Here is a 72,089-nt window from a genome sequence, read left to right as displayed (position 1 = left end):
TTGCAGAAGGACCTTGACTCGGTTCAAGAAGACAAGCAGGCAAGATCAGGGAACAAGAATGTGATTGTGAGGAGTTCATATTTTTCGAAAAAGTTCATGAAGGAAAGCAACAAGGAAAACGATATTAACCTTCATCAGAATGGTGATAAAAAATTTGAGGATATTATTTCCAACTATGCATATAAACCCCTCTCGTCAGTGATAGACCGAACATGCAGAAAAGAGGAAGAAAGAGTTACTGTAAGAAGTTCTTATTTCCAGCAACAGAGCACAAACGAAAATGTTTATTATGAGAGAGAAACAGCTGTTGCTAATAGTGACAAGGATATTGACGTGGATGGAGAATACGGGCAGGCAACATTGGGGGATAAAAAAGTGATAAAGAGGAGTCCCTATTTTCTGAAAAAGCCTATAAAGGAAACCAATGGTGGCAAAATCGACGTTGACAAGAATGATGCTGACAAAGTTGAGGATTTTAACAAAAAATGCATAGAAGAGGAGAAAAGGGTTATCGTAAGTTCCTACTTCCAGCGCAGAAACATCAAGGAAGATGTTAATTGTAAGGGGGAAAAGGCTGTAGCAGAGTATGCTCTGGGGACATGTGGATTTGGCTCAGATGCAGGTGATTTCAAAACAACTGAGGATGTCACAGGAAGCCGAGGGAAGATCTCTTACCCCGAGTACAAAGAGAACCTCGGGTCTCAAAACTTGATAATCAGAGATGATGCCGCTCTTGAGACATTTAACAACATTCTTGAAACCCCTTCAGATTATAATTCCTCTGAATTTGAAGCCAAGAAAAGAAAGGTTGTTCAAACCGACATTCAAACAGTGAGTTCTTTCTCTTCGTTTTTAAATTGCATTTCCTTGAGAAGTGTGGAGTACGTTTGTTTTCTGTTTTTGGTTTTTCTGGTTCTACCTTAATCTGCCTCAATTCTTCATTCAATTCAGGACAAGTACAACGCGACCAACAAGACTTCGACAACCGGTACGTAGCCCTGGCATACTTGTGAATTCTCATGATCTCTTTCTGAGTTCTCAAATGGAATTGATATATGTATTTGCCCATCAAATCTGACCTTTCATATATCATTAATCGAAACCCTTTGTTTCATTTAAATTTGTTTTCTGTGGCTTCATTTGAATAAGTTTCTAATATCTGCTAAGAGTCTGGTACCAGCACCATTATGTTCAGGTACCTGCACGTCTGATTTGGATGAAGAAACAAAAGAGGAAGAAGGGAAGTTCAGCAGCGACATCACTCATTTGAGCCGCTATTCTGATATATCTGAGAAATCTATGGAAAGATTCATCTCAGTGATATCATCATTTAGATACAATCCATCCGGCTCTCGCGCCAGTGGTCTTCGTGCCCCTCTGAAAGATATAAAGAACAATCACATGAAAAGATAAAGAAACACTGGCTGATATCTGCACCTAAAAGTGTAAACGCTTGCCAGAATTCGCTATTCCTTGGTAAATCATCATTGTGAGTTGATTATCCCTGCATATCAGGGTTTTTTAATTCTTTGTTGTGACATTAATATACCCTATTCTTCGTTTCAGATTCCAGCTCGGTGTCGACACCTTTTGAATTCTCAAAGTCCTGAGCATCATTGGCTTAGTATGAGTCCAACGTTGCCATTCTGGTTTCTTGAATTTCATTTATGTAACCTTTTTGTCTGCTTAATTAATCAATGAAAAATCTGTTGCCTTGACCTGACATATAGGCTCTTAAGAATTTTTAGCCTCCTTTTGAGTAATTATAGTGATGATATTGTTCCCAATGAACCTTAAATCGTGTTACACAACTGTAACACTTAGGTAGTGTTTGGAAGAGCTTTTATGAAGCACTTCTTAGTTTTTTTTTAACAAAATTTCAAAAAATTTCAAAATTTGTTAAGGAATAGTTGAGAAGTACTTCCTAGAAATTCTCATAAACACAACTTAAAAGCAGTAGCGAACAACACGTTAAGGTAGTGTTTAGAATCATTGTTTTTAAAACATTTCCAAACACTACCTTAATTTACCAAGCTCTGTTGCTATTGTTTTACACAGCTGTATCATTTTTGGACCATCATTTAGTACCGACAGTTGATTCATGTTAATTTTTTGGTGAGTAAATTATTTCATATTTCTTTATCTTATCTTATCTTAAACCACAAATGTATGAATATTGAAAACAAAGACATATATTGCTTCTTTCCTTGGGATGTCTTGACAATAAAAAATATACAAGATCCAACAATAAAGATTATAATAATATGACATTTTCATCAAAAAATAACATCAACTGATTTTTCCCTAAGTTTCAATAAACCCAGTCATCCGCAGAATCGAGTTCCGGACTTCACTCAAATTCCTACGTGGTTTCAGAGTTCCCCCATTTCCGGTGCAAACGGAAAATGCCATCATCTTTCCGGCAAAGCGCCGAGCTATGATCACGTGCGGCGGCACCATTTCTCCATCATCGCCATCCAACTCCGGCTCCACGTAACCGAGCCACGAGTAGTTTCCAGGTATTTTAACAGGAACAGACCTCTTATGAATCCTGGACCCCGTATTGTTTGCTGATCCCAGAGAATTGCAAAAGGCAGCTGGATGGGAGTCATGCAACTCATTGTTAATGTCTCCGTTTTCGCGGAATATAACATCAGATTCTTGAAATTCTTCCGCCATTGCATGAAGCTCATCTTTGAGAAGAGAAATGAATATATTTATAGGGAATGGAAGCATGGTTTTAAAGTCAAATCGTGGAGAGTACACCTTTGATGGATAGATTGCTTTATTTTTTACTATTATATTAGTACACAATATTAACTAATAATTATAAATAATTAATGATCAGAATAGGAATTAGTGATCTCATAATTAATATTATATATTTGTTTCATATGTTTGAAACAAATCCAAATCCCAAAGCAGTCAGAAAACGAAACCGACGCCGCTGTTGCTTGACATCCACGGCTTTTCTTGTGTGTGTGTGTGACTTTCTTGTATAGAAATAATCCTGTAATTTGTTGATTTTTGATTCATGTTATGCCTCGTCTTCATATTCCTTGCTTAATGTTTACTCCAGTTTTTCTGATAATAAATTTTAAAGCCTGCACCGGTTTGAGTGATAGGATAAGTAATATAATGTAAATTAAAAATAAATAAGAAAAAATAGTTAATACATTATTTGATTTGATGGATAGATTATAATTTATTTGATTTAATTGATGTAAAATTATTAATTAAAAAATAGATAAATAATATGACGAAAATAAGGCGAAATTAATTGAGATAAGTTATACAGATTAATAATACATCAAACCAAACAATGTCTCGACGGTGTTTTTGGTATCATGCCATCGTTTGATGAAAAATTACTAAAATAAATAATAAATAAAGTAAAAAAATATATAAATGAGTGAACTAACACGATAAATTGATCTAACAACATTATCAAAATCGAAAAACATTTCGAGTTTTAGGACAATTTTGAAACGTTTCCTACTTAATGTCTATAACCATAGACGTCTACAGAAAACGGGAATTATTATTATAATAATTTTTTTTTATCCGCTGAGCATTTTCCTAAAAAAAAAAAAAGGAAGAACGAGACTGGGGGAGTTTTTTTTTTTTTTTTTTTTGTTTTTTGTCTATATTAAGGGTTTTCAGAATATTTATTCAATCAATGTGGTGATCCAATTATGAGCAGTCCAGCACATACGACGGATGGGTACGTGGTACGCCCAAAAATAAAACGACTGGAGCGTGAGACATTAACGAGTGACCCAATTATGGGCAGTCCAACACATACGACGGGCATGCCCAGAAATGAAACGACTGAAGCGTGAAGATATTAACGGGTGGTCCAATTATGGGCAGTCCAACACATACGGCCAGCATCCCAGGAATGAAACGACTGAAGCGTGGATATATTAACGGGTGACCCAGTTATGGGCATTTCTATACATGTGTTTGAGCTCTGATATCATGTTAAAAATAAAACTTGGACCTAAATCACCCCAAAAGCTAGCTTAAAGGGAAGGGTTATCTTTGTCTATATTATATGAGACACAAATTAACACACCAACAAAATGTTTGAAATAAAAACACATAAAATAAACTTTTGCAAATACTACCAATTTCTTGATTGAGGGTTACAATTGAATATATTACTTGGTTGAATGCTATACATTTGTAGCGAAATTCAAACCATTTCTTGTCGCTCGTCACATCTTTTGGGCAACGAAATGTCAATTACATGGAGAATCCAATATCGACTGCTTTTCTGCAAAATTATTAAAAACGGATTTCTCAATGCCATTCTCTATCTACATCTATACTTGTTCTCAAGAAATCTGCATGCGGCCAGAAAACACTAAAACCATGAAAGAGCTAAGCTACTGAAACAGCTATGGGACTTCTGACTATATGGATTCCATCAGACCATGTATACCATCCAAATTCGTACTTGTTTTTCTCAATAACATCCATCGTTTCACTCTCTGTTTTCACCGTAATGGTGAAGCTCTTCTTCTCCCCAGCGCGGGTAAAGAACAGAATGGAAGGTGTGAACTGTACGGAGATTCCTGGCGGAGGTTTCGCACTGACGAAATACACGCTCTTGCTGCCGCCCACGTTTGTGACGGTTCTCTTCACCGTCACGGTGCCGTTTAGCTTCGAAACGGCCAGAGATGGATAATTGAGATTCGCCGGAGACGGTGCGTTTTCCGGGCAATTGAGTGGATTGTCGAGTTTCTTGATTCCACTGCTGCATAAGAAGAGAATATAATCATTGTAGGAAGCATCGTATACAAGTCCTGGATCTGCTGCTTTTGTGGGTCTGAAATGGCCGGAACCGAATTGAAAAGGGTCCGCCGGAATCCCCGATGCGTCTGTGATCAGCTCGTCTTCGTTGTTATTCAGTCCCGCTGCGGGAACAGTAGATTCATTTCAAAACATGTACTTTTCTTTCCAGATAATTAACGAAGAATGAGTTTTCAGAGTAAATTTAATTTACCAGATGTTATGATAGCAGATCTTATGGCTGCGCTGCTCCAATCGGGATGCACGGCTTTGAGCAGAGCAGCGGCGCCGGCTATATGCGGGCAAGACATGGAAGTTCCCGAAAGAATATTGTACTTGACGACCCGATGATCTAGCTCCAGCTTCGTCGGTGACGATGCTTCACTCCATGCTGCCAATATATTTAGCCCTGGAGCCGTGATATCTGGCTGCGAAATGCACATATTCAGCATTAGATTTACAACATACCAAATGGGCTTTTACTCTAAACATATATTACCTTCAGAATATCTGGTGAAAGAGTGCTGGGTCCTCTACTTGAGAAAGCTGCCATAAATGGTGCTGGTTTGGAGTTCAAAATCGTGGTGGCTGGTACTATATAAGCAGACGGCGATTTCGTGGTGGAAATGTAGTTGAGAATCTTGAGTGCATTCTCGTAATTGACACCGGTTGCGGGAAGAAGATGGGCATCGGCTGCTAACTCGTCTCCATTGGCTTTGCTATTGCCTAAAATGAAAGCTATTCCTCCGGCCCTTTTGACCTCCATACCTTTTCCCACTCTGGTTCCATTACCCCTCAGACATATTACAATCTTCCCTTTTGCCTTTTCAGGGGACAGCGAACCAGCTAAGCATTGCCTGCAAAAATTATACAAAACCCGATTTTCGTATCAGTCACATGAAACTATTTGATGAAATGAAAAGGAGAAGGGTATATATTATCCACCCGGATAAGTTCTTGGGCACTTCAGGCATGGCTACTTGACCCGCATAAACCAACGGATACTGTTTCTTCTCCAGCTTATACGGAGTTACTGTTTCTCCCTGCACAAATCCAAATCGAAAAACAAATGAATTTTTGTGATCTTACAGATTGCCAAGTTTCTGAAAGTTAACGAATAGCTTAATTAATTACATCAACTTTCACGCCATTTCCGAGTACAACAGACGACAAGAATTTCCGGTCCACGCTGCTGGCGCCGACGGTGATGATCCAAGGAGCAGGATTCGACAGCGTCTCCGGGGCAGGCCCGGAATTCCCGGCGCTGCACGCCACCAGAATATTTTTCTTGGCTGCATGTAAAGCCCCGATGGCGATTCCATCTTGGGCGTAGGGAGTGGGTTGTTTGGTCCCGATCGATATACTCAGCATGTCGACTCCGTCGGCAATGGAGTCGTCGATGGCCGCTAACATGTCTTCTTCGAAGCAGGTGTTGCCATCTTCTTTGCCCTGGCCGGGAATGGCCCAGCATACTTTGTATATAGCTAGGCGAGCCAGCGGAGCGCCGCCTGAGATGGTGCCCTTGGCGAAGCCGCCGAGCGCAGATACGTTATCGATTTTCCGGCCGGCGACGGTGGAAGACGTGTGGGTGCCGTGGCCGTCCATGTCGCGGGGTGATCGGTAGTCCAGTGTTCTGTTAAGTGACCCATAGTAGGCTTCGTAGCCTTTGATGTAATATCTTGCACCGATAATTTTCCTGTAATTTAAGAAATATTAGCTCAACATTTCTAGTTATTTTGGCTGTTCAACGTGAGACTGGAAAATAATGAGACGAAAAAGCGATGATTTAATGAAATAACAAAAAATTAGATACTATAACGCCCTAAAATAATTATTTTCCCTAAAGAATTATTGTTGTTATAAAAAATTATATATATTAGATGTTGATTAAGAGTCTGTTTAATTGGAAAAACAAAGAAACTAAAAACAGTTTTTTAAGAAAGAAATGTTTTTCTTGATGTTAGTGCATTGTCTCGTAACAAAAATGCTTAAAAAAACACTTAAATTTATGAGCTAGAACTATAATTTTAGTATTCTAGATTTCTGCTTCTAATTCCATTTAAAATATGGGGGAAAATGCGCCACACTTACTGAAATATTTTTCTAAGCTATATTTTTTGTATCTAAACCCGCCCAGGGAAAACAAAACACCTTAATTCTCGAATCAATTACAAATATTTTTGATATACTAATTATAACCATAAAAATCTAGAAAAAGCATTTATCAATTATCAATATATATTTTAATTGTCATATTAATCATCCAATTTAGTTATGGAAAACTTTTCAAATTTTGATTTTGGTACAATAATTTTAATTTTCGGTGATTTTAGTTCGATGTGACATTGGAAAATGCTGATATGACATCCAAATAAGCAAGTGGATAAAAATAATTGAAAATTAAAAGTTAGTGCACCAAAACCAAACTTTGAAAAGTTAAATGAACAAAAACAGAAAGATAGACAAGTTAATGGAGAAAAAAAAAACATTTTAACTTTGGATAAAAGTTATTTATCCAAGTGATCCATTTTCTGATTTTGTTTCTTGACTTCTTTATTTCTTTATAGAGTCCTATTTTGCTAGAGTAAGCATCGTGGTAATAAGACCAAAAACAAAATTAAAAGTCTAAGACCCAATTTGAGTTTTCTGCGTCTCATTAGTGTGAAGATGTGTCAAATCTCTCACATTATACAAACTCAACTTTTATTGAAGCATCGCCATTGTCTGTATTGCGCAGAGTTGCATGGATGAAAATGGCTGACGAAAAATTGTTGAGGTATATAAAATTTCACCAAGAAGACGGATAAAAAACAAAATACCACAGGCATCGAAGGGATAGAAGCAGCTCACAAGATGGCTATGCCAGAAGCCACACATGATTAATCAATTATTTTGTCTGTTTATTTATTTGGGCCAAGAATTCGTCAAAACAACAAACAAAGCCAACCCAGTCATGCACGTAACGACATCACTTGTAGGACACCAATTTACATGGCCAGTAGATTCCCCTTTTGCTTCTTTTTCTTTTTTTCAAATTAACTCATTGTTTTTTAAATCAAGAATTAATAGTGATATCCATATATCATGTTTCCGATATGCGCGCGTGCGTGTGCGTCCATGTAGTATGTGGGTTGGATCGAAAAGAATACTTACTTGTTGCAATTTGATGAGGTGAAGGCATCTCCAGATTGACAGGTTCCTTTCCATGATGGCGGAATCGGTCCCATCCCTTCGTCGCTGAAGCTTTTCGATTCAGGCCACACACCTGATCGATCAACAATCGACTTCTTATTGGGTTGTTTTAGGCATTGAAGTTTACATTTCAAGAAAAAAATTATATGTTACCATTTTTTTTTTAAATTTCTAAATTTGAAATAGCAAAATTGACATACCACTGTCCAACATGCCTACAATAACATCTTTTCCATAGCTTGATTTGAGCCATAAACCCCCATCCTTGACACTGCTCACTTTTGTCGTCGTCTCCTGTAAACCTGCGAATTCCCAAGACCTTGTGGTGTGTAATGAATACTTCCCTGGATGGCTCCGAAACACCGACACCACTTCCTCCATCTCTAAATATTCAAAACCCAAAAAAAAAAAAACCCACAAATCATACACAAAAATCCACGGTGAAAACCAATTCTTGAAGGCTTTTTTTGCGTTAAATTTCACCGACGGGAGAGTTTTGAAGCTTCTTCCGACGTGAGCCGTGCTGCGAAGCCATTGATGCTGTGCTTGTAACTGTAAACAAGTGATGATCTTGCATCTTCCTCGGTTTCTTTTACTGAAAACAGATACGAGTGATGGGTTTCGTCGATTTCTTCGATCGTTTTCTGTCCATCATGCTCCCCCAAATACACTATATACACCTGAAATGATCCAACTTTGATCCATATAAGCCATAAAAAAGATTGCAATATTCACTTTCGACATAAAAATGAGTGGCAATTGCCATGTTGGTCGAACCTGTTTCTGATCACTACATGATCCCAGGATTGGAAGAAGAAGAAGAATGGAGAGGAGTATATGAAAATTCTCCATTAATGCTGAAAAGTTGAAAGGGGCTCAGAATATTTGACAGATACGCTGAATATTTATAGGGATTTCTTGGAAAATATTTGTTATGGTAAAATACTGTATGTATAATTTAGATACTTATCCTTAGTGAGGAGATATACGTTCAAAATATTTGCCAAGATTTATCGGGGAAAAAGAAACTGATCGGCTATTCATTTGGGAGTGATAGTAATTGGTAAATAAATTTGAAACATTTCATTGTAATATATTATGTGAAACAGTGCTTGGTAGTTTTTTGTGTACAATGTATTTTATATTTGGTTAATCCCAAGATGATGTACTATTATTAATTAGAGTTAATCGAGAACATTAATCGTAGGTTCCTTGTATTTAAGGGATATATAAGTATTCCGTCGAGATTCAAAATAAAGGAGCCGGTTGTGTTCAAGATAAGGATATTGTTCTTTGTTGATATTCAGAAGATACTCTCACCCTCTTATCAACTTAAATGCCCTTTTTCCATCCCCTTTATATTAGTGTTGAGGAATTTTTGTGCAATGCTACATGTATAACCAAATTTATACATCAATTTGTACAACACAAAAAAATCAATACAAAAATTTCATTTATCAAAATCTCATTATAAATTGAATGTAAAATATCGCGATATAATAGCAAAATCTCACGATATATTTGTTGTAAATATCGTTGTACACGATATATGTTGTACTTCTAGCATTATTCGAAATTTTTATATATACTATTTTCAAAATGGGATTGACAATCATAAAACCAGTACAATTTCGGGTTTTGGTTCATTGAATTTTTAAAAGTTTAGTTTTGCTGAACTAACATTTAATTTTCGACTACTCTAAGTCTAATTGCTCCGACAAATCAATAATTTCTGATGTCATATAAATATTTTTCAATGTCGTTTTGGGTGTCACGTCAACCATTCAATGAAATATGACTGAAAGAAAGAAAAAAAAATCAAAGTTATTACATTAAAACCAAAATTTGAAATCATATGAACCAAATCTAAAAATAAATTAAATTAGTGGGAAAAAATTTATTTTCCCAAACATATGGTGAATTTTCCAAATAAATAAATCAAGAAATCCCCAAATGTTCTTAAAAAATGCAAAGAAAGAAAAGCAAAGAAAGAAGACCCAAATGCACATGCTCAAATTAGTGAAAATATATATTTTTTTCATTAGTTCAATTTTTTGGGTTTTGATTCATTAAGTTTCAAACTTTAGGGACGGTAAACTAAATTGTAGTTTTCGATGATTTTAATTCAATTGCTCATATTCTTAAGAAAATGATGACATATTATAGAAAGATATTGAGATGACATAAAAATTGTTGACTTGTCCAATACAATCAAAAATTAAAATTTAGTTACCAAAACCAAACTTCAGAAATTTGATAAACCAAAACCCGGAAAGATTTGGTCGAAAAAAAGTTATAGATCTTTTAAGTTTACATTTATTTACTTATTTATTTTGAGCAATGCTTGTAGTTTATAAGTTAGTTTCTATCACAAAGTTTATCAATCAAAAAATAAAATTTTCTTACCTTCAAACAACCAAGAAACGAGAAGAAATAACAAAATAAGCAATAGAATCTCTCCCTACATTTTCCCTTCTACCAAATACATGATAACATTAACATTAACAAATTAAAGGCGGCATCAAAATGCCCGTTAATTAAATTTCGAATTTGAGGCAATATCGATGTATGTCAGTTACTGTAAATTATTGAGGTCACGCATTCTTTTCTTTTTTATTCATCACCAATTATACGAATTGAAATATTTATCTAAATCTATATATATTTTTATTTTCGAATTAATCATTTTCCAAATTTTTTTATTGAAAATAATAGACTATCTAAAAATTTAAAAAATATAAATAAAGCTATGATTGGATTTCAATATGGAAAATATTATATGTACAACAAGGATTACAAATTGGGTTACAAAATGAATTTGAAAATATAAAATTATTCTTACATTTTATTTGGAAAAAATATTTCAAAATTACATTTAGGATAATTTTGTAATTTCAAATAATGTACTTTGTAACCCAACATGTAATCTCATTTGCACATATAGCATGATCCTTTCAATATCGACCTCCATCTATACTCGGGGGTGTGCTCCTAGCCATCAAGGAAGGACTACTACACATCAAGGAGAGGCAGAACCCACTCTTGGGCAAGGACGAGCATCTCTACTATGAATGAACCCTTGTGGAAAGTGAAGCAATGGAAGACTTAACTCATGTTGCACACAACATTGCTATTTTTTCATCTTTTTCTCCTATACAATTTAGTTGGGTGAATGAAGATTTTCCTATTTAGTTATTGAAGCTTGTAAATCTTTACGGTGTGTTGGATTTATAAAAATGATTTGGATTTCAAATCCATGGAATTGAAATTTTATTTTAGTGTTTGGTAAGAATTTAAAATATAATAGCATAAATTGATAATATAAATTTTTAGATAAATGGTATTTTGTAAAATTTTCAAAAAAGACTTCAAATATATGAGTAAATTATATAAATATGATTTTAAAATTTTTAAAAAACTCGAATCCTATCATGAAATCCTACAAAATCCGATAAATTTCATAAAATTTTATTTAATTAAATAAAATCTCATGAAATCCCATCAAATACCAATCTTAGTTCGAAATATCATTTACCAGATCCCAAATCATGGAAATCCTTCATAGTTCATAGTTCATAGTTCATACCAAACACACGATTAAAATCATTGATTTCAATAACTACAAGTTGTTAAATTTTTTTCAAAGAAGAAGGTAGGATTGGATTTTAAACTATAGATAGATATAATATTAAAGATAAAGACTATATATTTTAGGGAAAAAATTCAAAAAAATGTTTGGTACTTGTTTTATTTCCAACTTTACCCCTTGTGTTACACCAAAAAATACCTAATGATACAGTCTCTCACCTGGTTAGGATTGTAATTTTATTATGAATGAAGCTAATTTGGTCCAAAGTTATTAAAACTCTGTACACTCCGTATACAAGTAGCATTACCTAAAGTGTTAATTTATCCCACACACAAATATCATACCAAACATAATTTTTTTTATCACTCTACATTATATTTCTACGTCAATTATTCTTTTTATTATTTATATAGTAATCAATTAATAATCACATCATCTAAACCAAACATAACCACAAGTATAAATGTAATTTTAAATAAAACTTCACCAAATCAACTTCTAGTTGTGTGTCGAGGATTGATCTTATTCCTATTTCATCAGAATGGATCGAAAGGATACTTATAAGATGATCATGTCCTTCATAATTAAATATTCCTAAAAAAAACAAATGTACAATAGGTATCATTTTTTTATGGCCGTGATTTAGAAATCTTGAAAAGTGTTTCATTTTTGCCATCCATTTCAAGCTTCTAACATCAATACCGAAAGGTATCATCCCGCTTAATGCACCATAACATTGTCTACATCAACGACTAAATGAAATTATAGAGACCAAAATAAAATATTAAAAATGTAATTGATAAGGGTATTTTGAAACGTCAACATTTTTAGCAGTCAAATTATGCGTTGACAAATACAAGAGGGTGAGCAAAGCCGGATAAATAAATATTTTTTCTAAATAACGGCTGAAAATTTCCACGTGTTAGCTATCTAATTAGTATTATTTTGTACAAGAGATTACCATAAAAGTAGATGGGAGGGGCTACCAAGGACCACCATTTTCCTAATGGCGTGCTTTAGGCCGGCCCTACTATTACTACTGTCAATTTCCCTATGAGCCCCAGCACTTATACCTTATTCCAAAAACAATAAATAAATAAATAAAATTATATTTCTCAAATATATAATTTACGATTCGCTCGTAAAATCGTATATATATATCGAGTAACAACTCGCTCAATTTTTATAAACAAATGTTGAATTTAGAATGTTATTAACAAATAAACCTTAATTTGTGGAACTTGTATCAAAATGTCATGACCATATATATAGGTAGTGGTCTCATTATCCATTGCATACTGTTTCCAATCTACCCCACTTGATATATGAAAGTACAAGAGGATGGGAAGTCAAATAATTATTCCCAATATAATTACATTCTCAAAGAGCTATATTAATTTCATTATTTATTATTATTGCGACATTATTTAGAAACAGTACGTGTTTAAAAACATTTTCACTTATATTTTGTGTACGTATGACATGAATTTTTTGCCTTTGGATGGCATTGAGCAACTCATGTATAGATCCATAAATTAATTTATATGGACCATGGAGACTCAAATTACCAATCTAAGAATGAATCATTTTTATTCTTACATGTTAGTATTTGAAAGAGATTCTAGGAAACACTTCTCAACTTTTCTTTAATAAAATTTTATATGTAATGGACCATGGAGACTCAATTACCAATCTAATGTTCGCATACAAAGGACCATATTCATTCTTATATGGTAGTGTTTGAAATAGCTTATAAGAAACACTTCTCAGCTTTTCCTTAACAAAATTTCAAATATATGGACATGGAGACTCAATTAACAATCCAAGGTTCGCATCGAATGGACCATATTAATTCTTACATGGTAGTGTTTCGGACAGCTTATAAGAAGCACTTTTCAGCTTTTTCAGCTCTCCCAAACACTAAATATATATGGTCTGTAGAAAAAAATCATAAACATCATGTATAAGAAAAACGTGGATGATTTGATATACATTTATGACAATTTCATAAGACATTATTTGGCTCGTGAGATGATCAGTTGAAATATAATGATGTCATATTTACCTTTCAACTTCAATTATCATGAAAATATGCAATAATACGAAGATATTGAATTTTATCATTCGTTTTAGACGATCAAGTCGTATCAGCAGAATATATGGTATTACAACATCAGTACATGATAATGACTATATGAAAATGACACTAGTCGTCGAATAAATAATTAAGAAAGCTTGAATAGAATATTTTGTTCTAAATAAATTGTCAAAGTAGTAGCGAGTAGGAGCATGCGTACCAAGGGACCATGTCTTGACATTAACCAACATCGACCAAGCCCAATTTACATACCACATGGTTTGAATTTTTTTTTTCCTCCATGGACTATTATATTGTTCAAACTCTAAAACAATTTCCAAATCAAAACTTCACAAATATTTAAATTGGTTACTTTCTTCAATCTTTACCATGAACGAAGCTCATAACTAGCAAGTTTGCAGAAAGGACTTGAGTGAACTATTAACTTACCCTTTATTTTTTTTAATCGGTTCATCATAAACAGGAAAACAATAAACTATGGTTGTGAAAAACTCGATTTTCATGATCAGGAATTCGGGTTCACCTCTAGGGGATATGTAAAACCATACTAGTAATCTTGCTAATCCTCTCATCATCTAGCATCACATTATCAAGTGTCTTAAAAGTTAGGATTTGACCCATTTTCTTGATTTCCATGCAGCACATACACGGCGACAATCTCACTGCTGATAATCTACAAGATCTTTCAGCAAAGATACAACTTCAGCCGATGATCCCAGAAGATATCTCGCATTGGAACGTTTTCTTCCCACCGCACATGAGAAGTAATTTTCGCCCTTGAGATCAAGAACCGATGAGCCTTCATGCATTGTCATCTTGTCCTGTGTCTTAGACCAGCCGTTCCCATTCCCGTTCCCATTACTGCTGCTATCTTTCTTGTCCGGCATCGGATAAGGTAGAGGAGACTTGCGGCAGAATGACGAAAACCCATATTTTGTTGTTGAATTTAAAGTGCTGCTGAGGGAGTGGGGTAATTTGGCTCTGGCAGTTGATGCTGGACCGATAGGAAGCTCCGGCTCGAAAAATTTGTAAATATCTTCATCCTACAACATTTTTTCCACTAGTAAGAGAAAGACGGTATATGATGTTAAAAGAATGTTCCCAGTTCTTGAAGTTTCTCTTAAAATTTTGGAAAAAAAGTAGCAATATCTCACCTTCACTAGAAAGTGTCCGATACACAGAACATAATCAATTGGAGTTCTCATGTCATTGTGATGCACGATTTCGCCCAAGATTCTATCTATTGCTGCACCCTAAAGAGACATCAATATTGAAGAACAAGATTTCAGCCGCGTTCACTTTACATAGGAAACTTTACCATTGTATAATTAGTAACTTACCTTTGTCACACCAACAGCACGGACCTCGACAGATCGCCCACCCTGGACTACATCTACAGAAGCATTTGAAATCGGGCCAGTCCACAGATGCTGCAACAGATCTTTTGATTGAAGCTTCCCAAATTCTACATCTAATGATTCATTCGGAGAATATTGATTTATAGAATACTATTGAAGAAATCAAACATAAATTCCGAGCATAGTTATTTCGAGATCACCTGCATACTTGTAATTCCACACAAGTGATGTCTCACGAAGTTCAAAATGAGAACGTGGAGTTCTCTCTGTAAAATATTCGAACACGTGCTGAAAAGATAGTCATCTGGGATGAGGATTTCATAAATACAAGTAATACATTCTAAATGGTGAATACAAGGTATGCACCTTGACACTATCGACCCAGTCCATGTTTAGATTTTCAGGCATCGTAGTCATCCAGTCTCCTGCTGTAGGACGCAAAAACATCCCATGTTCTGCAGCTAACCACAAATTATACTCCCCAAAATTCTGCAGAATGAATCAGTCAAGATGTAGAACGTGCTAATAAAAAGCTGATTGATAATCCGCGAAATCAGAAAACCTTGTCAAGAATGTTTCTATTGCTTCCGCTGAGGACGATAATTGTGGTATTAGGGTCGTTGGAAAGTATTCTCAAGGGCTCTTTCAAATCTGGATGTAACTTGAGCTCCATTTCTTTGAATTGATCAATCCTTCGTCCTTCCGTATCCACCGGTTCAGTTAGTGTTGCATTAAATCCCTGTGGTATGGAGTCTTAATCATTCATCAATATCGGAGATAACCAAGAAAGCTTAATCATTTATGAACATTAGAAGCACATGATAACAATAGTTTCGTTATAACATTTTCCTATTCAAAGTTCACTAATATTTCTTCTGTTGTAGCTTAGACTGTTAATACATACATAGAATTCATGGATAATCTATATATTAACTAACAAGATAAGTTGATTTCACTAAGCTTTTAACATGATTTCATTGCTCCAAGTGTAGTAAAACATTAGTAGAAAAGGGTATGAAACAAATTCATGGAAAAAAAGACCGAAAGGTACGCTTACCAGAATAAGTAACCGATTATTTGACCGCAAATAACGCTCAATAACCTCCTCTTTAGGAAGTAAAGGCGGAATTTGGCGAGTCCTCAACTGAGCTTCAACAACTGTATCGTTGAGTTCACTACATGCAGGGAAAAAAACACGACTTCAATGGCAAAATCCTGCTCACGCACACACTCTAAATGGAACAACAGGACATGCCTACAGCAGGATAAATATAGAAATATCTTTTAATGTGCAAAAGAATAAATGGTTTTAGAATATTAGAGCTCATGTTCGCCTACACTATACCTCACAAAAGTTTCTGCCCATTCTTGCGATGTGTGAGTAGTGATGTGTGTAAAATTGTGGCGATGTCTTTTTTCTCTTTCATCCGCTGGCATAGACAAAGCATAAGCAATCGAGACAGCCACTTCCGTGACATTCCATGGATTCACCAATATTGCTCCAGCACCAAGAGACTGGGCAGCACCAGCAAACTAAAAAGCATAAACAAACATATATAACTGAGATGTGAAACTAAATTGTTAGATTACTTAAATCAAACTTCAGTACATTCCTAATTTGCATTTTACATAACATCCATATAAACTGTAAGCCATCGATCTTTCTGAGAATATAATAGCCATTCAACTTGTCAGGAGGCAGAGAACACATACTTACCTCACTTAGAATGAGAACCCCCTTCTTTGAGGCCTGGCACGCCACGTACTCATAGCTGACAAGATTCATCCCATCCCTCAAAGATGTTACCAAAGCAACATCTACAATGGCAAAAATGGGGAAATTTGTGATGCGGTTCATAAGTTTGATGACACAGTTGGAACATGATAAGAAAAGTGTACCGGTGACAGCATAAAGTGCACACAGTGCATGAAAATCAAGAGAACGGTCCTGGAAACAAAGAAAAAGAAGTATTAGATAAAGGAATAAACGTTTTATAATAACATCACCAAAGCCTAATTTTCTAATTCTATTCTAAGATCTATCTCAGGAGAAAACTTTCTACTTTTTAATGTGTAATCAACCAAAGTTTCACAACACTGCTAGCGGTTATTTCCAAAGGTCACGAAACGGACTGGATGTATATATATATATATATATATATGTATGTATGTATATATATGTATGTATGTATATTCTTCCTTTTTGTAGTTGCTCTACAATAATTGTTCACAAGATCAAAAACTATTTTGAGTCATAGTTTAGATCCACCTTTTAACACCAAGAAAAAAGATAATAGGTATATCCAGCTAAACGTTTCTACTCCAATATCAGTAACTTTAAAGCATGCAATCTCACTAAATGATGTATGGGAACTGCGGTAAGGGTTCCAAATCTTCCATTTATCCGGCCCACGATTTCATGAACTTGAGATGAAAGCTTTTGATCTGCCAGAGATAAAGCAACTTTTATTAGCCAAAAGTACGACATTTATCTTCACAAGTATATCTACATGTTCATCCGTTTAACAAAGTGAAATCAGGAAGCCGGAAAAAATGATTTTGAAACTAATATTAAAACAGCATCATCATTGAGATTGATGCTAAATTTTCAAATTAAGCGCAGGGTGGACCAGTTGCGCATCAAACCAAAATATAGTAACATTGGGTATTTTCTCAAAGAACTTTCAAATTTTTCCCCCTGAATACCATAAAGTTCCCCCCTCGAGAAATTTCAGACTTTATAATTAAACATTGTAAAGAGGAGTGATATTTTTAAAGAGAAGTTCTTGCTACTTTGAAAAGGAGAATACCAATAAAGAACAAAGAACAAAAATCAATGGACAGAATTAGATAAATGGGACAAGACTTGTTTTGAAGTCGTTCAACAACAATTGAATGGTTAATCCGACTAGCTAAATTTCATTTGTGGTGACACTAAAACAGTAAGCTGGGAAATTAAGAAGTGAGATTTTTCAATATTTTTAATTGAACTAAGAAACCACTTCAACATGTATTATAGTTTCTTCTCTTCTCAATGTAGACAAATCAAACGTGGTGGAAAATGATGGCGAAGATATCAGTTAGAATAATTACCAACTTATTTAAATTGAGCCTTAGGATGATGATACGTACACTCGGGAACATCCGTCCGTGTAGGTACTGCAATTTGTACAAGTACTACCTTGTCACGCCAAATTGGATTTTCTTCAAGGAATTTTTCGAATGCCAAAATTTTCTGAGGTATTCCTTTAATCATATCCAATCGATCAACTCCAAGCATCACCTTTTCAAATGAGTACGAGAAGTATTAGAAACAAAGATAATGAAGAATACAATAACACGTCAAAGTAAAAGGAACAATCATTTCAACTTTTAAAATCAAAGAGCAAGTGCACAAATAGAAGGCATATAAGATTGCCGTACAACAGCAGATTGTGCAGATGTTATAAAGAAAACACATATTAATGCTAGGAACAGTTAAAAAAATATAAATGCATATGGCTCCTTCATGTGTACTATTTACCTTTCGTCCTGCAAATCTCTCTTCCAATTCTTTGATGTGATCCTTCACTTGCGGAAGCTCAAGAGCTCTGATGAACCGGTCAGAATCTATACCAATGGGAAACTGTAGTCCTAATGAAATTAGTATTAACTTAATAATGTGAAATAATGTGCATTGCATTTCTTTTCAAAGTATCCACATAACATAATTCTGGTGTTCGATTATGAATATACCGCAGCCACACGAGTTAGCGTTCCTTGATCTTCCACACCATCAGGTGTGCCTTCTAGTCCAAGAATACGAGTACATGCACTTACAAAATGCCTTGCATAGTCGTACGTGTGGAATCTAAGAGGAAATTTCAGAACAATAAATCAGTGAGATAGAAACCAACCATTTACAAAAAGTGGTGTGTACTTGCTGTGATAACTTGGTGAAAAAAGATAACACAAGAACTAAAGAAACTATTAGATCAAATGGAAATGGGACATACCCGACCAAATCAGCAGCAAGAACAGATCTTAACAATTCTGACCTTGATGGAAGTGTCCGGTGAATTTCAGAGGAGGGAAATGGTGTGTGCAGAAACCAACCGACTTTCATTTTGGTGTTGTAATCTTTAAGGCACTTAGGAAGAAACATCAGGTGATAATCATGGCACCACACAACATCTCCCTCATTATAATGCTCATTTACAACGTCAGCAAACATCTGGTTTGCCTTTTTATAGGCGGCAAATTGGGACTGGAAACTACGAGTGGTGGCAAGACGATCTTCTTGTGGAAGCCCGAGATAGTGAAAAAGAGGCCATAATATGTTGTTGCAGTATCCATTATAGTATTGATGGACAATTTCTTCATCAAGAAACACAGGGATGCACCTCTGTTATAGGTACATGGATAAGTGTTAGATATTGTTGTGACACAAGTTAGTAAAGAACAACATTAGCGATGTCAGAGCAGAAACAAAATAAAAAGAGGGAAGAAGCTAAAAGTTAAAAATTGTTAAAATACAGGGGGTGGCATGACCATCACTTTTTCCTCCTTTTTCCAAGTAGAAAAATATGCATGATCATATAATGGAGGTGGCCAATAGCCAGCCCTATTAACCCCACTCCCTATCAATTCATGTGAATGATGATGTAACACAATATATGCAGGAGAAAATGCACAACTTGAGAAATTGATGACTCATTGACATAGAACCAAAGTTTACAAACCTTTTCGGCAAGAGCTTTAGTTAGTGATCTCTGTCCGACTTCATCGGGAACATTTACACCAGCCCACCCTATCCACCTCGCTTCAAACTCGTTAATACCTTTAAGAGGTCATAATGTGAATTCTAAGACTGATCGCAAATAGATGTCCTAACTGTGTAGTAAAAATTGAAACACAGGGCATACAAGTATAAAACTAGAACCTTATGGCCAACATAATAGCGAATCATTTTGAACCACTGCCAAATGCAAATAGACATTCTCATAAAGTTCTTACCAAGAAGAGCGCTGACTAGGCCTCCTACACTGATTTCAAGCGTCCACGTGTCTTCACTCTTTCTAACTGCAGAAACAGGCAACCGGTTCGCCACCACCAATAGCCTTTGTTTTGGGACTCGAGAATCTGGTGTCTCGCTGCCATTATTCAAGAGTTTTGGTGAAGCCATCCCTTCGAAGAAATCCGACTCTAGAGATGCCTTATCATTTTCAGACAGATACAGGTTATTTGTGGTTCCAAAAATATCCATATCTCCTTTATTGTCTCTTGATTCATCGGTAGACTGAAAAGATCTAGTGAACCTTCTTAGCTCTCTTTCTCTTAGTAGACGTTCCAATCTACTCGTGGGTGTGGAGGGATTAGAGTTATAATTATCTTTAAGCATATGTCTGATTAGTAATTCATCCTGCAGCCAAAAATTTTATACACAACAATTTGCTCAATTATTTTAATTTCAATATACAAACATAAAAATCAAGTACCAATTACTTCCCATATTACTTTCCACTCCATAGTCATCTCACATCTGTATCTAGTTCTACCAGCTAACATACAGGACTTAGTAAGAATCTACAATTTTCAGAGATTTACTGATACATGACTTTCATGCTCGACAAAGAAAAATTCAAACAAGATTTTCCAATTTCTCGATAATTCATGCATCCTGGTATTAACATGTTGATATAGGTTCATAGTAGGTGTATTTGTGATAGATTCTGCGAACAGTAAGGAGTGACATTTATGGAAAGATATAGTTGCAAAAGGCATACTAAATCCACGCCATCGGTACTTTTGCACACAGATCAAGAATGAAACAAGTCTTTCAGAAGAAGTTGGCATAAAATTTCAATGTTTTTCATATTGCCTACCCGAATTCGATGGCAAAGAACAAAACTAAGGGAAATCAAGATATAGAACAAAAATGTGATCAACCAAAACCATCAATTGTCAACCTCCAAAAGAGTAATACGTTACTCGGTTATGGAACTCTTACATAAATAAATCAACTGTCATTCAATGAGCTAGTGATAACGTAAATAAACAATTCAATCTCCATTCAATGTCATAAAAGAATTATCAAAACAAGTGGAAAAAAAAAAAGGCAAATCAACCTCATTTCTAAAGCGTTTCATTCCATCAAATACTTTATTACATTCAGATTCTGATGTCCGCGTACTTCAACAAAGACAATCACATAAGCATCCGCAAGCCAAAACTCACACCAAAAACATAAAAACATCCAAGTTTAAGACAAGACAAGGGATAATAAAAACCATATCACGCCATTTCTCGAAATCAAGAAACGATCGATTGCCCGTTCCGGACATCGAGAATTCAATAATGCCCCGACAAAGAAACATGGGAAAAGAAACAAAAAAAGATTCAAGATTAAAGGGGGCCACGGATTTTACCAGATTGTTGAGCGAACTACTGTTTCTTTGCGAAGACTCCATCTCTCCTTTTTCTGAAGCGGACATGGTTATCGAGCCTAGCCTCCACAAAGAGACGAAGTTGGCAAGCGAAAAAAAAAAAAGAGGATATTTTTTGATAGGATGTGGCCAAGAAACACACATACATCAAGAAAAAATCTCGCAGGCGCAGATTTATCTAACCATATACACAAAATCGAGAGAGAGGGAAAGGGGTTTTCTTGATCTTTGAATCATCGGGAATGCGATTGTGAACACAAAGCTTTGTTACTATTCCGCCATGCAGATTTTGTGTGACAGGTGGGATGTTAGTTCATAATCATATGATAAAAGTTTGTTTACCTAACACCGAAAAAGCGAAGCCAAACGTATGCTTGGTAGAGTCCTACGTGTGAGTGAGCCAACGTACAATGTAAAGTGAGGTAATAAAATAAATATATGGAAACTCCGGGAAAGTCTATGCTACTCCAAGGGTATTGTCCTTGGATGGCGTGGCAATCCATGGTCGGTTAAAATTAGTGGACAACCACGCATAGTGTCCACTAATTTTAACCGATCACGGATTGCCACGCCACCTCAAGGACAGTGTCCTTCGGGTAGCATAGACTTTCCCGAAAACTCCATAGGCACCGACGGTTCCAATAAGGGGCAAGGGGGCAGCCCCCTTGAATTTTTTTTAAAATTATTAAAATATCCTTATATTTTAAAAATTATAATTTATGAACATAAATTAGGAATCAAAGAAATACAAAAAAGAGGTCAAAAAATTTAAGTTAATCTTCATTATTTAATGTGTGCAAAGTGATCCGAAAATTTATGGCTCATAATATTTAATAAACTGTAGTCCAATCACTAAGTTTTTAAACTTAAACACAAATGAGTTTTAAGTTTTTTAAACCTAAAAATAATTTGTTGAAGCAAGAATTGTTAACTTACAAGCTTGTGAGTTTGAATTTTATTTTACCAGTCGCAACAAGCCAACAACTGCAGTGAAGAAAAATTTTTTTGCTGAAAAGATTATTACGAATATTAATTAATTATACTGAAATATATATATATATATATGTTAGTTTATCGAATGAAGTTATTATTAATTATTTTCAGAAAATGAAAAGTCGTAGGGATAAATTGTAAGTGAAATTTGAAATCTAAAAATATTATTTAAATGAGAGTACTATATTTAAATTTTGTTATGTGGTGATTATATATATATATATATATATATATATATCTTTTATTCTGTCCGGCTGCCCCCTTCATAAAATTCCTGGATCCGCCCTTGTCCATAGGATCTTTCAAAATTTTTTGATATTTTCTAGGTTGGGACTGACGAGGTTTTCTTTTCTTTTCTTTTTCTGTTTTGTTTTGTTTTAATAAAAATCTCGAAGATTTTTCCTTTTTGTTGAATTGAATGTTGGGCCAAGCGTTGACATGTCAAAGCCCAACACGAAGCCGAATATATGTGTCGAAGCAATGGTTTTTGATTTATAACCCAACCTTATTTATTTATTTATTTTCGATGAGAAAAATGATTATTTCACTTCAAATTTGTGATTGAAATTATAATTAAGTGATGATTTATAATATTGTCATCTTACTATGATAAAACAATATTATGTTTGTATTTTCAAAATTGAGATATTTATTATTTTTATTAAAAAATATAAATTATTGTTAATTCACATGTAACTTATTTTCATTACCCAAAATTATTGGGGTATACATATTATTTATTTTTGGAAACTTAGAAAATAATAAATTAAGTAAAAATATTTTCCCCCCATGAATAAGGATAAATTGATGATTCGTGATTAATGAAATATATTAAATAATATCCATTATTTGATTTTTTTATTTGTGTTTTATTATATATTCATTTTTCCACACAAATTAATAAAATTCATTGGAAAACTAAATTTATTATATACAAACTTCTCATTTTATCCCTATTTAATGTATTCAAAATATGGTGTATAATTTTCAATATATATTTAATAGAGATATATTATTAAAAGAGTAGAAAAATATAACTAAATATAATGTTAATGTAAGCTTGTATATTTAAGACAAATAAAAAAGAAAGGATGGTCTATATAATTGGGACGGATCGAGTAATTAATAAAAGTTATTAATGTAAGAAATGCATGTATTAGTTAAAATTATTGTTTATCACATTTTCAATTGTGATAAATCATAAATTTTAAGTCTAAAATCATATGAATGATTTTTATGAGTTAGTATAGACCATAAAAAAACAAGTAAATAAGATATTGAGAGCAACTCCAACGTTGCGCTAAAATGGTACTTTGCACCATTTTAGCGCAGCTGGAGCTCTCCAATGGGAGGCGCTAGGGGTGATCACGGTGTGATTTGACGGTTTTTCATAAGAAATTCAAACCGAATTGTCAATTGCGGTTCGGTTATATTTTATTTTTTTTGTTGCGGTTTTATATGTAAAATCTTTTTCGCGGTTTTCGGCGGTTTTAAGCGGTTGCGGTCGGCGCGCGGTTTTTTTTAATGATAGATAAAATGAAAAAAAATAAAACCATTCAAATTATTAAAATAATGAATGAAAACTATAATAAATAAAATAAAACTAAATAAAATAACAATCAAACGACAAAATAAAGTTAATCAACTATAATATGTTTAGACAAGGTTGAAGATTAATATTTGTATAGAGAAGTAGTAAATAGATTATGAAGAGAGAAAGATGGGAAATTTTTTTGAAAAGAGTTGAGAGAGAAGAAAGTGGCGGCGGCATAGGATCGAATCTATTGTGTATAATGTATATACAATGTGCTATAAATATAATCCTAGCTAAATACCACTATCCACGGCGGTGCGGTGCGGGGCGGTTTAGGCCAAAAATTATAACCAAACCATGGCGGCGGGGCGGTTTTTATTTTTTTAAAAAACCGCGGTTATTTCAAAACATGAGATACGACGGTGTGAGGCGGTGCGGGATGGTCGGTTCGGGCGGTTTTTGAAAAAATGTGATCACCCCTAGGGGGCGCCAAACCCTGCGCCAAAATGGCGCCTCCCAATTGTTGCACCAAATTTGGCGCAGGCCAAAACTTTTATTTTTTTAATTTTTTAATAGCTTTTATTTGTTTTTTTTATAAATATAATTATTAATTAAATATTTTTTTTATTATTTTAATAACTAAATATTAGAAAAAAAAATTAGTTTATAATTATTTAATTTAATGAATAAATATTTTATTATTAATTTAATTTAATTTTAAATTTTTAAATAATTACTAAATAATTAAGGATAAAATATATTTTTAATATAAATCTTAATTATATAATTTGTATAAATATATTGAATAATAATAATAATTAATATATGTAAACTAAAAGGAATATTCTAAGAATATTTTTTTTGGAGCAAGATTTAGTGAATGAGTTGGAGATGAATGTTGTGTTTGGTGCAGAAGTTACACTATTTTAGTGCAAAACTTGCACCAAAATGGTGTTTGTGGTTGGAGATGGCCTGATAGGATTATTGGTATAATCATAGCATGGGTCGGTACTGGACGTAGGGTTGTGTTGGGAAAGATAGCCAAAATTACTGACTTTTATGGAAACTTTTGATTCTTTTCCCCTTCAGTGATACTATCGGATCAAAGTGTTTTCATGATATCAATATCAATCAAGATAATAAGCACGAAGAAAACGACACAAGGATTTTACGTGAAAAAATCCAAATTAGGGAAAAACCACGGGATCTAAGTCTACCAAGAAAATCTCCACTATATCAATAATGGGTACAACACATTCCTAGAATAATAGGAGATAACAACAACGCTTCCTAGAATAACTTAGGGGATACCAAGAACTCCAAAAATAATAATTCTTGGATGACACACTCAATCTCACTTTACAAGTGAAACTCAAACAAATCTAATCACATAAAAAATTTTTTCTGATGTGGAAGATCGGACATCGCCGCAACCACAGAGCGTACTAAAATTTATCTAAATGACTAGGCTACAAAAAACACTCTTTATTGCTTGTGTTTTTGGGATTTCTTGGGATGATTTGAAACGATGGTTTTGGGGTATATTTATAGGCAAGATTTTGGATGTTAGGTAAAGTGTGAAACCATGACAATGTGAATGGTATCAAGTTTGGTAGCCATCAAATTTGAGTTGAATTGTTGAATCCAAAATGAGTTGAATTCCAACAATTCTCCCCCTCAAACTCATTTTGTGGATTCAATCAGACTCGCTGCACATCTACAGCTTTCCAGCTTTTCTTTTGGCAATGACTTTGTGAACATATCGAAACCATTTTCATCAGTATGTATCTTCTCAAGATGTAACAACTTGTCGTTTAACGCATCTCGGATCCAATGATACCTCACATCAATATGATTCGATCTTGAGTGTAAACTGGAGTTTTTACTCAGATGGATTGCGCTCTAACTATCACAGTAGAGCGTAAACTTGTCTTGCCTTAGGCCTAACTCTTGTAGAAACTTCTTCAACCATAGAAGTTCTTTGCATGCTTCGGTCGTGGCTATGTACTCGGCTTTTGTTGTGGATAATGCCACACATTTTTGAAGTTTTGATTGCCATGAGACTGCTCCCCCTGCAAATGTCATCAAGTATCCGGATGTGGACTTTCTAGAATCAACATCACCAGCCATATCTGCATCAGTGTAGCCTTCTAACACAGGTAGGTTAGTTCCAAATCTCAAACAAAATCTAGAAGTACCTCTCAGATATCAGAATATCCATTTCACTGCTGACCAGTGATCTTTGCCCGGATTTGAGAGAAATTGACTTACCACGCCAACTGCGTGAGCGAGATCAGGTCTCGTACACACAATTGCATACATCAGATTGCCGACTGCTGAAGCATAAGGAACACTTTCCATTTGTTTCTTTTCTTCATCACTTGTAGGACATTGGACTGAACTTAGTTTGAAATGCCCTGCAATTGGAGTGCCAACGGTCTTTGCCTTATCCATTTTGAATCTTTCAAGAACTTTCTCAATGTATTGTTCTTGAGATAAACATGATAAGTGCATTTTGTAAGCATTATTTCATGTTATTTTTATGTCTATTTTGTGTGCATTCATGTTATTTTTATGTGTTTTTATGTGTTTTAGTGCATGTGTGTGTATTTCACTCCTTGGGTTAATTTTGTAGGAAAATATATTTTTGAAGAATGAATTCCGGACCAGCTTTGATCGAAAAATCATATTTAATTTTAGAAACATTGAAATCCAATCACTACCGTTCAGATTAAAGTTAAAGATGTTTTGAAGCTGCTTTCCAAATTTCAGCTCAATCCGACGGCTAGATCTCGAGATATGAATTTTTGAAAATTGTCGCTCGGCACAGATTTTTTGTACTGCGCGCGCGCGAGAATCAAGCTCGCGCGCGCGCGAGTCCGACGTACAGGCCTCTGTTTTTATGTGCTGCGCGCGCGCGAGGCCTATGCCGCGCGCGCGCTTGTTCGGGGGTCATATGTGTTCCGAAAAATCCTTATTTTGAGAGGAAATTAACTGGTAGGCATTCCGGACCATATATATAGAAGATATAACATATTTTTGAGGGTTTGGGGAAGCTCCAGAGCGCAGACAACGCAAGAGGAGGCGGCTACAAGGCTTGGGAGAGAAGATTTCTTCTTTTTGTTCTTATTTTTATTTTTATTTTTGAATTATTATTTTTAATTATTGAGTAGTTTATTTTCAACCAAGACGGCGTGATTGGGCCGAACAAATTCATGTAGAAAACTTGGATGTTTGTTTGGGATTTTGTAGAGTTGATTTTATTTTATTGATTGTCAGATTTATATTTATCTTGTGAATAGTCTGATCAACTGTTTGCTTGCATGTTAATCAATTCCAAATCGACAGAGGAGGTTTTGATTTTGATCACTCTGATAATTAACATATTGTAAAATCGACTAGAAATAGAATTCGGTTTCAGTGTGCGGTTTAGGTGTAAACTGAATTTTCACAAATATTTAATGCATTCAAATTTGATTAGAATTACGAAAGATTAGTTCATCAATATTTGAATAGGTTTGATTGTTCTAGAAATAGATCTTTGAACAAATTAGGAGAATTCCCGTGAATTAAGATTAAATCTGAGTCCTGAATCGACTACATGTTACGTGATTTGTTCGGTACCTACGTGTGTCTTGGTTGTCTTTTTTTTTTTATTATTTTTATCTTTAGTTATTTTCATTCGTATTTCTTAAGCAGTTTTTATTTTATATTCTTATTTTATTTAATTCAAAATATTTTCTATTATTTTGTCTAGATTAAGTAAAATAATTAAATCTTGAGAATTGACAACAGTCCCTGTGGGATCGATACTTGGACTCTCTGTCCACTTTACTATTACTTGACCTGGTACGCTTGCCAGTAGATTTATATCACACCGATTTAGCCGGTCAAAACACAACTTTTTATTTTTCCTGTCCCTGGAGATCTTCATTCCAAGAATCTGTTTCGCTGGTCCTAAGTCTTTCATTGCAAAAGACTTGTCAAGCTCCCCCTTAAGCTTATCTATCTTGGTTGAATTGTGACCAATGATCAACATATCATCAACATACAACAATAGTATGATGATATCATTGTCATCATATTTTTTAAGAAATACACAGTGATCAGAACTGGTTCTCCTGTACCCGTGACTCATCATGAATGAATCAAACTTTTTGTACCACTGCCTTGGGGCTTGCTTCAATCCATACAAGCTTTTGTTCAACCGACAGACCATGTTTTCTTTGCCTTTGACTTTAAATCTTCTGGTTGATCCATATAAATTTCTTTATCTAGATCACCATGAAGAAATGCGGTCTTGACATCAAGTTGTTCTATCTCCAAATCCAGACTAGCAGCAAGTCCAAGAACAACTCTGATAGAAGACATCTTCACCACTGGTGAGAAAATTTCATCAAAATCAACACTTTTCTTTTGGTTGAAACCTTTTACGACCAACCTTGCTTTGTACCCCAGTCGTGATCCATTTTCTTCAGTCTTCAACCTGTAAACCCATTTATTTTTAAGTGCTCTCTTACCTTTTGGTAGATTTACCAATCCATAGGTGTGATTGTCATGAAGCAATTGCATCTCATCCTTCATCGCTTCGATCCACTTATCTTTTTGGGCACTTGATACAGCTTCTTTAAAACTTTCTGGTTCTCCGCCATCAGTGAGCATCACATATTCATGTGGACTGTATCTTGTAGAAGATATTCTTTGTCTGGTTGACCTTCTAATCTCTGTCTCGAAAGGTGAATCTGAAGTGTTGTCTTGAGCATCATCTGATTCAACTAACTCTTCATGATCACTTTGTATATCTCCCCCATGATCACGAACTATGGGTGAACGAATTGGATCAAGATTGACTGGGATTTCTGAATTAGATTGTTGTGATTCTTTATTGTGTTCAACATCACAACCAATCTCATCTTCAAGAAATACAACATCTCAGCTTCTAAAAATCTTTTGATTTACTGGATCCCATAGTCGATATCCGAACTCTTCATGGCCATAACCCAAAAATATGCACCTTTTGGATTTATCATCAAGCTTGAATCTTTCATCTTTTGGAATATGAACAAAGGCTCTGCATCCAAAAACTCTCAAGAGTTTGTAGGAGACGTCTTTCCCAAACCAAACTCTGTCAGGAACATCACCATCTAACGGAGCTGATGGAGAAAGTTTGATCAAATCAATTGCAGTTTTCATACCTTCACCCCAAAAGGAATTGGGCAATCTGGACTGAGATAACATGCACTTTATCCTCTCACAAATTGTTCTGTTCATTCTTTCAGCCACACCATTGTGCTGAGGTATTTTTGGAACACTTTTCTCAAGCCTGATTCCATGAGTTGAGCAATATTGTTCAAATAGACCCTTGTATTCGCCACCATTGTCTACGCGAACACATTTCAACTTCATTCCAGTTTCTCTTTCAACTTTTGCGTGAAAATTCTTAAAGATCTCAAGAACATGATCTTTAGATTTTAACTCAAAGCACCAGACCTTTCAGGAGAAATCATCGATAAAAGTCACAAAATAAAGAGCACCGCCGAGAGTTCTGTCTTTCATGTAACACAAATCTGTGTGCACTAAATCCAAGCGTTGAGTTTTTCTATTTGGAGAAAAACTTTGAAATGCAACTCTATGTTGTTTTCCAGCTAAACAATCAACACAGGTTTTCAAGTGCATACCAGATACTTCAGGTAGGAGTTTCTTTCTAGCCAAAATTTCCATTCCCTTTTTGCTTATATGGCCAAGTCTCTTGTGCCATAATTCAATGGTGGAATTCTTTGTAGATACATTAACCTCTCCACTGGATACCTTAGCCTGCATCAGATAGAGAGAGTTTTGCTTCACACCTTTAGCGATAATGAGAGAACCTTTGATGAGTTTCCATTTTCCTTCTCCAAAGTGACTGACACAACCTTCATCATCAAGCTTTCCAGCAGAAATGATATTAAGTCAAATATCTGGAACATGGCGAACTTCTTTGAGAGTGAGACGAGATCCTGTATCTGTCTCCAAGACAATGCTCCTCATACCAATGACTTCTGTCATACCTTGATTGGCCATTCTAACTTTTCCAAAGTTTCCACTTGAGTAGGAAGTAAACATATCTCTGTGTGGAGTGATATGATATGAAGCTCCAGAATCAATAATCCAATCAGTTTGTTGGTATGATATGTTGAAACATGCTTCATCGCCAAAAATGATAATATCTCCATCAGATGTAACTGCAGCTGTGTCTTTCTTTTCTGACTTTGTACCATTCCTTTGATCTCTCTTCTTTTTTCTGCATTCTCTTTCGTAATGGTTTGGACCTCCACAATAATGACACTTGAATTCTTTTCTGGTCTTAGACTTCCCCATGGATTTGTCTCTTCCTTTCTGAGGACCTCTGGTGTAACTTCGTCCTCGATTATCAGCCGTTTCTGTGATCAATGCCTTGGTTTCAGAGTTATATTCTTGCTCTTTTCTTCTAGACTCTTCAGTGAGAAGGCAATCTTTGACTGTTTGTAATGTAATTTTTCCATCAAGAGCAGAATTACTGAGCGATACCACAAGAGTATCCCAACTGTCTGGCAAAGAGCTCAGTAGTAACAAGGCTGTAACTTCATCATCTAGGGCAATCTTCATGGTGGTAGATTTGTTGATTAAACCCTGATAAGTATTTAGGTGCTCCGTCATATCTGCACCTTTTTTGTATCTGAGTCGTGCGATACTTCTGATAATTGAGGCTTTGTTTAAGGCATTCTTCCTCTCAAACATAGCTTCAATTTTTCTCCACAAAACATCAGCTTTATCTTCGTTTGCAAAGTGATGGAAGATACTATGCTCGATAAAACGTCGTATGTAACCAACAGTTTTTCGATGCAGTATAGTCCATTCTTCATTTGATTGATTTTCCGGCTTGGCTTCATCACCACTCAATGGCAAGTACAAATCTTTGCAATATAGCAGATCCAGCATGCTTGTCTTCCATATGGAATAGTTTGACCCGTTCAATTTGAACATCCCTCCAAGGGGCTCCTCCATTGGACGTGGCTTTGATACCACTTGTTGGGAAAGATAGCCAAAATTACTGACTTTTATGTAGCGGAAGCTTTTGATTCTTTTCCCCTTCAGTGATACTATCAGATCAAAGTGTTTTCATGATATCAATATAAATCAAGATAATAAGCACGAAGAAAACGACACAAGGATTTTACGTGGAAAAACCCAAATTAGGGAAAAACCACGGGACCTAAGTCCACCAAGAAAATCTCCACTATATCAATAATGGATACAACACATTCCTAGAATAATAGGAGATAACAACAACGCTCCCTAGAATAACTTAGGGGATACCAAGAACTTCAAGAATAATAATTCTTGGATGACACACTCAATCTCACTTTACAAGTGAAACTCATACAAATCTAATCACATAGAAAATTCTTTCGGATGTGGAAGATCGGACATCGCCGCAACCACAGAGCATACTAAAATTTATCTAAATGACTAGGCTACAAAAAACACTCTTTATTGCTTGTGTTTTTGGGATTTTTTGGGATGATTTGAAACAATGGTTTTGGGGTGTATTTATAGGCAAGATTTTGGATGTTAGGTAAAGTGTGAAACCATGACAATGTGAATGATATCAAGTTTGGTAGCCATCAAATTTGAGTTGAATTGTTGAATCCAAAATGAGTTGAATTCCAACAGGTTGGGAGGTAACCCGTATCATATTAGGAGATCGTTACACTGGAACAAAGAACTTCTTGTACGTGGCCTAGTTTGGAGAGTTGGTGATGAGCGATCTATTCACTTATTTTAGGACAACTGGATTCCAAGTGATTATGCAGGCCAAAATTGGTCCCTCACTGGTGCCTTGGGATCGAAAAACCATAGTGAATGATTTGATTAAAGATGGCGCTTGGGATATAATATACTAATCGAGTTAATTTGCGCAAGATTTAATCCTTATATCGCTGGAGAAATACTTGAGACACCTCTCCCTATCATAGAACAAAGAGATGCACTTTTCTTGTGATTTGACTCAAATGGCCAATATTCGATGAGGGGTGGATCCAGGCTCCAGCAGGGACTGTTTACAGGACCGGAGCATCAATCCATGTATTCGAAAGAAAAGTTGTGGACTTTCCTCTGGAGTCTCTCCCCACCGACCAAGGTCCGATTGTTATGGTGGAGTGTCTCACATGATTGCATTGCAATCAATTATGAGAACCTGCCCCAACTTCACGTCCTAGTTAGCGAAGCCTGTGACTTATGTAGTTTTGCCTTTGATTCTACTTGTCACTCTATGTTCTTTTGTGCAACTGTTAAGCATTTTTCGAAGAAGAACCAAGCCCACACTGGACCCAAAAATAAAGCATATATATATATATGTATGTATATATATAGTTTTTTTTTTATCAAAATTATAAAATTTGTATGTACTGTTATTACATGCTCAAATATCTATGTTGGATCCAAAAAATGTCAATTTTTTTTCTTTCATAATTTTTATATCCAAATTTTAGGCTCAAATTTTTACCTGTTATTAATACCTATGCATACAATCAATAACTTTCTGTACAATATTTTCTCCTCACGAATCACGAACGTCACACCTTTGATTAACAATTATTCCAATTCATATTACTTACTACTTCACCTTCTATATTCTTTATAAATCCAAAATTTTACCAAAATTTAAGTTTTGTTTTTATTTCATTGTTAGTCAATCATTCAATTTTTTAAAATTTTTGTGTTCTTTTTGCAATTGAGAATGAATTCATGCTTAATTTTCGAATGTAGAGTATATTTTCTATCAAAAAATTTTTTAATTGAGGGTTTTGTACACGCTATTCTTCATAATTTTTCCAGAATTTTAAAATCAAATAACAGTTGTTATTTGTTGTGTGTAAATTGTGTTCGAACCTTAGAAAATATTATTCAAGTTCTCGATCGATTAACCGGTGTTTTTTTCTTTATTAATTATAGTATATTGATAATATTGGTGCCTACACTGAACGTAAATCCTGGCTCCGCTCCTGAGAAGAACCCTTTTGTTTATTTATTGAGAGGGGCTCAAGGGGCTCGAATTAGGGAACTTTGCTGGTGGATGAAGGGCAACTATCTAAAAAGGACTTTGAGTACTTTGCTAGCTATTCTCACTTTGGCAATATGGAAAACGAAGCAAAATTATCGACATGGGGACTGGAGGGGACCGATGCTTGAGGATATTGAATGGAGTTCGATCGGTACTACTTTCTAAATTTCGCAAGGCCAAAGAGAGTGAAAAAATGTTTTCGGAGGTGGAGAGGGGAAGACATGAAACAACCTGGACACATGCACAGTCCGGGTAGCTTGAAATTGAATGTAGACGCATCGTACAATGAAGCGCTGAACCAATACAGTATCGGTGGAGGTTCGCTTATTATTAGCGTTTGGTAAGCAAATAAATCAGCCAATATCGGTTGTCCATGGTGAATTACTTGCAATTAGGGAGTGTGTCAATCTACTGTATGACAGGAATTTCAGAGATGTGCAAGTGACATCAGATTTTTATTAGTAGTACAAACAGTAAAAAGTCACATCCAATATGGAAAATCATGGGTATGTAGGACTTTGTGCAACGGAAACTAGAGCGCAACTGAAGAAACCAGAGAGATCATTCATGCCTGTCAATCAGCTAATAAAGTAGCTCATTGTATTGTTTGTTTTGCTTTGTCTTCCTCTTCACCTTTTATTTGGGTGAATTGTGACCGGTTAACTTTTTTGGTTGGTTAAGCTTATAATGGACATTATGAATTAATAATATTATGAGTTTTCTTTTTTTAAAAATAGCAAGTAAATATAGACTAAGGGTAACATGCATTTCATTATGGAAAATTTCAAAACTACCCTCAGGACATTACTCCAATATGATATATATTTAATAATATATATATGTGGATTCCACTGAAAAATTAATGGACCTCACATATGTTGATTAATGTCCACATTTAAACGAGTGTAATGTCCTAATGATAGCATCTCATTTCCCACCCATTACTTTTTTTCCCCTCTACTCATTTGGAATTAATTTGGAAGTTTACTTAAATGACCAAAAGGTAATTACATTATTAATGAATATATAGAAATAGATGGTAATAAAAATCGAAATACAAATAAGTTATTGTAGGCAAGAACTGGGCAGGATACAACCTAGCAAAATGAAAAAGGGGCCCTGCCCTTAATCATGCACGTTCTCGAAGAGGACTTCGTGGAAGCATTAAATCCAGTGGTTAGCTTCAGCATTAAATCTCTCATCCCAATATCAAATTATCATTTTAGGCTTTCTAATTTATATATATATATATATATATAGAGTTTTGTTATGCTGCCCACCAACCATGCCCACCTCCGTGTCCACCATGTATAAGTCATGAGTTGACCCGTACAATAGGTGAATTGATTTGTATATGGTGGGCATAGAGTTGGACATAGTTGGTGGAAATCATAGCAAAATTTTATATATATATATATATATATAGTAATTGATGCGATCAAAAAATTTGCACCCAATAAATTACCTTGAATTGGTAATCAATGAACTAATTTTTTTGATAAACCGAACAAAATATCTCAAAATATATTTATGTATCAAAGAAAAATGATGAGATGACTTCGTCTAGCCATTCTGACGTTAAAGTCAGTATATGATTCAATAGAAAATGTATTGAAATTACGTATGAAAGAATTATATAAAAAATAAAAAACGTGTAAAAGACATGTATAATATGTGTAAGAGACTTTGATACCATGTTAAAAATAGTGAATTTTGGCATAACCTTAAAAGATAGCTCAAAAGGAGAGGATTGTCTACATATGCAATTCTCATGAATTTTTTATCCAAACGGTGTGGAACATCTCAACAGTTAGAAGAGACCCTTTATTTAGGTATTGTTTGGGATCTTTATTTAGGTATTGTTTGGGAGAACTTCTATGAAGCAATTATCAGAGTTTTGTTAAGAAAAAATGGATAAGTGCTTCTTAAAGCTTTTTCAAATACTATCTTATAATTAAAATAAAGTCTTACTCCATATACATAGAATTTATAGTAAACGATAACTAGATCCATATATATATTCATGCAATATTATAAAATATAAATAAAAATATGATAGGATTTTCATTATATCATAACTAATATAATATATTTTTGGGGCATTAAGTACTGTTGCAATAGACTTTATACGTAATCCACATGCAAAGTGATAAATATTAACAAGGTGAGCCCGAGTGTTTAGTGATCAACAAGATTTGAACACATTCACTTTGCTCGATTGGTGCATTATAACTTATATTATCGACGGGTGAAAATTAATATACAATTCTTGACGATGGGAAATGTACCCTCCGATAATTATCCTGATCGCAAATTAACGACGTCAAAAATTTTGATTACGTCACTAAATACTGATAATTTTACTATTCTTTTGATGAGCACAATAATATATTCTTTTGATGAGCACAATAATATATATATGTCAGTATATATATATATATATATATATTCTTCGTCGTTGTTAACAATTAATGGACAATTTATTTCATCGTTAGTTAACGAAGAAAAGTAATAATCCATCACGAAACGTAATTACGGAAGTATGAAATCCGTCCGTAGAGAATTTATGATTCAAGATTAATCATTAGCTAATTAATTTGCACAATATCATGAAACATTTCCTTGCATAATTAAACTAACTTCTATATTGGGGTATATATTCAAACAGTGTTTGACGCATGATTGGAGCCGTAATGAAGAAAGGAAGCCAATTAATGCGAAACCTAATGGTCGTAATTATATAGTTCATTGGCATTTAAGACGATACTTGTATATATAAAACTATAAGTTTTTTGAATCAATATCTAACAATTAATTTCATAATCTCACATTCTATATGATTTAGTATTTTTTTTCGTCATACTTGGAGCTAGCCAGTGACATCATAATTTAACAATTTTGAGAACAATTAAAATAAGATAACAATTATTTTTAGTTACGGGACAGTTTTTTAAAATACCATACTACGTGTGTTTTGTTTTAAAATAACTCTCCCATGTGTTTTATCAATTCCCCCAAACATGCAATACCTCATCAGGTGATCATTACTTTGCTAATGTGATTCAAGCGACGGTGAGTTCAATCGTCATTTAAAAAAAAAAAAGAAAAAAAGACGCCCGTTAAATCCATTGGGTATAATCTCTTCTTGAAATAGTAATAGTATACATACGAATATTCTTATATATTCTTTAATTTAAACAATTTCACCCACTTAACAAATGAAATTGAACACAATGTAAAATTAATCTGAATGGAAAATGGTTTGCAGAAATGAAGAACGAGTCAACAACAATTGGCATTGCAGAAGAGTGTTGAAGCCCGCTAAATTATATCCGCGTGAAATCAATGCGTCTAACCAACTACATATCTGCACACACAAAAAAGTCCACTTTGAGATCTTAATTGAGTCTCCTTATTTCCCATTACTATATATACACTTCAATCTTCTAGTATTTATCAATTCATTCATATCTATATCAAGTATTACTACTCTTCTAAACACCAGCTGCTGCATTTTTTATATATCATATATTATCCTTTGGATATATATATAAATAACCATGCGTTGTGGGTTTTGGAGATGGGTGGTGGCGGTGGTGGCGGCGGCTGCGGCCGTGCATCTAGTGGGCAATTGCGGGGTTGCTGCGCAGCCTCAGGTTCCATGTTACTTCATATTTGGTGATTCGTTGGTGGATAATGGGAACAACAATAACATTCGATCATTGGCGAGAGCTAATTATTTGCCTTATGGCATTGATTTTCCGGATGGCCCGACGGGCAGGTTCTCTAATGGAAAAACCACCGTCGATGTCATTGGTAAGCTATTTTTCTAATTTATATATATATATATATATATATATATATATATATATATATTTTTTTTTTTTGTTTACTTAGTTTTAGTCAGATACGAAAACACAATCGCGTGCACCAGAGTACCAGTGTCATATATATGTATGTAAACTCTCTCAGCGGAGCTGTTAGGCTTTGATGACTACATTCCTCCGTACGCGACGGCCCGCGGCCGACAGATTCTCCAGGGGGTAAACTATGCATCTGCTGCAGCTGGAATCAGGCGAGAAACCGGTCAGCAACTGGTACGAAAATGCATTTATATATGGTAGTGTTTGCAACCTCTAAAAATAATATTATATATATGGGATTGAACTGGTTATGATCCAGGGAGACCGAATAGATTTTTCTGGACAAATAAACAACTACAAGAACACAGTCTCGCAAATAGTGGACATAATCGGGGACGAAGACTCGGCTGCAGATTACTTGAGCCAGTGCATATACTCCGTCGGAGTAGGCAGCAACGACTACCTCAACAACTATTTCATGCCCAACAATTACCCCACTAGCCGCCAGTACTCGCCTCAACAATACGCCCAAGTTCTCATTCAACAATACGCCGATCAGTTAAGGGTATGTCTAATTGTCTCTGTTTCAAACCAAAAAAAAAAAAAAAAAAAAGGTTGATTTGATTCTTTCCTTTTTCACTGACAGTCTAGTACTTCAGATGTATCATAGAATTGCTCTGCACAATGGTTCTTGTTCTTTCTAACGAATATATATTCTTGGCTACTTTTGTTGGGGTTGATATATACATGTAGAGTTTGTATGACTTTGGAGCAAGGAAGTTTGTGTTAATCGGGATAGGCCAAATCGGATGCAGCCCCAACGCATTGGCGCAAAACAGCCCCGACGGAGTCACGTGTGTAGAAAGAATCAACAGCGCAAATCAAATGTTCAACGCCAGGCTCAGGGCGCTGGTGGATGAATTCAATAGCAATTCGCGCGATGCTAAGTTAATCTACATCAATGCCTACGGGATCTTCCAAGATTTGATAGACAATCCGGCGGCTTTCGGTATTATTATTATTATAAATTAACACAAAGACAGAGTAGTTTTTGTCAAGAATATATGAGACGATAACACGGATCTTTTTTTTTTTTTTTTTGTCAAACCAGGATTACGAGTGACAAATGCTGGATGCTGCGGCGTGGGGAGGAACAATGGCCAAATTACATGTCTCCCATTCCAGCCCGCATGCCCGGACAGAAATGAATATTTGTTCTGGGATGCATTTCATCCCGGGGAAGCTGCGAACACGATCATCGGGAGGAGATCATACAGTGCTCAAAGGGCATCGGATGCATATCCCTATGATATTCGCCGTTTGGCTCAAGCTTAGGAACAAGGGAACAGAGGATTCTTGCATTTATATATGTAGTGTGGCAAAAATGAAATGTAATGTAATGTGTTGGTGTTTACAAATTACAATTGTTATATATGGTTTTTGTTTCCTTTTTTTGTGCCGGATTATTTGTTATATGAACTCAAGCAGGGTTCTAATATATATATATATAGATCAGATGATGAGATATTCTGGTGATTTCTACTTTGATTTCAGGCAGATATAATATGGTTGCATTAATTATGTTGGTAAAAATTGCGAGCCGAGAAGAAATTGTCAAGGGAGATGTTGGCTCTGCCAATGAATGGGATTGGAATCGCAAAGTTTTCACAGCTAGCCATGGTTGGCATAATATTGGGAGATGTTGGCTCTGTCTATCGATCCGTTACCCGTGTAATTAAGACGATTTTCTGATGCTTGGTTGGATAATATTTGTGATCCATCAAAAGTTATATAGGTCGGACTAAGTTTTTTTAAGCTGAAGACGCTGCCTACATGGCAGCTACAAGGCAACATCCGTTAAAGTTGGTGGAATCTGCTCAATTATTCGTTTAATTATACGAATGACTTTTAAATAAACTTCCCACAATCTGCTCAATTATCTGTATCGTTCTCTCAAATCTATACTCTTTAATTTTTTGTTCTTCGTCGGGCTCAGTATTCCTCTAATCTCTTCTCCGCATCTCTCGTTCATCGACTTCAATTTTCATTTTTGTAATCTGCAAAATTCAACTTAAAGTAAGTATATTGTTTTATTCATTTTAAATAATTTTAAATTCAAAATTATGTTTTATATATGTGTAATTTCTTGTATATTATTTATATATATATATTTTGTATATATTCATATATTTTAATATATATATCATATATATTTATATTATATATATATATATTTATTTATTTATATTTATATATGTATACATATATATTTATATATATATATATTTATTTATAAATGTATATATACGATAGATATATATTTATATATATATATATATATTATTTATGTATATGAATCGTGTATATATATACATATATTTATATATATGATATATATATCTATATATTTATATTTTTATATAAATTATATTTATATAAAATATTTAAAAAAAACTAAAGTTATATATATATATATTTTATATTTTGAACACTCATATTATTTGCGATGTGGCGTTATATATATATATTTATTCATATATATTTATTTATATATTTATATATATACACGTATATATATACGTATATATATATAAATATATAAATAAATATTATTGAGATGTGGCGTTATATATATATATATATATATATATATATATATATATATATGATAAATCGATATTTGTATATATATTTATTCATATATATATTTATATATATATATTTTTTATATCGTGTATAAATATATACGTATATATATATATTTATATATCGTATATATATATTTATATATACGATATATATTTATCTATATATTTATATTTTTATATAAATTATATTTATATATAATATTTAAAAAAAACAAGTTATATATATATATATATATTTAAATATATAGATTTTATATTTTGAGTACTCATATTATTTGCGATGTGGCGTTATATATATATATATAAATATATATATATATATATATATATATATATATATCGTATTTATATTTATATATACGATATATCTATATATTTATATTTTTATATAAATTATATTTATATAGATATTTTAAAAAAACCAAGTTATATATATATATATATATATATATATATATATATATATATATAATATATATATATATATATATTTATTTATTTAAATATCACTATTTTTTTATTATCATATTATTAGACCACGTGATTTAATATTGTTAGGTTATATTTTGATCAATTATGGTAACTAATTTTGTCAGGATGACAACAAATCGAGGGCCAGAAGATCCCTGTGTTCTATATTTACAAGCAACACATATTTTGTCAACAATTTCTACAAAAAATGTTGATAAGATACTTAGAGTCAAACGGTCAGATAATTTGATTTGGGATTTATATAATGAAAATGGTTTGCACAGTCGTGTGATAGCATATTTAAATTACATGGGGATATATGATGTTTTGTTGTGTGAGTCTCGAATTTATGATAATAATTTGATTACTGCTCTTGTTGAACGATGACGACGTGAGACACACACGTTTCATTTTAGATGTGGTGAAGCAACCATCGCTTTACAAGATATTTCCATTATTTGGGGTCTGCCTATTGATGGTGAGCCAGTAACTGATATAGATGTTTCACACAAAGTTGAAGAGTGGCAACATATATGTTTGAATTTGTTGGGATTTACGCCACTGACATCACATTTCAAAGGTGGTCACTTTTCGATGACCGCTTTATATGAACATTGCACGGCTGCACCTATTAATGATAATAGTCCAGAAGATGATGTCGTAAAATATACCCGTTGTGTTGCATTAATGATTATCGGAGCAATCATGCTTCCAGATTATCAAGGAGGATCTGTTAAACTGATTTTTTTGCAACTACTCCGGGATATTAATCGCATCAGATCTTACAGTTGGGGAAGTGCAGTTTTGGCGTTCCTATATCGTGAGTTATGCAATGCCATACGTATAGAAAAAAGCTACAATAAGTGGACCTCTATATATCCTTCAGGTATAAAATAATTTTTTTGAGATATAATATCACATCATATTTTAATAATTTTTTGATTTTATTCATTATTAATGACAAATATGGGCATGAAGCAGAATTAAATTTGTTAACCCTGGTCTGAATGACTTATCTCTTCTTGTGCCTTAAAATACAGAAAATGAAAATATTCCATTTGCTCCTTATGATGCACGATAATATTTAAAAACTTAGTATCATTATATAAATTATAACTTTATTTTCTCATAACTATAATAATATTTTTTTGTAGGTGGTTAAATGTGTTTCGTTACACTCATACACCAACACACGCTCTTAGAATTATAAGAGATAGTTTTGATCGTATGAATAATGACGAGGTGTGTTATTTGGCTTATTGAAACTTTACAATATTTAAATAATTTATATTTATTAATTAAAAAATATTGATTTATATTATTATTATTATGCAGTTTAACTCGATAGTTTACAACAAAAAAGATCCAGATGTTAAAGTGATCATTGATGCATACGATAATAGAATCTGGCGATGTGTTTGTCCTCTAATATGTTTTGAAATTATGGAGATGCATTGTCCAAACCGAGTGATGAGGCAATTCAAAATGCGTCAGTCTGTTCCAAGACGTTCAGTTGATTACGATGACCTACACAACATTAGTAGAATCGGTCATCGCAACACAGATTGGAGGGAGTATCACCAAAATTCTATAAATTTTTGTAATAACAAATTGAATCATGTTGCTCGAGGCGACCGACATGGAAGATCTAATCAGCAGACCGATGATGATTATTTTCCATGGTTTGAGCGCATTACTGTACACATTATATCGCCTATAGTCTCTGGGCTTGGTTTCCGGCCATATCCGCCCAATTTAGATGTTGGCGGACAAAATAATATTCCACAAAATTTTATTACGCCATATCCTGATTAACATCAGTCATCATTCGGGTTTGTTCCTCCTCGGCCTCATGGTGGGTTTTATGGTACAGGACCATCTGGTGGATTTTATGGCGCAGGACCATCTGGTGGGTTGTACAATACGGGGCCATCCGGTGGATTTGAAAATACCAAACAATCCGGTGGATTGTATACTGCAGGGTCATCCAGCGGGTTGTATAATACTGGGCCATCTGTTGGGTTGTACAGTGCAGGACCATCTGGATCATATGTTGATGCCGGTTATCAGACTCCATTTTGGGAAAATATTCAAAATTTTACAGATCTTCTTAATAGTAACTGGCAACAACCTGGTCAACGTAATGTTTTGGCTCCTGAGAGAAACGTACTGTAATATTTCCTGGTTATTCAAATGACCAACAAGAGAGGAGTGAAGAAATTCTTGATGTTCTTGTAGTGCGTAGAGGACAACGAAGACGTAGGCCACCTGCTTGTGGAATCGGTGGTCATCTGTATAATTGTAATTGCCATGAAAAATCGTGATTTATTTTGTTTTTTTGGAATTTGATTCATATATCTATTTATTGATTTAGAGTTAATATATTCGTGTATTGACATTTAAAAATATGTTATTATTTATTTTATGGAATTTGATAATTAATAATAATTAAAAAAAATACATAAACGCGTTCTAACCAACAATATAAAATACATAGATTTTTTAAATTTATACATTATTTAACCAAAACTACCAAATCCATATGTTATTTAGAAACATTTTGTTGTTGTAAACTTTTTGCCATCATCCATATGCCACTTTCATCCGATGTTCCTGAAATACAATATATATAAAAAATATATATTTAATGTAAAAATATATTTCATAAGAAAATATGAAAGCGACAAATTATAATTTCTAAATTTTCTACCTGTTCGGCCTTCGTTGTTGTCTCTCTCTCGCTACCGGTCTGTCCATCTCATTTCTCAAACGAGTCGTTGTATCCTACTAGCTCTTCTTATTTCACGTCTAACCGGATTATGTTGCAACTTAAATGAAGGCCGATCCCAATATCGTTCATCTGCAAGAGGTTCAAATCTTCCTTCATATGTGGCGAGATACTCAGATATATTGTACCATGGTTGCACAAGTGTTGTGCGATCTAAAGAATGCCATTTCGCGGTACAAATAGCATGAGAACATGGGATGCCAAAAATTGTCCATTTACCACATGAACACTGTAGTTGATATTTTCATCACTTTTATGTGTTGATCGCGACTTGGCCTTCCTCCGGTCGCAACCTGAGCAGTTTGCGATCGTACATCATATTTCACAACACGATGTTCGTTGGATTTTTTCGCCCATTCTTCATATTTTCGACATGCATAATCCGACCACAGTTGATTGTCCTCAACCATACGTTGACCTTTTGTCACATGTTCAATGAAGTACTGGACGCATCTCAGAAGGATAAAATGCACTATTGCATATATAGGCAATCTACGACCTCCCTTTAATACAGTGTTTAAGCACTCGGACATGTTGGTTGTCATCACTCCACGACGTCAACCTCCATCATGGGCCATACTCCATTTTTCATTCGATATTCCAGCCAAATATCTGTGTGCCAAAATGTTTTTGTTCTTGATTGCCTCCATTGTTGCATCAAATTTACAAATCTGATGTTGTCTCCCTGCTTTCCAGCATAGTTCTTTCAAATGCACGTCTTTGAACCTGGTATTAAAATTAGACCACACGTGCCTAAAAAAAATGATGCACACCTTGTGAAGGTTTGAAATAGGGCAGATCTTCAACTGCTCGCACAATTCTCTTATGCCTATCAGAAATTAGGCACACACCATTTTCATCACTTACGACATGTCGACCAACATTCTTCAAAAACCATTTCCAGGAACCAGATGTTTCTTCATCCACGAATGCAAAAGCCAGCGGTAGCACTTGATTGTTCGCATCCAGAGTAACAACTATCAACATTTTATGTTTGTACTTTGTGTACAAATGTGTATCGTCGACACTAATGATTTTTCGACAATTTTGAAATCCATCAATACACGACTTGAACGCCCAAAAACAATAGTTCAATGTTTTTATTTCTTCATTGTTTCTGAGATGCTTCCAGTCGACAATTGTTCCAGAATTGTATTTGCAAAGAGCATGCATATATTTCGGTAGCAATTGCACAGAGCTCTCCCAGGTTCCATAAAAAATTTCCACTGCGCGTTTCAAACTCCGCCACGCCTTCGTATACAAGATTTGATATCCATATTTATCTTTCACGCTCTCTATTATATATTTGATCTCGTACGAAGGATCACATCGTACAATGGCCAATAACGTATTTGCAACCATATCACTATTCAATTTGTGATGGTCTATGCCAACGTTTGTATATATACATGTATGAGGCCCACCATATCTGGTTATTTTCCAATAACCTGTTTTTTCCTTGAAAGAAGCTCGAAGACCCCAACGACATCTGACGATAGAAGAATCATTTTTGCATTGTACTTTTCACAAAATGTGTGTGCTCTCAACAATACGATACTCACGCCTGGAAACTCTGAACGAATAATCCTTCACAGATGCAATTAGATATTTCTTATCCTTGAAAACCATGTTTATGCATAGTTCTCCTCTCTCTTTATTATAGTATCTTGTTCGCATGTCATGAGATACGCCAATAGAATCAGGAATATCTTCTCCAAAATATGTATTAAAAAAAGATGGCATATCAGAAGTGGTAGAAAGGAATGGAACAACTTGCCTCTCTAATGTTTGACGAGGTGATGGACGAGATGACGTTCCCTCATCAGCGTTTGCATAAATATTCACATCTTCCACATCGTCATCGTCTTCCTCAGACACCCCTATGACATCTCTGGCTCCGTATCGCTTCTCTGAACATCGTTGTTTTTACTACTAGGATCATTAACAAGTGGCGCAAAATTTGGATTTTCTGAATTCCAATTTGTTGCACCATCATTTTGTTCCCAGCCACGTGTCCTTTGTGGCCAATTTGCAGGATCAGGTTCGGATGTGCCAGCGATATATTGTTCTCACGATCCACTATCAGGATGCAGATACACGTTGTTCATTCCTTCAGTAACGTGTAAAATATCTGATTCTTGGTCGACATGACCAACGTGATGGACAATTTGGTTTGCTTCGACGTACAAATGCAGTATACGTATATTGAGAGATTGCATCATAAACTCGAGTGCATTATCATCGACAAGATTCACTTGAATTTCATGCCAAGATGAATTTTCCATGAAGGAATATTTCGTTGACAATTTGAGAGTAAAATGCATTGGATCAATCATCAATGTTTGATGCACAACTTCAACCAACTCGAACAGAGTAATAGATCGTAATACTCACATCGGTCTAGTATAAGGAATACTATACATAACCGATCCATTATCCACAATAACATGACCACCAAAATATAAAAATATATCAATGTTTGCCATTTTCAATATAAATTTTTGGATATAAAAATGAAAAACAAACAAAGAAAACGAGAGAAAATGAAAAATAGAGAAAAAATAGGAGAACAATAAAGTTTGTTGAATGATATATTTCAAATGAGATTTGTACGTATATATATAATAGATTTGTATGCGTGTTTTTCGCGTCAAATCGTCACAATTATTTATGCGTGAAAAATGGTATCATATTCAATTATTTACGCGTCAAGAAAATGTACGCGTAAAGACCGTGTTCTGATCATTTATTAAAAAAGTAGATGGATGGGTGGGGGCATGGATGATTATGGTAGACGGTGGGTGGGAACGGTGGTTGACAGTGGGGTGGGGTGGCCAGCAGGGCAGCATCGATTAAAATAATCGAGTGTCCGCCATTCACAGTGGCGTTTTACATTATTGATGCAAATTTTTTAATTTCACATTATTTTTTAAATTAAACTTAATTTTTTCATTAAAAATAATAAAAACCCCCATTTCAGAGTTATTAACTTACTATATAATGGCTCCATCCCTTAGAATAACTACTTTTGGTTATAAATGTGTGTGGACATAAATATCCTTAATATTAATTAACATATTTGATATTTAAATATTAATATTTTATTTTACACTTCTTAAAAACTAACATAACTACTTTTTAACATCCAAACACACGTTCAATATCACGAATCCACAAACTCACATATTTTTAAACATGTTAAAAACTTTAAAATATATATATTTTTAACTAAAAAATATAAATTTTAGGGAAAATTGCAAATTTAGTCCTGTATGTTTGTCACTTTGCGATTTTGGTCCTCTATATTTTCACATTTCAGTTTTAGTCTTGTATGTTTTGATTTTTGACAATTTCGGTCCTTTTTTATTAAAAAATGCTTACGTGGCACTGTACACGTCAGCTCCACATCAGCATTGAATTGGTGCCACGTCAGCGCCACATCGGAAAAAGGACTAAAATTTCCAAAAAAATAAAGATAGCGGACTAAAACTGAAATCTGAAAATTTAAAGGACTGAAATCGCAAAGTGACAAACATAAAGGACCAAAAAAGCAATTTTCCCTAAATTTTATACACATGCAACGCCTGTGCTCGGGTGACTAGTATATATGGAGTACTTCACAATTAAACAATCTATTTTTTTTTTTTTGACACAAAAGGAGAAACATATATTAATAAGCTAAAAATTGTTTTAAACTTAAAAAAAAAAATTGTGGCCAACAATTGAATGCGTGGGGCCCGCATACTTGTTTTTTTTAAAAAAATAAACTTTCGGTCCAAAATTTAAAGCTGCACCGCCACCGTTGTATTGCTTAGCGCTGACAAAAAATATCGAAATGCTGTCATACCGCATTTACCGTATCGAAAAAAAACCGAATATGTCAAAAATTTTGGTATACCGTAAATTTCGATACGGTATCGGTATAAGATTTTTAAATTTTTGGTATTTCGGTATACCGGAAAAAAATCGGTATGATACCGTGTATACCGATATTTTTTTAAAAAAAAGTATAAAAAAATCGGTATACACGGTATCATACCGATACCATACCGAATTTTGGTATTCGGTACGGTATTGGTATGGATTTATGCCATACCAAAATTTTGGTATACATACATGTGGGTATACCAAAATTCCGATATGGTATCGGTATCGGAAATTTCGGTATCGAAATTTTCGGTACGGTATGCGGTATACCGTACCGAACCACCCCTAGTATTGCTAGAGCTGGCCATGGTCCTGGTGCGGTTCGACAAAAAGCCGATCTTTATCCGGTCTTTTTTTACCCGTTACGGTCCGTTTCGTGGAACGGTAGTCCGAGTTCGGGTCCGATTAACCGTCGATTTCGGATCTGGACCGATCCTTTTATTTTTAAATAAATTAATGAATAAAAAATAAATTAAAAAAATATGGCTGTGCACAATTGATTTCATAAAAACTCTATCAAATATTTCATTATGTCAATAAAAAAATCTATTACATTTATTCAATAAAAATATATAGCATTTCAACTTTTAACATCTTATATAAAAAATCTATTACATTTGATTATATTTAATCACATTGACTTGCATTTTATTATATATTTAATATATATATATATATATATTAATTCTTTTTTAAAAAAAATCGACTCACTGTTTCGAACCCATCCCACCCGACTGGTCGACAGGTTGGCATGCCCGTAAACCGTAACCAGACCGTGTATTGGTCGGTTCGTTCACGATTTCGGATCAAACCCGTTGACCCTATTAACTGGCCCGTTCGAGTTAGACCCGGCCTTTGACCATGTCTATGTATTGCAATGGGTGCAACTTTTATATACCCAACTTTTTGGGTACAGAAAAGTGTGTTGCGGACACCCTAACTTATCAAAGTGGGGTAGTCTTAGGGATGGCAAACCCGGCCTCGTGTGAAACCCGGTCCGTACGTCTGGGGCGGGTTAAAATCCGATCAAACGGGTTGCGGGACGGAACGGGTCTTGGTCAACGGGTCCAAGTGCAGGTCCCAAGTTTGGGTGAACCCGCCCCAGACCCGCCCTGTATATATATATATAAAATATACTGTACATATATATATATATATATATATTATATGTATATTGTGTGTACATATATATATTATGTACGTATATAATATAATATATTAGATATATATTGTATATATTTATATATAATATATAATTAAATATGTACTTACATATATTATATATATATTTCATTTAATATATATATGCATGTATGTATATATAATAAATAATAATTCAATTAAAAAATTTAAAATTAAAGTTAAGCGGGTTGGCGGGTCCAATCCGGGTTGGACCCGTCGGGTTTTAATGCGGGGGGTCCGTGTTCGATTTTTCCAGCGGAACGGGTCCTAGGTTTGGCAAAACTCGTCCCGAACTTGCCCCGTTGTCATCCCTAGGTAGTCTTAGTCCTAAGACTTTGATTTGAGTTGGTTTTAACCTATTTTTTTGGAGCACTGATGTGGCGCTTGACAAGTTACCAAGTTTTTGATGTTACGTTGTATTTTGTAGAGACACGCTAGCGTAATGGCGATGTAAGACTAAAATTATATGAACAATAAACGAACAAATTTATATCAAGAGTGTTGAGAATACAACCAAATTAAGTTTCATATTGAAATATCAAGAGGAAGATCATGAGTGAATAATACGTAATGATATATCCATTGATATGAGATCTTTTTGGTGAAATACAAAAGCAAATTACGAGAGTTTATGCTCAAAGTGGACAATATCATACGATTGTGGAAATATTCGGGTTCCATTGCATGACAAGTGGTATGCAAACCATGGTTTGGATCGAACCATGTGGATCATGAAATCCATGGATACTTAAGCGAAAGAGGTGAGGGCTCCCAATAAATCTGTGATGAACTCTCGAGATGGGTGATACTTCAAGTATCTCACATAAGGAGTGTGGTCCCAATGCATAGACCTCGATTGGAGTTATGATCGTAGCTTTTAGTTGGAGAGGATGGACATATGTGTTTGAGGAAGACTAGGATTATGAGAATAATGGTGGTCATTCGTTTGAGGAGATGATTGTTGGGAATACAATCAAAGTCTACCTTGGAAGATAATGTTAATATGATCGATGAAATTATATATATATATATATATATATATATATATATATTCATTGTTATGAGGCATTTGAAGTGAAATTCAAAAGCAAAATCATGATAGTTTATGTTTAAAATAGATGATATTGTACCATCATGGAGAATTGGAGATATCAAGGTTCTATGCACGACAAAGAGTAAACTTTATTTTGATAGACGTGAACTTTTTATTTATTTTATTGCATAATAAATTATTATATATGGTTTAATTGATATATATATATATATATATATATATATATGTATATACGTACAATATTCACATTAAAAAATTAATTTTAAAATTTTCAAAATAATCAATATATTAAATACCAAGCGATTAATTAATTTCTTTCAAATATATCTATGGCTCTATGCTCTCATGTGTGAAATAATTTCAAAACTTTTGCCTTTGACACCTCATTTCATATTTCAAATAAGATATTTTAAGTATGATTATCGATTATTACTTCTTATTTGATATTTCTCACTATTTTATAGCAATTATATATTATAGTGTTTGATCTTTTTAATGTAGTTATTAAATTAAACTATATATATATATATATAATAATAATAATAATAATAATAATAATAATAATATCACATTAATTTAAAATTATATATTCAAACCTTTTAAATTCACTTGGATCAAGAGCCCCAGCTAATTACGATATATAGTAAAAAAAATAATAATTCATGGATTTTTTTTTTTTTAAGAAAAAATACATGGATTTGAAATGACATATAGTTGGTACGTAGTCATTTAGAATCCATTCGAAATATATTAAAAATAAATCCAAACAAAATAAGGATTTTGAAACCAGCCCTACTTATTTCATTTTTAGAATTTTTTGCCAAAAATACATAAAGCAATTGAATTATTCATCCAAACTCGAGTCACCCCATTATCTTTTCTTTCCAGTTAAAGTATATGGTCCCAATTTTGAATCCAAATATTATCGATTAAAGAGTTCAGCTTTTTTCAATTGCTCAGCTCAAGTCGCTTACATGATTTGAACAAGTCACAAGAAATTGTACTAGTAGCTGCATGTGAAATTCGTATATACCAGAAAATTCTTATAATAAATTAATCAGTTATTTAGTGTTCTGTCTTTCAAAAAATAAGTTTAAAAACTCTTGCATCGAAAACTGTAATTATAAAATGCGCTTGGAATACAATTAGTAACGCTTTTTAAACTTTTCATTACCTCAAATAACATATATATTTGTCTTCAAATTCTTAAACATAATATTTAAATCGATAATATTAATAAATTAACATAATAATACAATTATAATAACATGAGCAAAATAATTAAAAAAAACTACATGATTGACCTTAAATTATACACACATAAGTAAAAAACATCCATTAATTAGATAGGTATATATATTAATTGTGTACAATAATTATCTCTGCTAAAAGAGTTGTTGAACTGTGACATTTAATTTGAGTTGTATACAATTTAAAAGCTTTGAAATATATCATTACAATCAGTTATATTTATTGTTAAACATCAAGCGTTCAATCGATCAGTCCTATAATTAGTATCAAAAATCCGAAGTCACATGTTCGATTCTCATATTGCAAGAAAATCAATTATTGTGAGAGAGATCGTTGGGACGCAATAAGGAGATCGATCAAACTGTGACGATTGAGCTGCTATACAATTTAAAAATTTCAGCTTCTCCTAAAATCCAAAGGAGGTTCATGGCCAAGAGGAAAGATGCACGAGGAATGGTGATTTTGGAATGTACCGGTCAAGGGCGGATCTACATATAGTGCCCGGGTGGCACAAATTTTTTTTAAATTTTTTTATATATTAATTTTGAATAATTTTAGATTAATTTGATATTATCCCGAGTAGCTCAATTCAAAAAATTAAAGCATTGGAGGGCTTAAATTCTAGCCCTAATAGATTGATATTTCAGGTTCCGCCATTGGTACCGGTTGTATTCGAAATTGTAGAGTTAGCTTATGCTTCCTGTCCTAACTACTTCACCTAAACCTAGCTGATCGTGTTCCTGCTCCATCCCTTGATTATGTTGAGGTGGGAACCCCTGTAGTTTCGTCTAGATCCTGGGCGTCCAACCATGTAGGTGACTTATGTTATTACCACCAGTTATAACCGTTAGTAAAACGACAAACGTTCGTTCCTAGAAAATATATAAAATTTACATTCTATATACCTCAATATGATTCAGGATTGATCACATAATATTTTATTATTGTTATTTTTCGAGATAATATACAAATATTATTTTTTATATCAATTTTCTCAATTATATATCTTTATATTAATATAAATCCCTTGATTTTGTTGTAAAATAAAGGAGAAACTAACCAAAAAACAATGCAAACAAGTAAATTCAATATATAAAAAGTATTACATGAGTGACCTATTTATAAGTACAAAAAATTCTCGGGTATGGTAACTATGCTATTACAAGGAAGTGATATTATCTTGATTCTTTACCATCTCTCGAAGATTTGATTATGATTTTCTCTCATCATCCAAACCTTTGACATCCATAATATTGTAACACTCCCCTTGGATGTCATTCGACGGATGTGGCTCGTTAAAACTTTACTAGGAAAAACCCAATGCGATAAAAGCCTAACGAAGGTAAAAGAGTACAACATCCCTCGTTGTTGCTCAACTGCCTCGTTAAAAACCTTGTCATGAAAAACCACTTGGGAAAAATCATAGACAATGGAAAAAGAGTACAGTTTGGATTAACTCCCCCTGTTGCGAACATCACTTGAAATCTCTAAGTCGCCGCATTCCGATCTTGTACACCAATTTCTCAAAAGTTGATGTGGGCAATGATTTTGTGAAAAGATCGGTCAAGTTATCACTTGAGCAAATTTGTTGAATTTAGTTGAGAAGTATATGCCTCATTGTCTTCATAGATATCCGGGATATAAATGTTCCATCATAAGTAACAAGCATCCAGTTTGTCATCTTCCTTTGTGCGGATCATATATATATATGCATAACTAATGATAATTGCATTTTATATGCATTAGTTTGTGATATTTTTATGTCTATTTTGTGTGCATTCATATTGTTTTTATGTGTTTTAGTGCATGCTTTTGTATTTCACTCATCGGGCTAATTTTGTAGGAAAATGAATTGTTGAAGAGTGAATTACGGAACAACTTTGTTCAAAAAATCAAATTTAATTTTAAAAATATCCAAATCAAATCTTCACCGTTCAGAATGAATTTAAAGATGTTTTGAAGCTTCTTTCCAAATTTCAAATCCATCTGACGGTTAGAACTTAATATATGAATTTATCAAAATCGTCGCTCGGAGCAGAAAATGTGGGGCGCGCGAGCGAGATTTGAGCTCGCCCGCGCGCGAATAAGTGTTCTAGAAATCTATTTTTTTATTGTGCGCGCACGCGAGACTTCTTCCATGCATGCGCTTGCGAGTTCCGGTGTCAAACTGTTTCGAAAATTCCTTGTGTTGGAAGGAAATTAATTGGTATGGGTTACGGATCATATAAATAGAAGATAGATCATATTTTTTAGGGTTCCGAAGTTTCAGAACGTGCGCAACACAGAGGGAGGCGGCTACAAGGCTTGGGAGAGAAGATTTCTCTTTTCTTTTATTCTTATTTTTATTTTTGAATTATAATTTCAATTATTGAGTAGTTTGTTTTCAACCAAGACGACGTAATTGAACCGAACAAATTTATGTAGAAAACTTGGATGTTTGCTTGAGATTTTTCAGAGTTGATTTTATTTTATTTATTGTCAGATTTATATTTGTCTTGTGAATAGCCTGATCAACTATTTGCTTGCATGTTAATCGATTCCAAGTCGACAGAGGAGGTATTGATTTCGATCACTCTGATAATTAACACATGGTAAAACCGACTAGAAATAGAATTCGATTTCAGTGTGCGGTTTGGGTGTAAACTGAATTTTCACAAATATTTAATGCATTCAAATTTGATTAGAATTACGAAAGATTAATCCGTCAATATTTGAGTAAGTATGATTGTTCTAGAAATAAACCTTTGAACAAGTTAGGATAATTCCCATAATCTAAGATTAAATCTGAGTCCTGAATCAGCTACATGTTACATGATTTGTTCGGTATCTGCGTGTGTCTTGGTTGTCTCTATTTAATTTAATTTATTCTTTTTCTATTTTAATTCTTATTATTTTTAGTAATCAAATTTTTATTTAATTCGTTGCATTCTTTTTTATTATTTTGTCTAGATTAAATAAAATAATTAAATCTTAAGAATTGACAACAGTCCATGTGGGATTGATACTTGGACTCTCTGTCCACTTTATTATTACTTGACCTGGTACGCTTGCCAGTAGATTTTTATCACATCGATTTAGTCGGTCAAGTTTTTGGCGTCGTTGCCGGGGACTGTTCAGTTAATATTAGGATAGATTATTTGCTTGAGACTAGACAATTTTTTTTCTTGCATTTTTTTTATTTTTAATTATTAATTATATTTTTTTCTTACTTGTGAGGTTCTTGGAGATGGATCATCGACAGGTGTTTACAAGGTTTGGCCAACAATACTCAGAGCCATTTTTTTATGCTTGGGGGAGATTCAATGATTTGACAAACAAATTTCGATGACATGAATTTTCGAATTACATTCTAGTGCAGATTTTTTATGGTGGATTGGATGAGATAACAAGAAGTTGGGTAGATTATGGAGCTTTCGCCACTGGCAGTCACTTGTTTCACAGAGATTACGATAGTGCTATGCACTTGTCAAATGATATGACGGATTTCGACTACCATTGGAATTGTGATCCTTCACTGCAGGGTTGGAGTCACCAATATCCTCCAGATATCAATTCTAAAAATTTTTCGAACCAACCACCTGAGCATCAAGAAGAGTGTATAGGCCGTTCTGACGATCATGTGGCTCAGTTGGAGAACATTGTGCGAAAACAGACAAAGATAAATAAGTTCTTGGAATCCACATCAACTCTTTGAGTTTCTTGGATGAACATATTGCGCTTCTTATAGAACCAGTTTCTGATATCTGTCTAAAGAATGAAGTAATTGTGCCAGATTATGAGAAAATATTTTTTGAGGAATCTTCATGTGAAGAGGAGACAAAAGTGACAGAGGAGGAGGAAGAAATTTCCAAGGCGAGAGATTTGAACTCGTCAATGGTCTTTCCATGCACGCCATTAGAAGATATGTTCTTGCCATTGACTCCAACTCCAAAGTATTCCATCCTCTATGAGCTTCAGCCAAGATTTGGAGTCTCCTTCCAAAATAAAAAAAATTTATATCGAGTATTGCTGGATCGACGAGCTTACCATGTCAATATCACGCCAATCTTGAGGGCGTAGAAAATCAAGACCCATACGTAGAGTCATATGATTCTTACTATGGGCGGCAACCGCTCTTTGATAGTTGCTTCTGCATAGTCGGACTGTAGACTATAAACTTAGCCCTTACTGGGAGGCAACCCCGTATTCTTTCCCTTGATATTTTAGTTTAATTTTTGGTTTTTGTTTATTTCTATTTGATTTTTGTTCTTTCCCATGCCAGTTTGCCGTGAATGCCGTTATAGCCAGTTTGCTACTGTCACCTCAAAAGATGTCGCTGCTAGAGGGTGAAGAGGAAGAGAATGTGGGATGCCAAAAAATTAACTAGGGGAGTTTTAGTTTTCAGTTTCATTCTGTTTTTGGTGTTCGTCTTGCATTTTTTCTTTGTTTGTGCATACTTTTTGTGTTTCTAGAGCATTGAGGGCAATACTTTGGATAAGTAGGGGGGGGGATAGATTAGTTTTGTTTGTTTTGTTGTTTTGCATTCATTCAGTTTAGTTTATTGCATATAGTTCGTAATCATGCATATCATTATGTTATTGTGTTTGTGTTGTGTGAATAAGTAGAATGATGACTGTTGGTAGATGATGATAGAGTTGTGGAAAAAAAATTGTTTTCGAAAAATGTTGCTTTTCATTGAACATGAGAAGCTGTTGGTTGAATCGTAAATCATTTTAAGCACGCATGTTAGACTGGTGTAGTGTAGCGAAGTAATTGATGAAGTTCGTGTTTATTTGACCATTGCACGGCAATAGACGCTTGTTGATCATGATAGTATCTTTGGATTCTTGATGATTGTTAGACATTGCATGTATAATCTGGGGCGCACCTATAAAAGTTTTTGAAAATTTTGGTTAAAAATTAAGTTAACTCTATCCGGGTTATGAGCAGAGATTGAAATCCTAATCTTTTGTTCTTGACTAAGTATGCGGATTACATGGGGTTAATAATTTTGAAATTTTAAAATAACAATTCCATCCGGGCTTGGACAATGATTGAAATCCTAATCATTGTTCCATAGCTAAGTTTGCAGGTTAAATGAGATTGATGCTCCATCCGGGCTATAGACGAGGGGATTGAAATTCTAATCCTATCTTAGTTATAGCTAAGTTTGCGGGTAATTATTGGGGCTTAAAAATACTGGGTGCAAAATCCGGAGGTACGTAATTAATCTCAAGAAAGTGCATGTTTTTGTTTGGGATTGTTGAGATGACGGAGTGCTGGATTGTGATACTTGCATTGAATTGTCATAGATTGCTAAAACATTCTTAGGATGAATTTTTTTTAAGTTTCATGAAACTGGAATGACATGGCACACACTCACGTTTACGTTAAACTGAAGGTGTATTGTGAATAATCAAAAGTTTGTGGTTTTTAGTTTTTGAAGTTGAAACTTATCGGAGGCTATATTGTTCATGATTCATTCTTACTTATGTCGTTGTCTGCATTTTGTTTTTGCATATCTTGCTCGAGGGCGAGCAAGGTTTAAGTATGGGGTGTAAGTTGAAACTTATCGGAGGCTATGTTGTTCATGATTCATTCTTACTTATGTCGTTGTTTAAATTTTGTTTTTGCATATCTTGCTCGAGGGCGAGCAATGTTTAAGTATGGGGGTGTTAATAAGTGCATTTTGTATGCATTAGTTTGTGATATTTTTTTGTCTATTTTGTGTGCATTTATATTGTTTTTATGTGTTTTTATGTGTTTTAGTGCATGCTTGTGTATTTCACTCCTCGGGTTAATTTTGTAGAAAAATGAATTGTAGATGAGTGAATTACGGAGCAGCTTTGTTCAAAAAATCAAATTTAATTTTATAGAGATCCAAATCAAATCTCTACTTTCAAAATGAATTTCAAGATGTTTTGAAGCTGCTGTCCAAATTTCAGCTCGATCCAACGGTTAGAACTCGAGTTATGAATTTTTCAAAATCGTCGCTCGGAGAAGAAAATGTGAGGCGCACGAGCGAGATTTGAGCTCGCCCGCGCGCGAATCAGAGTTCCAGAAATCTATTAGTTTTGTTGTGCGCGCGCGAGACTTCTTCCATGTGCGCGCGCGAGTTCTGGCGTCAGACTGTTCCGAAAATTCCTTGTGTTGGAAGGAAATTAATTGGTATGGGTTCCAGATCATATAAATAGAATATATATCATATTTTTGGGGGTTTCGAAGTTTCAGAACGTGCACAACACAGAGGGAGGCAGCTACAAGGCTTGGGAGAGAAGATTTCTCTTTTTTTTCTTCTTTTTTTTATTTTTGAATTATAATTTCAATTATTGAGTAGTTTGTTTTCAACCAAGACGGCGTGATTGAACCAAACAAATTTATGTAGAAAACTTAGATGTTTGTTTGAGATTTTTCAGAGTTGATTTTATTTTATTGATTGTCAGATTTATATTTGTCTTGTGAATAACCTGATCAACTGTTTGCTTGCATGTTAATCGATTCAAATTCGACAGAGGAGGTATTGATTTCGATCAGTCTCATAATTAACACATGGTAAAACCGACTAGAAATAAAATTCGGTTTCAATGTGCGATTTGGGTGTAAACTGAATTTTCACAAATATTTAATGCATTCAAATTTGATTAGAATTACGAAAGATTAATCCGTCAATATTTGAGTAGGTTTGATTGTTCTAGAAATAGACCTTTGAACAAGTTAGGATGATTCTCGTAATCTAAGATTAAATCTGAGTCCTGAATCGGCTACATGTTACATGATTTGTTCGGTACCTGCGTGTGTCTTGGTTGTCTCTATTTAATTTAATTTATTCTTTTTCTATTTTAAATCTTATTATTTTTAGTAATCAAATTTTTATTTAATTCGTTGCATCCTTCTTTATTATTTTATCTAGATTAAGTAAAATAATTAAATCTTGAGAATTGACAACAGTCCCTGTGGGATTGATACTTGGTCTTTCTGTCCACTTTATTATTATTTGATCTGGTACGCTTGCCAGTAGATTTTTATCACACCAATTTAGGCTGTCAATCTTGTACACCAATTTCTCAAAAGTTGATGTTGGCAATAATTTTGTGAAAAGATCGGCCAGGTTATCACTTGAGCAAATTTGTTGAGTTTAGTTGAGAAGTGTATGCCTCATTGTCTTCATAGATATCCGGGATATAAATGTTCCATCATAAGTAACAAGCATCCAGTTTGTCATCTTCCTTTGTGCGGATCATATAGATATCTGCATAACTAATGAATTGAAAATCACAAGCTTGAGTTGTGGTACGATTTAAAATTATATTTGAGTTGCACAGTTATATATAATCAGTTATAGTTTTTGGTAAAACGACAAGTATTTCTAAAGTCGTTTTTAAGACATTGTCCTAAGAATAAATACAAATACGGATACTTATCCTAATATATGATATTCATATTCTTTCGACGGGTTAATGAAAAAGTACTTTTATGCATCGCTTGATTCTTGGATAAAATAATGATTAGATATATGATACTAATATTTTTATAAAACTTGATCAGCCAATACTTAAATAAAACAAAGAGAAAACAAAGACAATTAATTTATTAATGTCTTACCATCCGTATCAAACCGAGCCTCATGATATTAGCCTCACTCAAATTATCATGACTTTTCTGACGAGTTCGACTGAATAATATTTACGAATGATTACTAATATAATGTAATATTTAATTTTTGTAAAAATATAATATTTGCTATAAATATATGTTATATTAATTAAATATAAAATTAACCAGAGCACACACTTGCGTATTTTTGTTAATTTTATAAATGCAACTTATAAATATGAGTAATTCTTTCAGTCATAAAATTATGCATGGTTTAAGACTTTAACGATCATGTGCACAGTGCATTTGCAATAATTAACACGTGTGGGGGAAAGAAACACCACCCAAAGAACAACAATAATAAATAAATTAATTAATTAACTGGAAGCATGACTGCTCATATTTATTTTTCCAATATAAGATTTTTATATATACTAGTGACAAAAGCACACACAATTACATATGTGATATAATATATAAATATTTTATGAATTTTTTTATGAAATAATGTATTATTTAATAGTTAAAAATTAATTATTGGTAGGATAATATAAATTTAATATGCTAATTAATATAATCAAATTGATACTTGAGAAAAAAAAAGTTGAGAAAAAGGTGTACCACAAAGGGTAGAATTGAAAAATGGTTTTTGGTGTGTCAAAACAGTTATTATATGTCACTCAACCTTTATATAATAGTATATATATATATATATTCTTCTTACAAAAACAAAAAAATTTAATTTGAAAATCGAATATTGCAAGAAATTTGTACAATAATTTCTGAAAATTTATATTTATATAATCTGGAAGTTTGTATATGTATAATTATTAATTATGAATCTTAATTATGATACTGTGCATCTCATGTATTTATATCCGTGAGACGGATTGATTCGGTCTACATTTGTTGTGAAAAGTAGTGATCTTTTTTTAATCGATTTGAATCGAAAATTTATATAATAAAATTGACTGGTGAGACGATCTCAGTAATTCACATGCTTGTATTATATAAAGATTTCCTTTCCTAAAGTACCTTTGAGAAAAAGAAAAAGAAAAAGTAATGAATTCAACAAGTGCATGTGGTTGACAGGTTGAGCTTGGCCTTATGGTCGTACCGTTTGGTCTCATTTATCTAAAATTAAATTGTTTTGTCCGCTCTTGTGTCTATTTTGTTGGTAGTTTTGTGATGGCCACAACACACTTTAATTGGATGCGTGTAACATAATCCTATATATTGTGTATATTTATTTTTAAATTTTTTTATGTAATTATGTATCGTGCATATTTTGTTCTAAAAGTTCTTGATTTAATTATAATATTTTCAAAATTAGATTAAATATAATATGAGTTTATTAAGACTATTTTTTATAATTATAAAATATGAAAATTGAAACACACTCCATTGAATTGAATAAAGATAACAAATAATAACAATTCAATAATATAATATAGTTAAAACTGTAATTTTGGTTCTATATGTTTGTCACTTTGCGATTTCGGTCATCTTAATTTTCATATTTCAGTTTTAGTCCTATATGTTTTGATATTTGGCAATTTCAGTCTTTTTTCTTCAAAAATGCTTACGTGTTACTGTACACGTCAGCTCCACATCAGCACTGCATTGGTGCCACATGAGCGCCACATAAAAAAAGGACTAAAATTGCCAAAAAAATAAAGATAGCGGACTAGAACTAAAATCTGAAAATATAAAGGACCGAAATCGCAAAATGACAAACATACATGACTAAAAAAAACAATTTTTCCTATAATATAAGTTGTAATATAAAATTTACAACATGATAAGATATTAAGAGAAATGGGTAAAAAAAAGATATTAAGAGAAATATTTTATATTTTTTCCCCTTTTTAGAAGTCTTTAATATCATATTGTATGTATGAAAGCAAAAATGTGTAAAAAGGTAATTTTTTGATTAAGAAAAATTTTCCACCAAAAAGTAGTTATTATTAGAGACTCTTGCTTTATTAATAGTCTGTGTGTGCATAGTAGTACGTAAATCAGTAAATGCCAGCTATTGGGTCATTATCTAAATTAGTGGACGGTGCACACGCGTTGTGTGTGTCATATAATAAATAATTTGTGGGTTTTGCATGTTCTTAGATTGTCTGGAACCTTATTATTCATGTAATTTTCTTTGTGTTTTAATTTTTTTTTCTTCAAATCTTTTAAAAAAAAAATTCGTCGTTGTGCATGTGAACACTTGAGCGAAAAGGGTGCAAAATTGAATTACAGTTGTAATTTAAGGGAGTTTTGTCTAGGACGTGAATGGGAGAGAGAGGATCGATTGAGGAAGATGGGCGTATAAAATGAAAAAAAATCGCGAAAAATCAGAACTATTTTTATGATTTAATTTAATACTTTAGCTTAACAAATTTAATAGTTGAGTTTTCCGATTCAGTTTGAAATATCTTTATACATCAAGAAAATAAGATCATACGAGCGAGATTATTATAAGATTTGGCAAAAGAAAACTTGTAATTTTAGTACGTAAATTTTGTCCAAACATATTTTTAATAATAGTTTTAAAATATTTATCCAATCAGACCTTAAATAACTGAATTACTCAAAAATTAGGAAATCATTGTAGTTTGAAAGTGTCGGTGAAATAATATTGATCAAAAGTACAAATAAATATATAATGTATTACCTTAAAAAATATATAATGTGTTGAAAATATATTATATTATATTAGAATTGTTGAAAATTGAGTTGTAGTGTGTGATGATGTAGATGATGATGATTTATTTTTGGACTAATCTCCCATTGAGATCTATAAATAGGTCTCTCCATTTGTGTAGAAAAACACAATTTTGAGAGAATAAATTTAAAGTGTGGAGTTTGAGAATATTTTGAGTTTTTGAGTTTTATAAATTTTACTTTTCACAATACGTTATCAGCACGATCGCTCGAAGGTTCTCTATAATTTCCGACGCTCCAAAATACAAGAAGAAGTCAAAAATATTCAACAAGTAAGAATTTTTATTTTACTGTTTATATATTTTTATTGTGTATATATTAATATATAATATCATGTTATGAATTTTTTAAAAACTTGTTATAAATCCTGGGAGGATGTTAAGACGACATCCCACACTCCCGGTAAGGGATACGACAAGTATAAAAGCCTCTAAGGTTTTTAAACATTATAATCATATTTGTATAATGTCATGTTATTATATAAAAGGTTGTCTATGACACCAATCTTATAATAATGTGATATGATATACTATACCTGACTTTATACTAACTATATTGGTATAATTTCACAATATTATATAAAAGGATGTCTACGACACCGATCTTATAATAATGTGATATGATATACATAATTATTTAATTATGATTATCATTATATGCATTGTATCATTATCACAAATTTTTATTCAACACATACTCGATTTTTCTTTACCCCCAACGGTCACAAATGGCTAGTTTTTGGCCTATAAATATTTTCACTCAAACTCATTTTCAATCACACCAAAATTCATTCTTCATCTCAAAATATTTTCTCCTCGATTTTTTTCGAAAAAGAAGAAAATGGAGTTTTTGGCTTTTCTAAGGATATTTTTCATAACGATTATGATCATCATGCTCACGAGTTTTGTACTCACCAGCGATTTTCCACCACATGCTTTTTCTCTATTTGTACACTTACTTGTACTCATCGTTTATCCATTATTTTGTATTGTCATATTAATGGAAATTAACTAATAAAATGCATTGTTATTTTTCTAGTACCACCATGTGAAACTTGGCAAAGCTTGAATTCGTTGCACTTGATATCACTGGAAAAAATTATATGCCATGGACTCTTGATGTTGAGATGCATCTTGAGTCATTGGGTCTAAGTGAAAGCATTAAAGAAAATAATATATCAACCTCACAAGATAAAGCAAAAACTATGATTTTCTTGCGTCGACATCTTGATGAAGGGTTGAAATGTGAGTATCTCACAGAAAAAGACCCAATGAATTTATGGAAAGGGCTGAAAGAAAGATTTGAGCATATAAGAGAAGTGATACTCCCGACCGCCCGTGATGAATGGAATACGTTGAGATTCCAAGACTTTAAAAAAGTTAGTGATTATAATTCTGCGATGTATCGAATAGTCTCGCAATTAAAATTATGTGGACTTGAAGTCACAGAGATGGAAATGCTTGAGAAAACATTTTCCACTTTTCACGCATCGAATATAACTCTACAACAACAGTATAGAGTGCGTGGATTTTCGAGATATTCCGAACTAATCGCATGTCTTCTTGTGGCGGAAAAGAACAACGAATTGTTAGTAAGAAATCATCAATCCCGACCCACTGGATCAACGGCATTTTCTGAAGCAAATGTCATAATAAAAAATGAAAACCAAAATCAAAGGAATAGACCAGATTTTGGTCGTGGACGAGGTCGAGGACGTGGGCGTGGACGTGGACGTAGAAATGACCGTGGTCGTGGACGCGGTCGTGGATATGAAAATAATCGAGATAGTTATTTCAGTAACTCATCTCAAAAGAGCGTCACGCACCACCCACTAAAAAGGCAGCATGAAAACATGAGTGAAAATGAAAATCACTCAAAAAAAACCGAGAGTGTTTGTTATAGATGTGGCACTCCGGGACATTGGTCACGAACTTGTCGAGCCCCCGAGCACCTTTGTAAGCTCTATAAAGAATCGATAAAGGGGAAAGGAAAAGAGACTAATTTTGTTGAAAATAGTGACCATTTAATTGGTTCAACTAGTTTCAGTGCTGCAGATTTTTTGAATGATTTCGAAGACATTGATTAAAAGATTGGTGGGACTAGATTGTAACAAATTTGTATTTTTCATGCATTTTTGTATTATAAAGCATGTTATATTTTACATTTGTATTGTACTTAATTTTTCTTTATTACATTTTTGTGAAGTTTGATATGAAAAATGCTATGAGCAAACATGGAAATAATATCATGGAAATTTGCATACCGGATAATGGTACAACACACACTATTCTGCGAGATGAAAGATATTTCTTGAAACTAAAACCAACAAAAACAATGGTGAATACAATATCAGGTCCTGTAGACTTGATTGAAGGTTTTGGTAAAACGAAATTTTTGTTACCTAATAGTACAAAATTTTTGATAAATGATGCTTTATATTCACCACGATCGAAAAGAAATTTGTTGAGTTTTAATGACATATATTCTCATGGGTATGATACTGAGACAATGACTGATGAAAATCAGAAATATATGTGTCTTACCACATATAATTCAGGAAAGAAATTTGTAGTTGAGAAACTGCCAATGCTCCCTACTGGATTGCATTATACATATATAAGTCCAATTGAATCAAATATGGTGATGGATAATTCATCAATATTAACAAATTGGCATGATTGATTGGGACATCCTGGTTCAACAATGATGCGAAGAATTATTGAAAATACACATGGTCATCCACTGAAAGACCAGAAGATCTTTCAGAATAATAAGTTTCAATGTAAAGCATGTTCACTTGGAAAACTTATTATAAGACCATCACCAGCTAAAATCCAAACTGAATCACCCATATTTCTTGAACGTATTCAGGGTGATATTTGTGGGCCAATTCATCCACCATGTGGACCATTTCGATACTTTATGGTATTGATCGATGCCTCTAGCAGATGGTCATATGTATGCTTATTGTCAACTCGAAATGTGGCATTTGCAAGATTGATGGCTCAAATAATAAAATTGCGAAATCAATTTCTCGATTATACAATCAAGAAAATAAGACTTGATAATGCTGAAGAATTTACATCCCAGACTTTCAATGATTATTGTATGTCAATGGGAATCACTGTTGAGCATCCTGTAGCTCATGTTCATATGCAAAATGTGTAACACCCGGTATTTTAAATACGTAAATTCGCATGCATAATTAGGATATTTAATTATTTAAATTTGTGATTTATGGGTTAAATAATTATGTGAATTATTTGTGCATGATTTAATTTATTTTTTTAAGCATTTAACCCATAATTAGTGATTTTATGATTTTTAGTATTTTAATTATTTTATCGCGTAGACGGGACCGTGGACGGACAAGATGACAACTTTCTAGCCAATTTATTTCATGAGCCTTTTAAGAGCCCAAAAATATTATTTTGAGTTTTATTACCTCAATATTTTTAGTATTTAATTTTATATAATTTTAGGGGTCCGTTTTTATTCAAAATAAGCCAAAATATTGACTTTTTAGTATTTTTAAAATTTCATTTATTTGATATTTCGGAATTTTATTAAGTTATCAGATTATTAAATATTAATGGGAATTTTTAAGTTGTATATTTTATATTTAAAACCTTATTTATGTTTTAATTACCCTATATTCTATTTTTAATTAAAACTCTAACCTAATCTACCCAAAACCCCACGTTTCTTTCCATCAGCCTCCTCACCCCATCTCCATCATCTTCCTCGTCGATCCAGCAGCCGAGGAAGGACCCCATAGCCGATTTTCTTCAAAGTTTCAAGGTTTCTCGTCGTTCCGTCGTCCCGGAATCGTCTCATGCTCGTTTTTCTCTTCAAACTTCGGTGCTAGGCATGTTTTTATTCTACTTTTTCGTACAATATCAGTGAATATTATGTGTGCGTGGTGTATGCGTTGATTTGTTCTTGAAAATTTTCAGAAATTTATTTGAGTTTGTTCTTGGTGCTCGATTTGATGTATTCTCCATTCATGCCCACGTTTCTTTATTTCATGGCACGTTTAGCTGCTGGTCTAGGTTCAGAGGAAGTGTGGGGGTTGCCTGGACTCGAATGGCTCGAGTGGTTCGAGCCAAACAAGCCCAGGAAACCACAGTGGTTCGATCGGCCATCGAGGGTGCAGAATAGGGTTTCCGAGAGAAGGGGTTCGGGTTCATGGTAGTAGGCTGCATGGGGCTGGGGGCTGGTGCAGGTTAGGTCCGCCCAGACGTGGGCTACGTCTGGGCGGCGGCGCTCCGGCCAGGGGTGGCCAGAGCAGGCCGGCAGCAGCCACGGAGGGGCTGCTGCTCACGGCCGCAGCTGAAGTGAGAATAGGGCAGATCGGGTTTAGGGTTTTAGGGTTGGTCCGGGTCGGGTCTTGGGTCCGGGTCGGGTCTGGAAGTAAGTGGGTTAAGTTAGTTGGGTTCGGGTCCGGGTTAAGTTAGTCGGGCTCGGGTATTTTTATTTTTAAGTTTTAAGTTTAATTAAAGGTTTAATGGGCCTAATTAAATCTTAAAATTTTATTGGGCTCCATTTAATTATTTTGGGTTGATTTTAATTAATTGAGATTTAAATTAATTTAATTAAGTAAGTCCAATAATTTTTATGGGCTTTAGGGCCCGTGAAAGTTATTGGACCAGTCTTTGGGCTTTTGGGCCCATTGGGCCAGAATTGGTTGTTAATGGGCTTTAATTATTTAATTGGTCTTAGAATAATTTTATTGGGCTTAAGTTTGATAATGAGCCAGATTTAAGTAATTGGGCTTGAGTGTTAGGGCCAGCAGTCCAGTACAATCCATGAGAAATTGCATGTGTCCTGAATATATATTTAATTATTTTTATGCATTGAAGTTATTTTAATATTTATATGATAGTAAGAAATTAAATTAAATATATATGAAGGACACACATTTTATTTAAGTACATGCATTCATGAAATAATTTTAGGTACGATTCAATGTTTAAGGTTGAGCAATAATAAAATATTTTTATGTTGGAAGTTGAAGTAGTGTGACAATTTGAGGGGGATTCGTCCCCATATGTGAACTATTGAAGGGCAGTTTACTGCCAATTTAAGAGGTGATTCGTCATCGCCACGTACGTTGGTTTCCACGCTGATCAGTATTTAATGTATGATTTAAGGTTACACTACGAATACAACCATGCGATGTTAGAAAATTAATTGCTCAACAATATTTATGTATTATGTTATTTAAGTTAATTTAAGTTATGATATGTTATGATATTTCTAAGCATGCTCATTCATGTATATGTTATGTATTAATATTTAATTGTTTTAAATTATTTTAAACCCTTGTTATGTTAGCATGTTGGGCCTTTAGGCTCACTACACTGGTATGGTGCAGGTGAGTTCGTAGAGGAGGATGTAGCTCCTACCGACGGCGAGGACATATGAGCGGACATGCAGTGACCCCGTGACCGTGATAGATGTCTGAGTCACATTGCATGTTTTAATTATGTCAGCATGTTACACTTTTTAATTATTTTTCAGTGGTTGTGGTTTTGAATATTTTATTTGAATATTTTCAGTGCATGCAAATTTTAAATCATTTTTCTTATGCAGTATTTTTAATTAAATGTTTGACTCAGATATTTATTTTATTTAAAGAATGCAATTTTTATTTAAGTTATTTATTTTAGTCATTTATTTAAGTTATTTATTTATTTATTTTAAATCTTTTTATTCTGTGCATGTATGTATGGGCATATATGTGCATATTTTATTTAGTAAGTATATATATATAAAAAAAATTTCCGCATATTTATTTATTAATTATAGAGTTAGGGTCGTTTCAAAATGGATTAGCTGAATCATTGATTAAACGTCTACAACTGATTGCTAGACCAATGATTATGAAAACAAAACTCCCTATTTCTATATGGGGACATGCAATTTTACATACTGCGGTATTAATTCGCATCAGACCAAGTGCATATCATAAATTCTCCCCATTGTAACTTGCATTTGGTAAAGAACCAAATATCTCTCATCTAAGAATTTTTGGATGTATGGTGTATGTGCCTATTGCACCACCTCAACGATCAAAAATGGGTCCTCAAAGAAAAATCGGTATTTATATCGGTTATGATTGTCCATCAATCATTCGATATCTTGAGCTTCAGACAGGCGATGTGTTTACATCACGCTTTGCTAATTGTCATTTTAATGAAGAAATATTCCCAGTGTTAGGGGGAGAAAAGAAACACATCGAAAAAGAAATCACATGGTATGTACCATCATTGTTACATTTGGATCCAAGGACCAAACAATGTGAAAAAGATGTACAACAAATTGTACATTTGCAAAGAATAGCAAATCAAATGCCAGATGCATTTGCAGACACAAAAGGGGTGACAAAATCATATATACATGTTGTAAATGCCCCAGCTCGAATTGAAATTCTAAAGAAACAGATTGAAGACACTCATGATGTCATTAAACGCCTGAAGCGTGGAAGGCCAGTCGGTTCCAAGGATAAAAATCCTCGGAAAAGAAAAGGCATAGAGAAGCATGATGATCATAAAATAGAAAATGGTGTTTCAGAAGAAACACCTGATGATGAAAATGTTTTGTCAAAACCACAAACTGACGAGAATCGTGAAATCTCTATCAATTATATTAATACTGGAAAAATATGGAACCGAAAAGACATAAAAGATATTGATGAGATATTTTCTTATAATGTGGCTTGTGACATCATAAATGAAAATGAGGATCATGAACCAAAATCTTTTGGTGAATGTAAAACTCGTCATGATTGGGCCAAATGGAAAGATGTCATCCAGGTTGAATTGGATTCGCTGAATAAACGTAATGTTTTTGGACCTATAGTCTTCACACCTGAAGGTGTAAAACCTGTTGGATACAAATGGGTTTTTATTCGAAAGCGAAATGAGAAAAATAAAATAGTCAGATATAAAGCTAGACTTGTTGCACAAGGTTTTTCTCAAAGACATGGAATTGATTATGAAGAAACGTATTCTCCTGTTATGGATAAAATTACGTTTCGATATTTGATTAATTTGGCAGTGTCTGAAAATTTGGAAATGTGTCTTATGGATGTTGTTACAGCTTACTTATACGGATCACTTGATAGTGATATATACATGAAAATCCCTGAAGGATTTAAGATGCCTGAAGCACAAAGTTCAAAACCCAGAGAATTTTATTCTATAAAATTGCAAAGATCATTATATGGGTTGAAGCAATCAGACCGAATGTGGTATAATCGGCTAAGTGATCACTTGATGAAAAAGGGATATGTAAATGATCCAATATGCCCTTATGTTTTCATCAAGAAAACAACATCCGGATGTGTAATTATTGCTGTATATGTTGATGATTTAAACATCATTGGAACGAATAAAGAAATTCAAGAAGTTATGATGTACTTGAAAGAAGAATTTGAAATGAAGGATCTTGGAAAAACCAAGTACTGTCTGGGTTTGCAAATCGAACAAAAAGAATGTGGAATTTTTGTTCACCAGGCAAATTATACAGAAAAGATCCTTAAACATTTTAATATGGATAAATCAAATCCATTAAGTACTCCAATGGTTGTAAGATCATTAAATATAGAAAAGGATCCATTCCGTCCACGTGAGGATGATGAAGTTATTCTTGGTCCAGAAGTACCATATCTAAGTGACATTGGTGCCCTTATGTATTTTGCAAATTGCACTAGACCTGATATATCTATTGCTGTAAATTTATTGGCAAAATTCAGTTCATATCCAACAAAGAGGCACTGGAACGGAATTAAACATATATTCCGTTATCTACAAAGAACGACAGATTTGGGACTTTTGTTCAAAAGACACCAATCAAAGTATCATTGGTTATGCTGATGCTGGATATTTATCTGATCCACATAAGAAACGTTCCCAAATCGGATATGTATTTACTCGTGGAGGCACCGCAATTTTTTGGCGTTCACAGAAACAAACACTCGTAACAACTTCATCAAATCACGCCGAGATTATTGCATTACATGAAGCAAGTCGTGAATGTGTGTGGTTAAAATCAATGACACAACATATCCAAACTTCTTGTGGATTATCAGTAGACAAGAAGCCTGTGACGTTGTATGAAGACAATGCTGCATGTATTTCTCAAATGAAAGAAGGATACATCAAAAGTGACAGAACCAAACATATCCCCTCAAAGTTCTTTGCCTACACTCAAGAGTTTGAGAAGAATAAAGATATTGATATTTGTTACATTCAATCAAGTGAGAACTCATCAGATCTCTTCACAAAGGCACTTTTCACGACGATATTCAGAAAGAATATATACAACATTGGGATGTGCAATCTACGGAATATGTGAAGAATCACTCATATTAATATAAGGGGGAGTTTACGTGGCTGCACTCTTTTTTTCTTGCTATGGTTTTTATCCCACTGAGTTTTTTCTAGTAAGGTTTTTAACGAGGCAGCATAAAACACGTAATAAAGACAATCATCATATGACGATCATCATCACAAGGGGGAGTGTTGAAAATATATTATATTATATTAGAATTGTTGAAAATTGAGTTGTATTATTTTGAAAATTAGTGTGTGATGATGTAGATGATGATGATTTAATTTTTGGACTAATCTCCCATTAAGATCTATAAATAGGTCTCTCCATTTGTGTAGAAAAACACAATTTGAGAGAATAAATTTAAAGTGTGGAGTTTGAGAATATTTTGAGTTTTTGAGTTTTATAAATTTTACTTTTCACAACATAATGTATTTAGTTGGATTTGCAATAAACAAAGCGAATAAACGTATACAGATCCCCTGCTGTAGAGGATCGCACATAATGGGATGTTGTGGGAGTAAAACGAAACACAACGCACTACCAACTTTTTTTTTTAAGAACTTTTTTGGCCTTATATTATATATATATTCTAATTTTTTTTATTTTCTCATTTTTTGGTTTTTTTTTAAAATTTTTTTGGAGGCCTTTTGTTTTTCTCTGTTGTGAGAATTTCTTGTGTTTCAATTTAAAAATATTTAAAATATTTATTTATTTTGAATTTAACATTATTGGAGAAATATTAAGACGAACAAAAATATTTAGGCTAAAAAGAAAAAAATCGTCTAACCACAATTTAGTATTTTTTCCGACCTACAGCTTTATAGAACATTGGTAAAAACTAGGTAACTACTCAAAGAAATTGTACATGTAAAGGATCAATATAACCAAACCATACAAATTCGAGTCTTCCAAGTTCCCATCCTCTACTGTAAATTTAAAGAAAAATTGAATATAAGAAAAAAAACCGAAAAACGAACTAGTTGAACATGTGGAAAGAATAAGGAAAAGGAGTAGAAATTAAACATAAAAAATGTTTTGCTCCCACAACAAAAGAGGAAACAAAAAACTCAAAAAATAAAAACAGAAACAAAAAACCAAAAAAAAAAAATAGAAAATAAAAAAATTAGAATATATATATATATATATATATATATATAAAGGACAAAATAATTACTTTAAAAAAAATTGATAGTAGTGTGTGTAGTAACCCGAACGTTGTTTTACGTAATTAAAATAGCTAAACACGTTTAAGATCTTAAAACATGAATTAAGGGGTTTTATACTATGTTAAAACCAAATGGACTCCGGGATGTCCAAAAATATTTAGGGAAGGCCGGTGACCCGAGTGGTTCAGAACAAAGGGAGACAGTTCAGACCATCCTAGTAGTGTTTGGACATTTCCAACTGGTTGAGACACGTACACCAGTGATTTGTTAATAGAGCGTTGATAGGTGAAAAGTTTGGATCTTTCGAAATGGGAGATCGGACCATCCGAAGATGATTCGACCGTTCGAAGACGATCCGACCTTCCGAATTCGAGTTTCTGACACATGTGTCTAGAGACATGGCATACATGCAGGTTCAGACCATCCAAACTAGGGCTCGGATCTTCCGAACTTCGTCTATTAATAGGCCGAGAAATTCTCATAATTAGTATGTATTTTGGGTGAGGTTGTGTTTCAGTATATATTTTGAGTATTTATAGCCTTATACTCGAGAGTCGGGTGATAGGCGATAGCGAGGCACTACGGGGATTGTAGCAAGGCTGTGATGAAGTTGTGACCATTGACATCAACAGGATGACGACGGATATATAGGTATAGTTAGAGGTCCCTTAGTAGTTAGTGAGAGTATTTATTAGCTTAGTTATGACTTTTAGATAAGTAATATTGATATGATTCTCATTTGGCTTGTAGTAGTGAACTACAGGCACTTGTAAACATATACTAATGGTTGAGTTATGTAAGTACTGACTGAGATATCCTGTAGTAGACCTACTCTTAAATAAGTTAGTCTACTGCCTAACATGATTAAGGGATTTTCATTTGGGTTTTAGGAGTTGAAAATCGGATTCACAACTATCAAAAAATTGGTTCCGAGGGCTTCAATTATTTTTGGGACAGTTTGGAAGCTTCGAAATTAGTTCGGAATGACCGAACTGGTTCGGAAGCCAGAGTTGGTGATCGGAAGTACCAAGCAGTTCGGAAACTCCAAACTGGAAATCAGAAGCTCCGATCTTGTGTCAGTCAGACAGTGTATGAGTTTTGATTGAGTGATTGGACATGACAGAGTTCGGAAGTTTCGAACTATATTTCGGTAGATCGAAACTATGTTTGAAGCATTGTATTGTCCTGTAGCGACCCTACCTGGATCGACTACCTAATCAGAGTTTAATTAAATCGCATGCAATAAATACTAAAAGCGTACAGAGCGGATAATAAAATACAACAAATCCAATCGGCAGAATACAACCGACGATAACACAAGTGTATAAATACCATTATACAACCAAATCGAAGGTTCAGGGTAAACAAATCCCTACCCTCTAAAACCTCACACTCGCGGATCCTCAACCCTGCTGAGAGCCGCCCGGACCGTCTAGCCTCAAACCTGCCCTACCACAAGGTACACCACAATACCCAAACACAGGGGCGTGAGCGACAACGCTCAATACGAAAGCAATGATATATGTACAAATATGCGCACACAGATGATTTAAATCCAGGTAAAACACTTGCTCAAGGAACCAGGAATATACAGTACCGGCTAGAGAGCTACTCCGCGGGGTACTCGTATATTCTATATCATGGCTGAGCCAACCCCTATCCTGACCCAAATCCAAAACAGGATACAAGCCCCATATGGAAACTGTCATGCCTGACTCGAGTCCAAAATGAGATCAATGTTCCCTATGGAGACTGTCAATGACTCACATCTCTCAGGATGCAGTCACACGTAAAATCATGTATGTGCTAAGGCGGTAAGACATGCTAAAACATGATAAAACATATAGCACATACTCATGCAACATACATGCAAATATATCATGTCGGCTATCTCGGTCAGTACTTACGTACCTCTAACAACTGCTGGTCAAACCTAGCTCCGCTGGTCTAGACTCTAAGCCTACTAGTCCAGTCTACTGCTACTACAATGAAATTATCTATGCATCAATAATTAAGCTCCAAAAGCCTTAACTAAGCTATT

At 33.8% G+C, this 72,089-nt stretch overlaps 5 protein-coding genes across 6 annotated transcripts in view; 2 read left to right on the top strand and 3 right to left on the bottom strand.

Annotated features, from left to right (window-relative positions):
- Window positions 1–1,829, top strand: part of LOC140891338 (exonuclease 1) — a 5,124-nt gene extending 3,295 nt beyond the window's left edge. The window contains exons 11-14 of the mRNA XM_073299785.1: window positions 1–831; window positions 952–988; window positions 1,181–1,476; window positions 1,567–1,829. The exon at window positions 1–831 is cut by the window's left edge and continues 89 nt beyond it. Coding sequence (XP_073155886.1) covers window positions 1–831; window positions 952–988; window positions 1,181–1,413 — 1,101 coding nt within the window. The 3' untranslated portion in view covers window positions 1,414–1,476; window positions 1,567–1,829. The remainder of the gene's footprint in view (window positions 832–951; window positions 989–1,180; window positions 1,477–1,566) is intronic.
- A 475-nt stretch (window positions 1,830–2,304) lies between these two features.
- LOC140890334 (protein S40-1-like) lies at window positions 2,305–2,679 on the bottom strand. Its single transcript, XM_073298093.1, has one exon. It carries the CDS (start codon window positions 2,677–2,679, stop codon window positions 2,305–2,307), a length of 375 nt encoding a protein of 124 aa, XP_073154194.1.
- A 1,456-nt stretch (window positions 2,680–4,135) lies between these two features.
- LOC140891390 (subtilisin-like protease SBT5.6) lies at window positions 4,136–8,884 on the bottom strand. The gene is made up of 9 exons (XM_073299852.1): window positions 8,767–8,884; window positions 8,477–8,669; window positions 8,190–8,372; window positions 7,951–8,062; window positions 5,932–6,493; window positions 5,743–5,840; window positions 5,297–5,654; window positions 5,012–5,225; window positions 4,136–4,922 (listed from the first exon to the last, which is right to left on the bottom strand). The coding sequence occupies exons 1-9, from the start codon at window positions 8,839–8,841 to the stop codon at window positions 4,387–4,389; spliced, it is 2,331 nt and encodes a 776-aa protein (XP_073155953.1). The 5' UTR covers window positions 8,842–8,884; the 3' UTR covers window positions 4,136–4,386.
- A 5,200-nt stretch (window positions 8,885–14,084) lies between these two features.
- Window positions 14,085–21,825, bottom strand: LOC140886849 (alpha,alpha-trehalose-phosphate synthase [UDP-forming] 1-like). The gene is made up of 18 exons (XM_073293731.1): window positions 21,442–21,825; window positions 20,030–20,435; window positions 19,756–19,853; window positions 19,030–19,418; window positions 18,770–18,884; window positions 18,558–18,659; window positions 18,167–18,317; window positions 17,391–17,479; window positions 16,934–16,982; window positions 16,752–16,852; window positions 16,380–16,567; window positions 16,092–16,209; window positions 15,597–15,773; window positions 15,401–15,523; window positions 15,235–15,322; window positions 15,017–15,147; window positions 14,831–14,929; window positions 14,085–14,719 (listed from the first exon to the last, which is right to left on the bottom strand). The coding sequence occupies exons 1-18, from the start codon at window positions 21,601–21,603 to the stop codon at window positions 14,336–14,338; spliced, it is 2,970 nt and encodes a 989-aa protein (XP_073149832.1). The 5' UTR covers window positions 21,604–21,825; the 3' UTR covers window positions 14,085–14,335.
- Window positions 21,826–36,555: 14,730 nt separating this feature from the next.
- Window positions 36,556–38,830, top strand: LOC140887337 (GDSL esterase/lipase At1g29670-like). 2 transcript variants are annotated; one of them, XR_012151794.1, is made up of 6 exons: window positions 36,556–36,884; window positions 37,041–37,165; window positions 37,251–37,496; window positions 37,685–37,940; window positions 38,043–38,322; window positions 38,486–38,830. XR_012151794.1 is itself a non-coding variant. In XM_073294522.1 (5 exons), the coding sequence occupies exons 1-5, from the start codon at window positions 36,629–36,631 to the stop codon at window positions 38,264–38,266; spliced, it is 1,107 nt and encodes a 368-aa protein (XP_073150623.1). In that variant the 5' UTR covers window positions 36,556–36,628; the 3' UTR covers window positions 38,267–38,361. The 2 variants fall into 2 exon arrangements, 1 of the variants encoding a protein (XP_073150623.1); XM_073294522.1 differs by lacking the exon at window positions 38,486–38,830 and having other exon boundaries at window positions 38,043–38,361.
- Window positions 38,831–72,089: the final 33,259 nt, after the last annotated feature.

This window comes from Henckelia pumila, chromosome 3, assembly GCF_033568475.1.
Source record: "Henckelia pumila isolate YLH828 chromosome 3, ASM3356847v2, whole genome shotgun sequence".
NCBI classification, from domain to species: domain Eukaryota; kingdom Viridiplantae; phylum Streptophyta; class Magnoliopsida; order Lamiales; family Gesneriaceae; genus Henckelia; species Henckelia pumila.
Note: the sequence above shows the minus strand (reverse complement) of the source record. Positions and strands in the feature narration are given on the sequence as shown.

What these genes read in the sequence shown, in the direction of transcription:
- LOC140890334 (XM_073298093.1), bottom strand. Translation starts at nt 2,679, where the DNA reads ATGGCGGAAGAATTTCAAGAATCTGATGTTATATTCCGCGAAAACGGA.
- LOC140891390 (XM_073299852.1), bottom strand. Translation starts at nt 8,841, where the DNA reads ATGGAGAATTTTCATATACTCCTCTCCATTCTTCTTCTTCTTCCAATC. An exon ending in TGTAGGCATGTTGGACAGTG is followed by an intron (nt 8,063 to 8,189) that starts GTATGTCAATTT and finishes TTGATCGATCAG; the next exon opens with GTGTGTGGCCTGAATCGAAA. An exon ending in ATCTGCTATCATAACATCTG is followed by an intron (nt 4,923 to 5,011) that starts GTAAATTAAATT and finishes CTGTTCCCGCAG; the next exon opens with CGGGACTGAATAACAACGAA.
- LOC140886849 (XM_073293731.1), bottom strand. Translation starts at nt 21,603, where the DNA reads ATGTGTGTTTCTTGGCCACATCCTATCAAAAAATATCCTCTTTTTTTT. An exon ending in CAGTTCCCATACATCATTTA is followed by an intron (nt 16,983 to 17,390) that starts GTGAGATTGCAT and finishes CTTTGTTTCCAG; the next exon opens with GACCGTTCTCTTGATTTTCA. An exon ending in TCGGACACTTTCTAGTGAAG is followed by an intron (nt 14,720 to 14,830) that starts GTGAGATATTGC and finishes AAAATGTTGTAG; the next exon opens with GATGAAGATATTTACAAATT.
- LOC140887337 (XM_073294522.1), top strand. Translation starts at nt 36,629, where the DNA reads ATGCGTTGTGGGTTTTGGAGATGGGTGGTGGCGGTGGTGGCGGCGGCT. An exon ending in GAGAAACCGGTCAGCAACTG is followed by an intron (nt 37,166 to 37,250) that starts GTACGAAAATGC and finishes GTTATGATCCAG; the next exon opens with GGAGACCGAATAGATTTTTC. An exon ending in AATACGCCGATCAGTTAAGG is followed by an intron (nt 37,497 to 37,684) that starts GTATGTCTAATT and finishes ATATACATGTAG; the next exon opens with AGTTTGTATGACTTTGGAGC.